The following is a 72,089-nucleotide window of genomic DNA, read 5'->3' as shown; positions in this document are numbered from 1 at the left end:
TTGGGCCTGGCCAAGCCCAATCACGAGGTAAAACGTTTTTAAAGATTCTCATTTTCAGGGCTAGCTAAACGAGAAAACCCCCTTGTTTTTATAGGACGTAAAACGAAGGAAAATCCAGTATATCGTTCTTTTTTGGAAAAACGGAAAACCAATCCTTTAATTTTTGGAAAAAAGGGAAAACCAATCCTTTAATTTTTGGAAAAAGGGAAAACCAATCCTTTAATTTTTGGAAAAAGGGAAAACCAATCCTTAAATTTTTGGAAAAAGGGAAAACCGAAAAAAGTTATCGCTGCAGCGACTAAGGACCTGCGCGGTTAGTGACGCAGACCTCGCCCACCGGGTGGGCGAGCCTGTCCGATGAGGGTGGACTCCCCGTCCGATAGAAGTGGACGAATCTGTTTTGATGTTTTTGAAAATAAGGACCTACGCGGTTTGTGACGTAGACCCCGCCGGCTGAAGACGGCGAACCTGTCCGCTGAGGGTGGACGCCCCGTCCGATAGAAGTGGACGAATCTGTTTTGAAATTTTATTTTGTTGTTTTTTTTTTTAAAATAAGGACCTACGTGGTTTGCGTCGTAGACCCCGCCGGCTGAAGATGGCGAGCCTATTTTAAATTTGAAAATTTTATTTCTTTCGAAAACTGAGGACCTGCGCGGCTAGTGACGCAAACCCCGCCCGCTAAGGGTCGGCGAGCCCATTCTGAATTTCTTATTTTGCCTATGTAGAAGGGCTTTTGTGATTACAACCTGTTGGTGGGTCGTAATATTTCCTGATTAGATGTGTCCTATAAGTGGGTCCACATTGTGTATGTTTTTGTTTAACAATATTTTTTTTTTGAGATATCCAAACATGATATGGTGTGTGGCGCAGTCTGGGAATGTGATTTTGATTGCGCGCTCCTTGTTGGAGTCCATTTTTTTGCGATCCCCCAAGCGTTGGGGCTCGTCGGTTGTTTTTTGCATCTTGTGATCACGTTTGGGGTCACGCTCGTATGTGCGAGCGACCTCCTATAGTAGTGTGCTATTTTAGCGAAGCCGTGGAGTGCGACTTTAGTTTTCAGGCGACATCCGGTTTTGGCTTGGCCCAGATTATCCCTTTGACAGACAGACATTTCCTATTTGGAAAACCAATGACTTGACGACAAATATTTTTGGTGTTTCGAAGAATGACCATAATATTTAACTTGCTTTTTTGAAAAGTGTACATGAGCGTTTTCTGAGACGAGTCTAAGTTTCGACCAAGTTTTTAATGTTTATTATATTTTTTTTTTTGCTTATTTGGGAGCTAAAGGTGCTTTGGGCTTGATCTTACTTGCAATAGGGCCTCGTGTTTTAGTAACACGGTCTTAAGTCCTTTCCTATTCCGTGTTTTGTGAAATCTGAGCCCTGGGGCTGCATTTTCAGCGCCCAAGCTCAGGCGTCAAACATTTCGGCGCCCAGGGGTGGGCGCTGAAAGCTCTTTCCTGGTAATATTTGATTTTCGGATTTCTAAACACGTTTCCGAATGGGATCAGGATGTTTATTGGGTGCGTTCAGCTATATATAGGGGCTAGGTACGTCCTTATTTTCCACCACTCTCAAATTCTTTCTCTCTTTTTGCTGTGCTCTAATTATTCACTGTTTTTGCCATGTCGATCCCTACTTTCTCACTCCAACGGACTGTTAGAAGTTGGCTACGAGCCCTTACTCCCACAGAAAAAGCTTTGTTAAAAGAATACCACTTAGAGGCACTTTTAGGTTTACAACAAATTAATATTGATTATAACTTTCTGCATGCTGCCCTAAGCTTTTGGGACTCTGATCATCATGTTTTTTCCTTTCGGGGCAATGAAATATGTCCTTTGCCCGATGAATTTGCTGCGATCCTTGGTTATCCTACTAATTCTACTCCTGTTACCCCTGGCACTGTTGAAGAGGGTAAACCAACCATAAGGGCTTTCCTAGGGCTAGATGATAACATGTTTGCTGAGATTGTTGTAGATGATAAGGTTAATTTGGCAAAACTTGTAAAACATCACTTTAGGCCTAGTAAAAATATGACCGAACAAAAATTGAACATTCGAGCCCTTGTATTTTGCTTGTTGAATCATTATTTGCTGTCGAATAATAATGGTGAGTTCGGTGACATAAGGTTGATCCCCTCGATTAGCCAGATGGAAAGTTGCTATTCTATTATGCCGTTGGTTGTTGCTGAGACTTTGCTGAGTGCGGATAAACTGAAGAAAGGCGCCAAATCTGAATATTTTAAGGGGAGCCCCCTATTGCTGCAGGTAATCGATCTTTTCCTTGCGCACATGTATTTTTTTTGCACATATTTCTTTCTGCCTGGGGCTGAGTTTCAGCGCCCAGGGCTGGGCGCTGGAATATTCGGCGCCTGGTCCTGGGCGTTGAAACTGCGCCCCAGGAACCTTTTTTCTTTCTTTTCATTCTTTTGATTCGATCGTACCTGTTTTTGCAGATTTGGCTTGCGGAACGGCTTAGACTTTTGGAAGCTCCTGCCGATCCTAAACATTATCGCCCTATAGCTTTGGGTAACCGAAAATACTTGCACCAAGGCCAGGACAAGGCCGAATGGACCTCTTTTTTTACTTATGGCATTTGTTCTATTAAGTGGGTGGTACCGTGCATGGTGGGGTTTGACTACTATGACAGGGGGTCTGATGTATCGGTTTATGTTTCTTTGTTGGGGCTATCTCGTCCCATTTATATTTTCCCTTACCGAGTCATGCGTCAATATGGTTTAAGGCAGACTATCCCCTTTTCTGATATGGTACCACCTAAGGTAGCGGCCTTTTCACAAACACGGGTATTAGCGTGGGCTAGGTATTATGATGGTCTCCCGCGTTGGGCCGTAGCTACAAATGGGTTTGTGGGTCTTTCTGAAAACTATAAGTTGTGGATGAGTTCCGATGACAAAGATGTGAGGACCGTGTTAGGTTATGATTCATATGACAGTTCATAAATCATGCGGAAAAACCATAAAGCCAGGAAACATATTATTTACACATAATCATTTAGCATAGTTTAGATGCATACTCTTTGTTGCGTGCCTTCCCTAGCTGCGCCCGAACCGAACAAGAACAAGTCTTTAGGACTCCAAGTGTCGTCCCTCCGTAGATAGTCCACAGCACGTCCGGATCCGCCTTAAGATTGACCAACTAGAATCGCCCTTAAGGTTCTAATATTTTCGGTTAGGTAGGCAAGAATATTGGCTGATTTTTCTGCTTAAAAATCTTAGTTTTGAATACTTAAAACTTGTGTATAAATAATGACCCCTAGGCCTTTATTTATAGAGTTATGGAAAAGGAATCGTAATCCTAGTAGGATACGAATTAATTGAAATTAGAATCCTACATGAATTCTATTTAATTAATTTATCCAATTAGGAATAGGAATTTAATCATACACTAACTCTTGTAGATTTAGGAATCACGCATGAGCACAAACTCACACACACACGGCAGCCACAAGGGCTGCCCATGCGCGTGCGAGCAGCAGCCCACGCAGCGCGGCCCACGCATCCGTGGCCTTGGCGCGCGCTGGGCCTGCCTTGCGGTAGGCCTGGGCGCTGCCTTGGCTGGGCTTGTGGCGCGCGTGCTTGCTGGGCGATGGCCCGGCTTCGTGCTGGGCCTTCGTCCGGCAGGCCTCGTCCGATGCTAATTCGTACGATACGCTTCCGATTAAATTTCCAGTTCCGGAATTTATTTCCGATACGAACAATATTTAATATTTCCGATTCCGGAATTAATTTCCGTTTCGAACAAATATTTAATATTTCCGTTTCCGGAATTATTTTCCGATTCCGGTAATATTTCCGATTCTGACAATATTTCCGTTTCCGGCAATATTTCCGATTCTGGTAATATTTCCATTTCCAATAATATTTTCCGATACGTACCATGTTTCCGTTTCCGGCAACATCTACGACTTGGATAATATTCATATTTCCGATACGATCCATATTTCCGTTTCCGGCAATATCATCGTTTCCGGAGTATTCATTTCTTGCCTGTGACGATCTTAGCTCCCACTGAAACCAAGATCCGTCGGTTCCGAATATTCATAGATGGAGTATTTAATGCCATTAAATACTTGATCCGTTTACGTACTATTTGTGTGACCCTACGGGTTCAGTCAAGAGTAAGCTGTGGATTAATATCATTAATTCCACTTGAACTGAAGCGGCCTCTAGCTAGGCATTCAGCTCACTTGATCTCACTGAATTATTAACTTGTTAATTAATACTGAACCGCATTTATTAGACTTAACATAGAATGCATACTTGGACCAAGGGCATTATTTCCTTCAGTCTCCCACTTGTCCTTAGGGACAAGTGTGCATTTCCTAATTCCTTTGTCGCTCGATGCTTGCTCTTGAACATAAGGTAAGAGTTGTCATCCTTATTATGTCCAGAGGCGTTCCTCGGTTTCAGAGTTCAACTGATCAAATAAACAGATAATCATAGCCTATGATTCATCCGAGCACGGCCATGCATTTCACAGTTTCTAGCTCTCCGAGTGGCCTTGTACAACTTTTAAGCATCTCTTCCCGATTTATGGGAGGACAATCCCAATCTTGCGATCTTGAGATTAGGCTTCGTTTGATAGGTGATTACCTGAGCGTTGCCTTTATAGCCTCCTTTTACGGTGCGACGGTTGGTCAACGTCAAAGCAACCAGTTCTCAAACAAGTAATCTCAAATCACTCAGGTATTGAGGATTTAGTGTCTAATAATTTAATGAAATTTACTCATGACAGATTTTCATCTCTTACAGTAAAGTTTCATAGGTCTTGTCCGATACTAGTCTTCCCAAAGTAAGTATCTATGCAAATGATTATGACATTGCCATGTCCACATAGTTCAAGAAACAGAACTACTAGTCATCTTGCATTCTAATCGTCTAACGTTTTCTATGCGTCCAATTTTATAGAAAACTCCGATTAGGGACCATTTTCAACCTTTGACATTCAAGTTCACTTGATAGACATTTCTTAGTCACAGGACTGGTCCTGACAGTCTATCTTGAATATATCGTCAAATTGAAGGGACTCATCATTTAATACTAAACCAAGATTAAATGGAATATGAAAATACATTTCATATATGATAAATGTTCAACCCCAATGTTTTATAACCATGGGCCTCAAACCCATCTTCTAAAACAATTCATGGAATTCAAAGCTATGCTTGATTTCCAGTGCTACAACGTGAGTGTTGCTTCTCACTTGTTGCATAGGTTTAGTTATCATGCTTTGCCAATCTTAATATCCTTTTCATCGAATGTTCTTCGAGATATGATGATAAGATCTTTTCGAGTTTGTTTATTATGTGATCTAGTCTTTCTTACTTCGATGGTGGTTTTACTCATTTTGCAATGAAGAACCATCAAGTTAGCAGACGTTTTTCTTGCTTCAAGAGTGGTTCTACGCATTTTTCAATGAAGAACCATCAAGCCAGCAGATAGGTGATCTACCCAAGTTCAGTGAAGAACTTTAAACAACCCTGTTTTATTGCTTCTTAGGCAATAATTACTTTTACTTCAACTGTATAGGTTGCTAGTGATGCTTTGTTTGGAATTACTTATCCAAGCAGTTCACAGATATGTGGAATACTCTCAACTATATCTTAGAACATAGAAATTACTATTTTTAATTTCCCACGCAACAACTCATGGTCTCCAATCCATGTTGCCATTTCAAAACACGATGCTCTATAGCTCGTCCTTATCAATGGTTAACTCCAAAGGGTCTTGTTTGATCCTTTGCCAGTGTTTATGCGTGTAGCATCAATATTTAGCATATCTTTATTTCCTTGAATCAAGAAGTAATCCTATGTACCTTTTCAAGTACCATAAGTTTTTCTTGATCTCAATCTAATTGGTCTTCACTTAGATCAATAGAGATTGGTATATGTTCGTCATGCCTAAAGTCATACGATACGTTTTTGGCGATCCTCATATTATATCATACATGATAAATTCTTTTGCAGAATAATTCCCAATTTGAATTCTATTCATGTAACTTTAGCTCATTCAATTTCAGTAGATACTGAATCCAGCTAAATTCTTTGACATATAATATAGGTGAAGAATCTCATTAGATTCTTTGATGTTAACTTAGTAAATGCTTATACATAGTTCAAACATTCTTTTACTTAGATTTATTCACATGGGTCGAATATCTCCAATGGAGACTTTCGTGTTTGATTCAGTAAATGCCATTACTTAATCCAAAACATTGATATAAGATCTTTGTAAATAGATCTTAATACCCAGTATGCACTAAGTTTCGCCTTGGTCCAACATTGATGAATAATTTCAAACCTAAGTTATTAGCATTTGAATGTTATTTCACAATAGAGAGATATGTGTGTGATACACATAGGACCAATTAAGTTTTATGTACTCCCACTAAACTTCTTATATATCTATAAGAATCATGTACATTTTATGAAACTAAAATACTTATTAGCTTCACTAAAATACATTTCTAATTCCCAATTGCTTGCTTAAATCTGTACTTAGATTTCATAAGCTAGCTTTCTTTTTCAAGCATTTATTTGGATCCACAAATCCTATGACATACCATGTACATAGTTTATTCCAACATTTGACTGAGGAATACGTTTTGTCATCCAATTGCTATATGTACCAATATGCAATCATTGCTTGAATTATAGACTTGAGCATTACGATTATGCATGAGGTTTCAACACAATTCACACCATGAATTTGCTTGTAACCTTTAGCAACTAATCTAGCTTTGTGTGTGAACACAATTCCATGTTTGATGGTTTTTATCCTTAAAACAAACTTGCAACCAATAGGTGTGAACCTATTCTTGCAAATCAACAAAATTTCAATTTTGTCATCAAAACATTGAGTATGTTTTATGGCCTCTAACCATTTAAAACATTTGAGTCTATATATGGCCTCTAACCATTTTAGGGAATCTAGGTTTCGTCATAGCTTTCTTACAAGTCACAAACTCATTAATCTACAGGATAATAGTTTGACTGCAAGTTGTAGGTTTCTTCACTATTTAATAGAAGAATCTCATAGTTTCATTGACCTGATCTCTATGTTTCTTCACTATCTAATAGAAGAATCTCATAGTTTCAGTGACTTGAATTCTATGCCTACTTGGGTATAGAACATCAAACAAATAGAATATCAATAGCCACTTGAAAGTCCTTTGAATATTCTGTTCTCCTTGAAGCACTCGTAAAGTCTTCTAAGAGATATCTATTCTTTAAAGCCACTTCTAACGTCCTTAAAGAATAAGTTCGGATTTTCTGAAGCGCTTTATGTTTGTTGTTCGCCTCGAAAACTTTCGAGGTCTATTTTCTCCCACTTGTCATTTTGGAAACGAATCTCCAAAAGGACATTATTTCGAGCAAACAAACATTATGTTCTCAAAAATTCGTGGTAGAAACAATACCCTTGTGTCTCATTTGAATAAATCACAATGAAACATATATCTATGCTTGGGCCTTAGTTTGTTGAATAACAAACACTAAGCTCCCACTGAGTTTAGGAACTCTTTAGATATATTATGAAAAGATATTCTGAAATTACTTTTCAATAGCTTTGACGAATTTGGTTTAGTTTGGTGGTAGTTGAGCATTTTGTTTTAGAAATTATAGGAAAAGTCTTTATGATTCATCATTGATCGAATCAAGTACTAATTGACTTCGATCATTCCAACGTAGATATGCCATATCTTATGGACCTAGATTGTGAACACACAATCATTGATGATCATATTTGGTCTCAAGTAATCATCAACATGATCTAGCCTAGATCTTTATGATTTCTTGCCAAGTGGATTTTATACTTCTGAATCTTTGAACTAGCCAAACAGATTCAACTTATATCACATTTGAGTAAATAAACCTATATTCACTCAAATCCATGTGAAATAATAAAGTCATAAAACCTTTCTTTAGCTTTGAACTCTATCGTCTAGGCGTTCTAACAATAGTTCATATTCTTTGTTACTTTCAACAAGTAAGACTAGCTTGTCTTAAGTTGATCTAGAAATCAACCAACTTTCAAAAGTCCATCAAAATAGAGCTTATGAATGTTAACTTGTTGATATGGTCTAAGCAACAATGCCAAAGATTTAATGGAACTCAAATCAAGGGTTTGATTTGAACATAGTAAAGTTCTTTAAAGAGTTGTTTGTTTTAATCAAGCATATTGACTCAACCAGTAATTGACCATTTCATTCAAATAAACAAACAAACAAGCATTGTTTTTGTTCTTCTGAATGTGAGTCTTTCTGTGTTTGAAGCAGAAATTTAGGTATGCTGATTATGGAACAAAATAGCCATTAAGTTCCAGCCTTTGAAAGGACTTAAAACAAACTAGATGACCCTACAACTAATGTAGCATTGCCATGCTTCATTTCCCACTTGTAGGTCATTAGTGTATCCTAGCTTCCATTATTTGAGTTATTACCGAAGTAAGAACCTCAAGCGGTATATGATACCAAGGAAGTTTGATTGCTAGGTCACTTCTCTTTAAACATAAATTTATAGGTAGAAACGGAATCGTAAATTCCTTTCATTTGTTCCTCTGTTTTCCTATTTCTTGTACCCTTTCTTATAGTCTTAAGAATTGAATCTTTAGTGTTGACTTTTATACTTTGTTTAGACATGTCCAATGTCACTACAACAAAGTTCTTACCATTTTAATTTATGTTGAACATTATATTTCAACTGGATGATCTTACCAGAAGCTTCTAAAGTTCTCTAAGCATCGATCTATTCGAATGTCTAGGAACTAGACTCATTCGAGAATTAAATGGACAAAGATATTAGGTTGTTAACCATTGGTAAAGCTGAGCGTTTAAGCTCAATGCTTTATGATCTCAAAACTACAGTGTATTTTGAATTCACAAGCACCAATTGGTTTGCCATTCGATTTTGATATTCGAAAACAACCATAAAAGTCGATATAAGAAACGTACATTTTAAATTGCTCATTTTCTCTCTTTTCCGTGAATCGTTCTTGGATTCACTACCAATCGAGGAAATTTACTGTTACCTTTCTAAAAGGATTTATTGCAGTGCAAGATATTTAATTATAAACAATAATTAAAACATACATTGAAGCATGCAAAGTCTAAACATTTATCATGAATAATAACTTGAAATTAAAGCAACCATGCAATTCAAACAAGTTATTAGCATTTTATTCGATTTTATTGTTCCGGCAGGTGTGAATAAAATGATTCCAAGACCCTAAAACCATTGAAGAATTAAGCACAGTTTGTCGACTCAATTCTAAAACATTTTAGGTAAGCAAAAGCCTTTTGCTAATAGTCTAGAAACTACTCTTGGTTGATAGGTACGTCTAAGAACTTATTAGGTAAACCTATCGATTTTGCCACGACATAAAAGGACTCCTTACTTATATCGTTGAGTTTCACCAAAACTAACATGTACTCACAATTATTTGTGTACCTTGCCCCTTTAGGACCAATAAGTAACACCTCGCTGAGCGAAAACTATTACTAGATTGATGTAAAGGATATCCAAGCAAGTGTATATTTTGGCATGGCACCTTTTAACTCAATTTTTAAGTTTGGAACTTAAGGCTCTTACTATGTTGGTTAGATTTTAAGTGAACTAAAATCCTTAATCATGCAACATAATCAAGCTTTTGATCTCATGCATTTTAAGACATATTTAAAAGCAATAAATAACTTAAAACATGCATAAGATAAATGTGATCTAGTATGGCCCGACTTCATCTTGAAGCTTTAACTTCAAAGTCCGTCTTGAAAATCTCCGTGGGAGGCACCATTTTCTTCAAATAGGATAAGCTATAACTAATTACAACTATTTGATGGTTCGCAGACCATATTTGAATTGAAAAATAACTTTGGTACTTTAGACCAATTACATTCAAATTAATGGTACGCAGACCATATTTTCTATCCTATTTGGGCCATACTAGTCACTTCATAACCTGCAAAACAGTACATATACAATATATACCATTCACCCATTCATTATCATGAATGGCCCACATAGCTGGTTAGTAAAACACATTATGCATCACGTAAACATTTGCAGCAATTAATCAAGGGCACCAATAATCTACCAATTATTCAGTCCTTATTAATTCTAATCAAGTTGTTTTAACCTTAAGGATTTGTAGACCTAATCAAGAGTTTATGACTAAAAAGCGCTCCCACTTAAACCAATAAATTCATATGCTTTACCAATTTTAAACGTAAAAATGTATTTCTAGTCTAACCGGAAACATACAAATTTAATTAAAATTTAAAGCTCATATAAATTTATAATTGAATCCAAAAAATTTAATTTAATTTCAGTCGCATTTAAATTAATTCATGATTTTAATTTTAGTAAAATAATTAGAATAAATAACATTTATTATAATTATAATATTCAAAATTAAAATCCAAGAAAATAATTTAAATTATTAATTTTAAAATCAATTAAAATTACGTGAACTGAAATTTTCAAATTAAACATTCAAAACGATCTAATCGTAACGCAAACACCCTACGCGTTGCACGCCCATGGGCCGTACGCACACAGCCATTGCTGGCCATGTGCGCGCAGCCCATGCGCTCGTCGCATAGCTGCTGCTTCCCTATCGCAAGCCTCCGCACGCATTGGTGCTCGCTGCGCGCGCCAGCGCTCATCGCACGCGAGCTATCGCTCGCAGTGCGCGCGCGCGACATCGCTCGCTGGGCGCGCGAGCCATCGCTCGCTGGGCGCGCGACATCGCTCGCTGGGCGGGCGACATCGCTCGCTGTGCGCGCGAGTAATGCTGGGTGCAGCGCTCGTGGCACGCGAGCTTGCGCTCGCTGCGCGCGAGGCTGCGCGCTCTTGTGCGAGGCAGCGCGCGTTGTGGCGCAGCTCGCTTAATGCCCACACGCGACTGCCTTGGCTCGCTCTTCGCCCATGCCCATTCGTTCATAGCTCGTGGCACACGACACAAGGCAGGGCTGCTGCCTTGTGCTCGTGCACTACGCCCTTGCTCATTGCATTCGTGCCGCACGGGCGACGAGCTCCCTTGCTCGTCGTCGCATGCCCGCATTATACAACACCCCTTAAGGGTAACACGAAGCGTCCATTGCTTCGTGCGTGCAAGTTTTATGAACGAATCGCATAAAAATTTAAAATTTATATGTAAAATTAATGACAAATTAATAAATAATATTAATTTCATAATTTTAGGGCGAAAAAATCGAAAACTTATTATCCAATTGATTTCCGATTGTTATGGATTCAAGTCTAGGTCATAAAAATTTAAAATTTATCGTAAATTTACAATTTTTATGGTGGTTTTTAATCATAGGTTTCTAATTAAATTACAATTAATTATGAAAATCAAATTAATTCTAAATTATTCTAATTTTCAACAAATTAATCATAATTACAAATTAGATTGCATAATTAACAAGACTAGGCATTCAAACTTGTTAAACATATGCAGTAGGTCAATCAAAAATTCAAGATTTATCAACAAGAATCGCAAATATTTAATTTAACATCTTAAATTTACGAAATTTTGCATTCGAAAAACTAAAACCTTCGAAAAGTCATAGTTAGGCTTCGAATTTGAGAATTCTGGGTTCGGCAGAAAAACACTATTTTTGTCAAAATTTTTAGAATGCCTTTTACATGCGGAATTGACACAAAAATCACTCAATTCGGATGAGTAACGAAGAAACTGCCGAAAAACTGCGTACGTATAATTAAATAAACGCAATTTGCAATTAATTAACAATTACGAAAATTAATCACCCCTTTTAATTCTTGCAAATTTGTAATATTTAACCATGTTCATGCAATTTAGATTATGAAAATAATAAGGGGCTCGTGATACCACTGTTAGGTTATGATTCATATGACAGTTCATAAATCATGCGGAAAAACCATAAAGCCAGGAAACATATTATTTACACATAATCATTTAGCATAGTTTAGATGCATACTCTTTGTTGCGTGCCTTCCCTAGCTGCGCCCGAACCGAACAAGAACAAGTCTTTAGGACTCCAAGTGTCGTCCCTCCGTAGATAGTCCACAGCACGTCCGGATCCGCCTTAAGATTGACCAACTAGAATCGCCCTTAAGGTTCTAATATTTTCGGTTAGGTAGGCAAGAATATTGGCTGATTTTTCTGCTTAAAAATCTTAGTTTTGAATACTTAAAACTTGTGTATAAATAATGACCCCTAGGCCTTTATTTATAGAGTTATGGAAAAGGAATCGTAATCCTAGTAGGATACGAATTAATTGAAATTAGAATCCTACATGAATTCTATTTAATTAATTTATCCAATTAGGAATAGGAATTTAATCATACACTAACTCTTGTAGATTTAGGAATCACGCATGAGCACAAACTCACACACACACGGCAGCCACAAGGGCTGCCCATGCGCGTGCGAGCAGCAGCCCACGCAGCGCGGCCCACGCATCCGTGGCCTTGGCGCGCGCTGGGCCTGCCTTGCGGTAGGCCTGGGCGCTGCCTTGGCTGGGCTTGTGGCGCGCGTGCTTGCTGGGCGATGGCCCGGCTTCGTGCTGGGCCTTCGTCCGGCAGGCCTCGTCCGATGCTAATTCGTACGATACGCTTCCGATTAAATTTCCAGTTCCGGAATTTATTTCCGATACGAACAATATTTAATATTTCCGATTCCGGAATTAATTTCCGTTTCGAACAAATATTTAATATTTCCGTTTCCGGAATTATTTTCCGATTCCGGTAATATTTCCGATTCTGACAATATTTCCGTTTCCGGCAATATTTCCGATTCTGGTAATATTTCCATTTCCAATAATATTTTCCGATACGTACCATGTTTCCGTTTCCGGCAACATCTACGACTTGGATAATATTCATATTTCCGATACGATCCATATTTCCGTTTCCGGCAATATCATCGTTTCCGGAGTATTCATTTCTTGCCTGTGACGATCTTAGCTCCCACTGAAACCAAGATCCGTCGGTTCCGAATATTCATAGATGGAGTATTTAATGCCATTAAATACTTGATCCGTTTACGTACTATTTGTGTGACCCTACGGGTTCAGTCAAGAGTAATCTGTGGATTAATATCATTAATTCCACTTGAACTGAAGCGGCCTCTAGCTAGGCATTCAGCTCACTTGATCTAACTGAATTATTAACTTGTTAATTAATACTGAACCGCATTTATTAGACTTAACATAGAATGCATACTTGGACCAAGGGCATTATTTCCTTCAGACCGAGGCTCGTAATGGGGAGCCGGCTGAGCTTTTGATACCTCGTATTCGTGTTAAGTATGAGGGTCCTGATTCTGCCAGACCTCGTACCTATAGTTTTAAGACTGTGAAAGCTCGTCCTGATCGAAAGCGAAAGGAAGTTCTTCCCCGTTCCAGTGTCAGGCCTAAAAAGACGCCTAACATGAAGGGGCCTGTTGTTGTTAAAAGCAATGCAAGCTCTCGCGGAGATCGTCGCCGGAACAATGTATGGGTTAGGAAGGCTCAGCCGCCTGTAGAAACAGTGGCTAGTCCAGTTGATGATAGTAATCCTTCTCCCACCATTGCCTGTGCCTTCGAGGCTGAGCGGGCCATAATTGAGAATGTTTCTGAAGCCTTGACATCTTTGGAAGTTAGTGTCCAGGAGCCGGTTCTTATGGAGATTGATATTGGGGCAGCGCAGAAGACTATGGGGGTGGATCCTGCGAACATTGCTCTCTACAAGACTTTATTTGACGATCCGGAAGAACTAGAGTAGTGTAGTTCTTTGCTAGGGTGTAGGTGCCCTTTATTTATTTCAGTTGTGTTTGTTTTTTATTCCTAGCACTTTGTTTTCCTTCTTATTATATTTTAATAAAGGCGTATTTTTAGTTTTCATTTCGTTTCTCCTCTTTTACATGTCTAACACTTTTTTACACAAAGAATATTTTTTTATTTGGACCGAATCGTTGGTAAGGATTGCCTACGTATCTTGTCAGAATCAGGTCGCGCGTAGTTCTGGTTTTAGAATAGGTTCTAGTATGCCGGATTTCAGTAGATATGTCCTGAAGTGGAAACATATTACTTAATTGGTCAAATGAAATGAGTGAAGTATTTGCCATTTTTTTATCTGCCGTTTTCCATAGGTTGCGTAAAATTCGACTAATTTGTATAGCTGTATTCTTGGTAAACCTATTTGGATACGTACTGTACCCCCCAAGTGTTCGTTATTTTTCCGTTGTGTGCGGATAAAATGACGAGCACTTTTCGAAAAAGAAAACTTTTGGCAGGCAGAGAGTTTCAACGCCCAGGCTGGGGCGTTAGAAATTTCGGCGCCCAGCCCTGGGCGCTGAAAATAACTTGGGCGGTCAATTTTGACGTTTTTGCTTCACATGTTCTTGCGTTTATTTCTATTTCGTTTTTTGTGCCTTGATATTTTGCTTTGTAGCTAAAGTTAATTTTGAGGATATTTTGGAGGCTTTTTTGACTGTTAGCGTGAAACGCATTTTTGTCCAGATTAATTTTTTCTATTGGTGACTCAAAACAGTTTGAAAATGGAGTTAGGGTGCGGAATTTATGAAGATCTTTGTGTAGGCTTTGGAGGTAGGTTGGTAGTGAAGGGTATGATGGAATCTATGTTTTATGAATCTGTTTTTTTTGGTAACATTTGCATTGTTTTAAATTTTGATTTGCTTTGATTTTAGGTTGCATGGATTGGTTCTGACACTGGTTGGCTTTTTAGGTTTTGGGGATATGCATGGGATAGTGTGGTTTATTTGTGGGCTTCGGGAATTGATTCTCATGGCACTATTTTAAAACCGAGTGGGCTTTGTTTGTTGGGCCTATAGTGGGCCGCTTCTTTATTATATTTTTTATTTATTTTGCAAGTACATTTGGTGTTTATTTAGTGTTAGAATAAAATTTTTAGGAGAAATATTACGCCTTTATTGATTCGGAAAGTAAGGAAAACACAGTGAAATAAAACTGACCCATATTCTAAAGGGCCTTAGGACCATCTAAAGTCTCTATTATTTTTACTATCAATCTAAAGAACTACTAGGCGCTTTTTACTAATGGTGCTCTATGTGGCTCAAGCCTGGGGTTTAGTCTCATAAAACTTCGGTCCTTCACCGGTACTCATCTTGAATTCTATTCCTTTTGCGTTGACCCACTGATATGTCTTCACCCATCCGTTCTCGACCTCTTCTAGTGTTGATGCAGGAGAGATTAACCGGGTTGGATCGAAACCTTCATCTTGTAAAGCTAGGGTAGTCATCACAGTCTCGTCCTCCATAGGCCTCGATTCGTTAAACAATGTCCACAGAGCCTGGTTGTCCAATATTTTAGCTGTTTTAGTCTTGGTGAGGTGGGGTGCCTCATCCAAGGTGTGGTAGTCATGGAAAATTTCAAATCCGGGTTTTAGCAAGCCATCCTGAACGAAGGGTTCAGGGAAATCACAGCATGGGTGTTCTTCTCCTTCCCGAACGAACATCCCGTTAAGGGTCCTTTGATATGGGGGAAGGAGGGTGGTTTTGGTTTTGTTAAGGCGTAGCCTAGATAGGCGGTCAGCAATATCTTCCTCCGTTGGTTCATAACCCAAGCCAAAGGGAGTAGATTTGTTGGGAAAAGGATGGAATGTGCATTCCTTCTTCCTTATGCCCAATGGGGTTCCTGGAAAATAGCCTTGAGCTAACAGCATTCTAGGGATGACTCGGGATGCATGCGGGTCTAGGAATGCTGGATCATAATCTTCGATGAACTGGATTGTTTCTTCCATTTGAAACCCATAAAGGTCGTCTGCAGTTTCAGCCGTTCCAACCATAGTACAACTGACGTCGAGAGGAGGGGCGCGGATTTCTAGTATTACCCCGTTATGGTTAAGTTTAACCATTTGGTGCAAGGTTGAAGCCACACCTCCTAAGTCATGGAGCCAAGGTCTCCCCAAGAGGAGGTTGAAAGTGGGCTTGATGTCGATAATTTGAAACTCCGTGGTGCGTGCCACAAGCCCGGTTTGTATGGTAAGGTTGATTTTTCCCAATACAGGCCTTCGGGAGTTATCATAAGCTCGTACCCCTTGCGTGGAGGTTTGGAAGTCATCGCTTCCTAGCCCCAAGCAATGGGCGGTTTGCAATGGGCAGACATTAACCGCCGAACCATTACTACGAGCGCTAGGGGGATGTTTTGTTCTTTGCATCCAACCACTAGGTAAAGGGCTTTATTGTGAGCACCCCCCTCTTTGGGTAAGTCTTTATCAGTGAAAACTATGGCCTTTTCTCCGGCATCTCTCGTGATATGGCTAACCAATGAGTCAGGTGTGATATCTGTGGGTACTGAGATGAGGTCAAGTGAGCGAATAAGCTTTTCGCGATGTTCCTTTGAAGTACACATAAGATCCCAGATGGTAATCTCAGCCTTGGTTCTTTTCAGTTGTTTCAGGAGAGGATTTTCAATGACTTCCGCGACGGTGGCGTGCCGCCCGTTCTCAGGAGTTTGCCTAACCGGGATGTCGTCCATAGGAGGCGGGTGAATATACGGTTGGTATATCCTTTCGGATCGGGTGAGGTTGTCGACCTCAGGCTCCTGATAGGTGGTATCAATGAGAGCATACCCGGGCCAAGTTTCAGTGAAGAGGTCCTGGCCCGAGACTTGAGATAGGTAAATATATTCAGCATCATCATTCCACACACCGCACACTTCCCTCTCGATTCGATCCATAGGGACCACAGCGAGTGGTGCACCTTGAGGTGTAATATACACCGTGGGGTCGAAATTCTCTGGTTGGTCGAGAGAGATGTGACAAGAGCCGAGTGGGCTCTTGTTGTTGTTGGGTTTGCCAACGTTAGGGAGAGGTATTACTTGATCCTCTATCATGTCCTGGATTGTATGTTTTAGAGTCCAGCAGTTTTCAGTGTCATGCCCATTTCCTTGATGGAATTTGCAGTAAGTACCTTCGACCAAATAATTGTTTTTGACAGGAGGGTCACGGGTGGGGCCTATAGGTCTCAACTTTCCATGATTGGTTAGTCTTTCAAAGGCTTTTACCAAAGTTGACCCGAGTGGGGCAAACTTTCGGTCTCGGACCCATCTTACAGGGTATCTTCGGGCGGGAGCCTCTTCTACAGCATGGACTTCTTGGGCTTGGGATGTGTTACCCCGATTATAGGTGTTGGTCTTATATGTAGGTTTGATCTGTATGGTTTTGGCGAGGTCGTCCTCGATTTTTTATTCCCACATCATAAACCCTTTTTGAAAGTGTCGAGTCCCAGGTACCTAAGGTGTTGTCTGTAAGCCGGGTCCAAGTTGTCAATGAATTTTTGGACCAATTCTGTTTCGGGAGGCCTATTGATTAGCTGGGCCGCCTGGTCCCTCCATCTAGCAAAGTAGGTTGTGAAACCCTCATTTTTCTTTTGGAAGAGAACTTCCAGCTCGCGCATGGTGACTTGGAAATCCATGTTCGACGAGTATTGCTTGATGAAGACATTGACAAAGTCTTCCCAAGTGGGGAAGAGCTTAGGGTCCTGGTGATAGTACCATTTGAGCGGCACAGGTTCCAAGGACAAAGGAAAGGCAGGTAAGTACATGGACTTGTCCACGCCTTTCAAGTTCATGGTATTCACAAAGCTCAGTAGATGATCACGGGGATTGTCCGTGGCCTTGAACTTTGGTAAGTCAGATGAACTGAACTTTTCTGGTAATTTGCCAGAAAAAGGTTCAGGCTCGAGGGAGAAGTATTTGCTCCCCATGGTTTGCTGTAGGACCATTTTTTCAATCCTCTTCTCGTTTTCGAGGTCATTTTTGGCTTGCGCAGCCGCTAAGGCTTCGTTTTCCATTTTCAGTTGGCCCATAAGTTGGGTCATTTGGACCATCTGGTCTCGCAAATCTTCGATGGACATGTTTGGAGGTGCGAATCGAGGTTGGGGAAGCGGAGATCCTTGAAATGAGGGACGACGAACGGAGCTTGGAGTTACTAAACCTGGTGTTGGCGATGTATCTTCGAGACGCACTAGCCGTTGATTCCCTGATCGGCACCAAGTGGCAGGACCAGTCCTAGGCATAAGATAAGCTAAAGTTTAGGTTCCCAAAGTTTCAAGCATTACTTAGTCTAGACTTCGACTCTCTAAATTGGGTTTTTTTTTTCGTTCTTTCTTCTGTCGGTACACTTTTTGGTTTTTTTTTTTGATTTTGGTCATTCTTTGGATTTTCGAAATACCTGCCCGTGTGACATTCATAGTTGTTAGCATGTTCGGTTTTTGTGACGAGCATTGCCGTCGTAGGAGGCCTAACAACGACACAAAGAGTTATTAATCTTTCGCGAGTCGCTTTTGAAATCGAGTGCTTTTCTTACGCCCTCGTAGCAATTCTTTTTTATGAACATTTTTTTGCTACGTATTTTCCTTTCGTGCGGGCACCGAAGCTGCTGCGCCTGACCAGAAGGCCAAGCAGCTACTTCGGCGCCCAGCGAGGGGCGTGAGAATTTCTGGCGCCCAGCCAGGGGCGTTGAAAATGCGTCCCTGGCTGGTTCTCGTTTTCTGTCTTCTGTTTATGCGACTTCGACTTGCGTGCTTGCCTGATGACGTCCTTTACGCGTAACAGCGTTTGTGGGATTCGTTACAGGCCACCCCGAGCGTCGCTTATTTTGTGGCGATCATTCGGGTTTGCGGAACACGTGTTTCGGTATAACTCTTTGGCAAATTAGTCTATGAATGTTAGGGCAGTTTTTAAGGTAGTTGGTTTTCTAGGATAGTTTGTCACACACAATCACATATTTCGCTACACATAACTACAATACAAACATGGATTTGAAAATTAAATATGCCACGTAGTTTATGATAGGCTTCTATGGGTAGTTTATTTGCGCCTGGCTTGGTACCGCTTCTATCGTAGATCCAACACATGCCCCGGTCGAGGTAGTGTCTTCAACAGACGAATTTCGCTCAAGAGGCCAACCCGCAAGTGCAAGCCAAGGGGGCATGCAGGCGAGAGGGACCTAACGGGCGAGCGATTGGGTTCGGGATAGGTGTACTACCTGCACAAGTACCGAGTGGAAAACATGCGCGGCGTATGCACCCCCCTATTGGCGAAAAAAAGGTATCCTTAGTCCCAACTCCCGAGGGAGCCGAGATTCGTTATGATGTTCTGCCCGTTCACATTAATATGCTGATTTTCAGGTCGTCCCAACTTGATGGGGAAATAAACGCGGGGTAGGATCGTTTCACCCTTCGGCTATTTTGATTACCTACAAGCACGAGTATTTCCTTCACTGTCCCCAGTGGAGTCGCCACTGTGAGGGGGTCGAAAAAGCACGAGGCTAATGCGTGACCTTGTCCCTCGTGGGTGTGATGATTCTTTTTTATTCAATCAAGTGTAATTGGATTTCCTGTGAGTATACACTCAATTGACAAGTAATATAGGAGTCGCCATTCAGTTTTTAACGACAATGAGAAAAACTGACAAAACCCGGTTATCGTGACATAAAGGGAGTGCAATTATGTTTGACCACGATGGCCGTAGGTTCCCTTGTGATCCCTGGTGTGGGGATCTCTCAATATACACCCGCAAGGTAGAGATTGAGGGTTCGGGGGACTGTAACTACCGAGAGGAGTAATTCGCTCGTCGATAACTCCAGAGGCAGAATATCCTTACTAGCTCAGCATAAATAATTGAAGGGACATGCGTTAACTATTAAACTAATCTGAGTTGATTTTAGCAATATGCAACATATAATACTAATTCGATCGTGATTATCTGATTTAAATAACATTAAGGGACCTAGCATGATAATCCGATTTCCCAAAAACATTATATTTGTTAGGCGTGATAGAACAATCAAATTAGGTTAGTTTAACAGTTCATAAAAAGGGCGAGGAAAGCAGTTAAATCATCGAAAAGGGACACATTACGACGCACCCTTGAGAGGTGCGTCACGGTTCTCAGAAAACTAACCACTTTGACTTTGCTATTTCTCCTTTTTATTTAACGAATCTCAATTATGGGACAGGATACGTTCTGTTCGATTTATGGATCGATTGCGACAGAACGCGTGAACAGTTTCGCAGCGAGAGGCTTAGGCTAAGGGTTGGAGTCAATACTCAGAATATAATTATGTGTTGTTGTGTCTTTTCACGTCGAAACTAGGGGCCGATTTATAGGGAAGAGTTCGTGGAAAGATAGAATTGCAGAGTTCTAATCCACAAAGAATTAGGAAAGGAGACGTACCCAGGTATTTTCAGCGCCCAGGCCTGGGCACCGAAGATTTCGGCGCCCAGAGCCAGGCGTTGAAAATAGGGTCTGGGCAGTTTTGTTTAGTCAGATTCGGATTCCTAAAATCCGTAGAGTTTGAGATTAATTCGAGTCTTTTAGCGCGTATCAATTTTATGACGGAATGCGTCTGGGCCCGTTACGAACTCTAGGTTCATTAGGATTTTAATTAATACGTGACTCCTATTTCCGAATCCTATTAGGAATAGGATTCTCGCGGTTTTCTATCTCATTTAGGATTTATGTTGGAGTGCAACACCTAATTCTGACAGGTTTCTATCTTTTATGATTTGCCACTTTTAGACGCTACCTTTTACGGCAGTTACTATTTTTAGCAGGTTTCCATAAATAGTAGGTTTCGGGTGAAATGAAATGGGGAATCGAGATTCGTTTATTTTATAGGAGATGCGTTGTCAAGTGGATTTTTTATGCTTTCATCATCGAACCTTTCCCTTGCGGGAACGGGGACAAAAGTAGGTGTCTACAAACATTGAATTTCGTAATACATCAACAATCATATGCAATATTTTTTTATTCGTAAGTAAGTGACTATATTTTTACTCGTTGATTGAAATTTGTTGAGTTGGAATCAACCTTCATTACCCTAATTTATCTTCTTCATTCACGAATTATTTCTCCTTTTGTCACTCTTGCTCCTCCATTCTTTTTCATTCTATGTCACAATCACAAAAGACATCACATCTTGGGCACAACTCGTTATCTTTGCACAAGGCTTAGATATCTGGGTACTTAAATTCACTACATATCGGGGCAAAGTAAATTTCTTACCCAAAATAGTACAGTTTTCGAGTATAACTTAAACCCTAGTAATTGTGCCCAAAATTAAAATTGTATGCTTTAAATTACAATTAAAGTTTCTAATTTTGTATTATTCAATAGAGGGAAACTATCGTTTGATTTTAAATGTTAAAACCCTAGAAGTTTTCAAAATTATAAAAAGTTTATTAAATCCTTAAAATTTTGGGCATAAGTTGCGATTATAGTAGGTAAATTGTTTGAGCCTTTCAATTCTCTAATATTATTGTGCGGTTAAATGTGAATATTTGAAGATGTGACCTTGAAATTCTAATATGGTAGGCAGTCTAAGAAAGATAATCATGGCTACTTGGTGTATGAAGGCAAAATTGATAGGACTTTTATGGTTGACCCAAATGAACCATGCATGTAGGTTTTGACTAATTGAGTATGATAAAAAGTGTGGTAATTACAATAAAATTATGAATTAAGATTTTGATTGACCTCGATTACAATAGTGTAGAATGGAAAATCTTGCTTGATGATTAGGGAAATTACTCGGGCACCAGAAGGTGGTTTGAGTTATAACGAATTTAATATTCATTCATATGGTGTTCACGTTTCACCCTCTATTTTCAATCAATTTTTATCTTTCCATGATTTGTTAGAGTGATTCCCCTAGGATAATCGTAAATACCTAGAGTGTATTGAAATGATAATCAATTTTTTTCCACTCGACTTAATCCTATGACACTACATACAAATATAGTAAACAACGGGAAGTAAGTGCTCAAACTCTCGAGGATTAAGCGTCTTGCACCAGCATAAAACATGCAATTGCTAGCACAACTCTATTATAAAGAAAGTGGTTGTGTATTTGAACAGGTTGTCACTGAATGCATAAGTGGATGTAATCAATGATAAAGTGTAAGGACTAGCTAGGGAAGAGGAATTTTATCTATCATGATTATGGCAAGGAAAGTTCTCTTGTACTCTACTCATGCATAACCTAAGCCGATTTACTTGCTAATGTAGGAGCTATTGCACACTAGCATTAACAATCCCCGTCGGGATAACGTACGATTTAAAGATTCTAGATTTTGTGTGTACAAATCCCTACCTAAGCTTCGGTCATTATCGCGAAAGACAAATGTAACAGGAATGAGGTTCAAAAAGTGTTATAATCCCTCTCCTAGGGTCAACACGAAGAACGAGAACTTTCTCGTGTCAATAGGGAACATTTCCGGTGTTAACGACTCCGTACTCATTGCCTACCTAATCGAATAATCATAACACAAAGAATCACACTTTCCTTTGGGTTTGGAACAAGAAAACAAACATAAAAGCCTAATTGTCACCTAACATGCTCATACACCCATCTCAAGCAAAGGCATAAAGTCTGAAATTCTAGCAAATGCTAGCATATAGCAAAATTACATACAAGTAAAAGGAAAGGGAGTTTCATGCCATAATACTACTATGGGTGACCCAACTGAAGGAATTATGTCCTTAGAGATTTCCGGCAATTACTAAATATAAATAGGAATTAATTATGAAGATAATAAGTTAATTATTTTAGTAATCATATTTGCTTGCTAGAGAATAAATGTGATTAGCAGGACAATATTGATTGGACCTACAACTAAAATATATTAATCCTATAAGGTCACACATATAAGCATTAATTGGAATGGGCCCAAAAGGCCCGATGGCAACCGGTCTGTTAAGGGAAGAATGTTGGGCTTTAGTTTTGTGTTAACCTAAAACTCTCACATTATAATAGTTATAATGTCAGGTTTTTAGAAATCACGTTCATTCAATATCTGACAAAAGGAAAACACAAAAACCCTAATTCTTATTCTCTGAAACGCCGTTCTTCCCAAACAAAGCAAGAGATTGATCGTGATCGTTCTCTTCCGTACTAGCATACGTGGGATTCAATTGGTGCTTGTGAACTAAGTAGAGGAGCAACAAGTGGGGCTCTAAGATATTCGAAGCTTGCATACGAACGGGAGAACACGCTGCAAAGGTGATTATTCTTTCGACTTAATCTGATCTATATTATTGTTATGCATGTGATCCTGTGATAGATGTTAGGAAATTGTTTCCTGAAATTCCGCTTTATGCATCTATATGTTCCTACAGTGGTATCAGTTTTAGCCTCTTGCATAATATTTTATAATCATCATTGTATGCAACTTTATTATTTTGATTCAATTAAGGGAAGATTTATTTATGGCTTGAATTTGCAAAATTAATATATGATATTAATTGATTGGAATCATTAAATCGTGATTTAATTAATTTTTGCTCAAAATAAATTTATAAAATTCCGAAATTTTTATCACAGGGTCGAAATTAACAGTTAATATCACACAAAAATTTTCGAATTTTTTAAAATTAAATTCGATAGATTTTAAATTATTTATTGATTAATAAGATTAATCATGGAAATAATTTGTCAACAATTAAAGATTTGATTTTTAATTTGTTAAATAAATCTACTGATTATCTCCTAATTTTTATACAATAGCCGAAATTTTTTGGTAATTTGTTAACTATTTTTCAGATATTTTGTATATTAATCATTGAATTTGGTTAATTTTTATGTTTAATTCGATTAATCATAAAATTCAAGGATAACAATTAAAATTTTTGATTTTATTTGTTAAGAAAATTCAATAGATCAGCCTGGTGATTTATTTCGAATTTTTCGGAAAATAATTGTTATTTTTCTGAATTTTTTGAATACAGTTAGATAATTATGCCCTAAATCTTGAATTCTTATTAGATTTAATTTTAATAAATATTATAAATTGAAATCTGATTCTAACAACCCTAAAATTCAGATTAAGGTTTGTTTATTTATTCAAAATTTCTAGCATTATTTTCGGATAATTAAACCCTAATTAAATTGTTAATCTTTAACAAAAGTTGGATAAAGATTAATTTAATTTAGGTAATTGTTACACAAATTAAAAGAACAACCCCCATGGCTGGGTGGCCACCACCTGCGACGGTGGAGCCACGGTGGCATATGGGCGGCGGCAGGAGAGGCGGCAGGAGAGGCGGCGTATTGACGTCGCTTTGCGCCTGGCTCGTTGGTTGTACTGGCTCGCTGGTCGGCCCAGATGCCGGCTTCTTCTGGTGGTCGGGTCGGCCGGCGTGGCTGGGGATTTCTACCGCAAAAGGCCGGAATGAGGTGTTGGCTTGTCGACGGTTTTCGTGACTGATGGCCGACGTCGAGTTCCTTGAGGCAGGGGACAGGAGGTGCAGCCTAGCCTGCTGGGCTCGTGCCTCCTCATAACAAAATTAAAAAAAAAGGAAATAAGAAGGGGGAATAACCATCAGTCAGTCGTGGTTAAGAAAATGTTTGACTTTTTCATTAAAAGGAAAGAATTTTCCTAACGATGTTAGTATGGAAAAGGTCAAAATTATTTTGATTTAGTTTTCTAAATTTAACCTATTGTAATTTTGAGTAACTTGAAAATATTTTTTTTTGGAAAATTATATTTTCTATGTTGAGCATAAATCAATAAATTTCATTTTAATGCAAATTAAAGATTAATGAGATTATTCTAGCCATATTTAAATAAGTAATTGAATTAAAATAATAAAGTTTCCTAAGTAATAATGAACTTAAATTGTTTAAGTTTTTATAATTATTTTGGAAATGTTATTTGCTTATTAACAGTTAATAAGTAAATAGTTTGTGTTTAATATAGTTTGATATTATATGCGTGTATGGAATATATATGATATTTGTTACAGGCAAGTGACTAGTATGGCCCAAAATAGGATAGAAAATATGATCTGCGTATTGTTTTGTATTCTTGTAAATTTTGAAATACGATCTGCGCATCGTTCTGTATTGTTGTAATTTAATTTAAAAGTTTAAATTAGATTATAAAGTTCGTATTATGAGCTCGATGAAGTAAGAAGGTTCAATCAGAAATTCAAGGATGAAGATCCAAGAAAGATGAACAGGAACCCAAGAAGATTTGAGCTTATTTTTTAGGGCCATACTAGGATCACATTTAATTTTTATGTATTTTATATTGCCTTAAAATGCTTATTGAGTTTATGTATGTGGTTATTTAAAGCGATGTGTTCACTTTTAATTAACCAACATAGTAAACTTAGGTCCCAAAATAATATTGAGTTTAAGTGCTTTTCCATACAACACCTATAAAGCCTTAGATCATGAGTAATAGGTTCTGCCAAAGCAGGGTGTTGCTTATAATTCCGGGGATAGTAGGGTAGGTTTTTGAAACTTACATGTTAATGTTTGGTTTAACTCAACAAAACTATCAAAAGACAAAGTTTTGGGTTTTGAAGCTAAGAGATAGGAAAATACAAAGAGTTGTTAACCTGTCTACCAAGAGTTATAATCAGTTATAATTAGTAAAATGTTTACTTACCTCAAATACTATAAATTAAAGTAGCAGGGCCAAAGTCCGTTTGATTGTAGTGGGAGGGGGTCTTGGTTAATTCTTTATTCAACGGGGACTTCTAATTTTGAATAAAGGGTAGTAGTGAATTGAATTTGTTTAATTGCTACTTTTGATAAACATTATATTGAATCTTGCTTTACTTTTTATTGTAGTTATCATGTCTGGTGCAAACAACTCTACTTTTAACTTGCGCCCTCTAATTGAAAAAGACAAACTGAATGCTACCAACTTCCTACAATGGCAAATGGCTGTGAGAATTGTTCTCAGGGCGGAAGGAAAAGAAAGTGTTCTTGACAATCCTCTCCCTGAAACCCTGCCAGAAAATGCTACTGCAGCTCAAAGGCGAGCTAGACAAACTCTAGAGGATAACTCCCTGCAAGTAACATGCTTGATTCTTGCTTGCATGGAACCAGAGTATCAAAAACGTTTTGATGGTCTGGATGCCTACAGCATAATCCAGCAACTGAAAACTTTGTTTCAGAAAAATGCTAGATTGGAGAGATTTGAAGCAAACTGCAAACTTCTGGATTCCAAGTTGGAAGAGGGGAAGCCCGTTGGTCCGCATGTGTTCGATTTGATTGGACATTTTCAGACCATGGAGAAATTGGGCTTCCCTTATCCTAAGGACCTGGCAACTGACATAGTCATCAGATCCTTGCCTGAAGATTTTCATAACTTTAAGTTGAACTTCTACATGCAAGGAGGGGAGGCTACCCTGCAAGAGTTGCATGGTTCACTAATTCAGGCTGAGAGAAACTTACCAAGTAAACCTAAACATAAGGATGTTCTAATGGTTAGTAAAGGTAAGCAGTTCAAGAAGAAAGGGGCTCCCATGAAGAAGAACAAGGGCAAGGTAGTTGCCAATGAGAACTCTTCAACCAAGCCAAAGGCCACTCCAAAGGCTAAGGTAGTTGCTCAACATGAGTGCTACCACTGCCACAAGATTGGTCATTGGAAGAGGAACTGCCCCAAGTATCTGGAGGAAAAGAAGACTGGTGCTTCAATTTCAGGTATCTATGTCATAGAAGTTAATTTAGCTACAACTGCTTCTTGGGTATTTGATACCGCTTGTGGATCTCACATTATTGGTAATGTGCAGGGACTAAAAAGAAGTAGGAGCTTGAGCAAAGGCGAAGTGGATCTCCGAGTAGGCAATGGAGCAAGAGTTGTTGCTTTAGCTGTAGGAGATTATAGTTTACGCTTGCCTTCTGGTTTAATATTAGAACTTTATAATTGTTATTACGTTCCAGTTATTACCAAGAACATAATTTCTATTCCGATTTTGGATTCGGAAGGTTTTTCATTTCAAATTATGAATAATTGTTGTTCAGCATATTTGAATGGTATGTTCTATGTCTCTGCTAAATTATCAAATGGTTTGTATGTACTAGACTTACAAAACCATATCTATCACATAGAAAACAAGAAACACAAACCAAATGATTTGAACCCTACTTACCTATGGCATTATCGATTAGGCCACATAAGCTCAAAGCGCATAGAGAAACTTCATAAGGATGGAATTCTCAAATCATTTGATTTTGAATCATTTGAAGTATGTGAGTTTTGCTTAATGGGGAAAATGACAAAGTCTCCTTTCACAGGCTCAAGTGAAAGGGCCAATGATCTTTTAGCCCTCATACATACTGATGTGTGCGGACCTATGAGTACTTTGTCTAGGGGAGGGTACGGGTATTTCATTACTTTTACTGGTGATGTGAGCAGATTTGGATATGTTTACCTCATGCGGCATAAGTCGGAATCCTTTGAAAAGTTCAAGGAATTCCAAAATGAAGTACAAAACCAACTTGGAAAGAAAATTAAAGCATTGCGATCCGATCGTGGTGGTGAATATTTATCTCAAGAGTTTGGTGATCATTTGAAAGATTGTGGAATACTTTCGCAATTGACTCCACCAGGGATACCACAATTGAATGGGGTTTCCGAAAGAAGGAACCGAACTCTATTAGATATGGTTCGGTCCATGATGAGTCTTGCTAACCTTCCTGCCTCATTTTGGGGATTTGCGCTTGAAATAGCGGCATTCACACTCAACAGAGCTCCGTCCAAAGCAGTAGAAAAGACGCCATATGAGATGTGGACTGGAAAAGTTCCAAAATTGTCTTTTCTAAGGACATGGGGTTGTGAAGTTTATGTAAAACGTTTACTTTCTGATAAGCTTTCACCCAAGTCCGATAAGTATCTTTTTGTGGGTTACCCAAAACAGACTAAGGGATACTACTTCTACAACCAAAGCGAAAAAAAAGTGTTTGTTGCTCGCGATGGTGTCTTTCTGGAAAAGGAGTTTATTTCCAGAAAAACAAGTGGGAGTAATGTATATCTCGAAGAAATTCGAGATGAGCAACAAATGGATGAGGTTCACACCTCGTCAGAGACGACCCAGCATGAAAATGCTCAGGAGGCGGTGCATTCCATTCATGCGCCTTCTACCGTCCCACTTGGAGATAATCCATGCGAAGTCCCTCAACCTAATGAGGTGGAAACTTCTCCTGTTGTTCCCCAACGTAGGTCTAGTAGGACCGTCATTCCGTCAAAGAGATATATTGATTTCCTTTTGACTGAAAGTTCTGAAATAGAGATTTTAGAACATGAGGAACCTACTAGCTACACAAATGCTTTGACGAGTCAAGACTCCGAGAAATGGCTTGAAGCCATGAGATCCGAAATGGATTCGATGTTTGAAAATCAAGTATGGGACTTGGTTGCTTTGCCTGATGGGGTTAAACCCATAGGTTGCAAATGGATTTTCAAACTGAAAAAGGACAAAGATGGAAACATTGATGTCTTTAAGGCAAGACTAGTGGCAAAAGGATTTAGACAAATTCATGGTATTGACTATGATAAAACCTTCTCACCCGTAGCCATGCTGAAATCCATCAGGATAATTCTTGCGATTGCTGCCTTTCATGACTATGAGATCTGGCAGATGGACGTCAAAACCGCTTTCTTGAATGGGTTCTTGAAAGAGGATGTGTACATGACACAACCACAAGGCTTTGAAGATCCAAACAGTCCAAGAAAAGTTTGCAAGCTTAAGAAGTCCATTTATGGGCTTAAGCAAGCATCCCGGAGTTAGAACCTCAGATTTGATGAGGCAGTCAAATCTTTTGGCTTCCTTAGAAATGAAGAGGAATCTTGTATATACAAGAAGTTGAGTGGGAGTAGTATTTCTTTCCTGGTCTTGTATGTGGATGACATACTTCTCATAGGAAACGACAAGACCATGCTTGAGTCAGTCAAGGAATGGCTTAAAAGTTGTTTTTCCATGAAAGACCTAGGAGAAGTTGAGTACATCTTGGGAATAAGGATCCATAGAGATAGATCCAAAAGGCTGATTGGACTTAGCCAAGAGACTTATATTGATAAGGTTCTTGCAAGGTTCAAGCTGGAAAACTCCAAAAGAGGTTTCATTCCCATGCAACATGGCATTTCACTTGGCAAGACTCAGTGTCTTCGACACCTGATGAGGTCAAGCGCATGAGTAATGTCCCTTATGCTTCTGCAGTAGGGTCCATTATGTATGCCATGGTATGCACTCGACCGAATGTTGCATATGATTTGAGTATGTGCAGCAGATGCCAGTCAAACCCAGGAGAGGCGCACTGGATGGCAGCAAAGAATATCCTTAAGTACTTAAGAAGGACTAAGGATAATTTCTTAGTCTATGGTGGAGATAATGAGTTGGTTGCCACTGGATACACCGATGCAAGCTTCCAAAGTGACAAAGATGATTTCCGATCATAATCTGGTTTCATATTTTGTCTAAATGGAGGGGCTGTGAGCTAGAAGAGTTCTAAGCAGAGTACCATCGCAGATTCTACAACAGAGGCTGAGTATATTGCAGCAAGTGATGCAGCAAAAGAAGCTGTTTGGATCAAAAAGTTCATTAGTGAACTTGGTGTAGTTCCTAGCATTGAAAATGGCATTGAGTTATATTGTGACAACATTGGTGCCATTTCTCAGTCCAAGGAACCCAGATCGCACCAAAAATCCAAACATGTGCTCAGGAGATTCCATCTTATTCGAGAGATCGTTGAAAGAGGGGATGTGAAAGTAAGCAAGGTTCATACTGAGGATAACGTGGCTGATCCTCTGACTAAACCGCTTGCTCAACCTAAGCATGAGAGTCATACTAGGTCTATGGGGCTTAGGCATATGGGAGAATGGCTTTAGTTTGTTTACTTTATGTTTACAATTGTAAAGACATTTATTATGCTTTGAATGTTTATCAATAAAAGTTCATTCTTATTTAATTGTTTGGTTTAGTATTAAATAAAATGTCCAAATAACTTGTGTTTTCAAATAGGATTATCGAAAACGTTTTGATAATGGAACCCTATAAAGTGAACTGAAATCACAATTTATTAAGTCCCTAGTCTGAATCACTAAATTGGACATAAGTGATTTATGAGAAGACTAGCATGTAATTAATTGATAGTGCAGTTCCATGGGCTATGGAGACATAGGGATGTCTAATTGATTATATGGATGTATACTGATGCATTGAGACTTGACCTAACTAGATTCTAAAAGTAGAATAAAAAATTCTATATTTAGTGGATTCCTTAGACATGAGTATGTCTTAATAACCATGAGACAATTAGTTTAACCTTGACTCTGTTAAACGCCGCGCCGTAAAAGGAGGTTATAAAAGCAGTGATCAGGTGGGCTAAGAATTGAATGGGAGTTATGGTCATACAAGAGTGAATAAGTCCTCCTATTTGATAGGAATGGTGTCTGGGCCTCTTGATGAGCGAGAACTGAAAAATTGCATGGCCATGCGGAATGGGATTAAAATGTTAATCTTTATTTGAACAGTTCGAACTCGGCGATCAAGAAACTAGAATTTGAGAATAACAGTGTGTTATCAAATTTTGGCATTAAGAGACTTAAGGAATTTAGCATTGCGTTCTTGTCTTCGGACAAGTGGGAGATTGAAGGAATTATGTCCTTAGACATTTCCGGCAATTACTAAATATAAATAGGAATTAATTATGAAGATAATAAGTTAATTATTTTAGTAATCATATTTGCTTGCTAGAGAATAAATGTGATTAGCAGGACAATATTGATTGGACCTACAACTAAAATATATTAATCCTATAAGGTCACACATATAAGCATTAATTGGAATGGGCCCAAAAGGCCCGATGGCAACCGGTCTGTTAAGGGAAGAATGTTGGGCTTTAGTTTTGTGTTAACCTAAAACTCTCACATTATAATAGTTATAATGTCAGGTTTTTAGAAATCACGTTCATTCAATATCTGACAAAAGGAAAACACAAAAACCCTAATTCTTATTCTCTGAAACGCCGTTCTTCCCAAACAAAGCAAGAGATTGATCGTGATCGTTCTCTTCCGTACTAGCATACGTGGGATTCAATTGGTGCTTGTGAACTAAGTAGAGGAGCAACAAGTGGGGCTCTAAGATATTCGAAGCTTGCATACGAACGGGAGAACACGCTGCAAAGGTGATTATTCTTTCGACTTAATCTGATCTATATTATTGTTATGCATGTGCTCCTGTGATAGATGTTAGGAAATTGTTTCCTGAAATTCCGCTTTATGCATCTATATGTTCCTACACCAACCCCTATGAATAAGTGAAATACTCACATGTAGTACTCAAACCCAAAAGATCTAAGCGTTAAGCATGAAAACACGACTTCCTATTTGGGTAAAGAACTCAACCTAAATGATGAATACCGAGAACATGCTACTTTAGGTAAAGAATATAAAACACAAAACATGAAGAAAGCAATTAAAGAAAGAAAATGAATAGATTAAGTTAAGAGATAATACTTGACTTGAATCGGAAGTGAAGATCTTTCTCAAAATTCTACACTAATTGAAAGCTTTAAAACTATTTAACTAAAGTAAATGTTTAATCTAAGAAATCAATTTAAAATGGTTAGAGTGGGAGGTCTCTAAGCCTAGGACACTCCAAATTAGTATGGAGCAAGATCTTCAATTAGTGTAGACCTTGACTCTAAACTTTCAATTTAGTGTAGACTTTAAAGTAAGATCTGCACTTTCTTTTGGCCTATAGGGTAGCAACCTATTTATACAAAGGGGGAACTAAACCAAGAAAAGGGGACAACAGTCAAGTAAACACATGTTGTGAACAATGGGCATGATCTGTGTAAGAAAGTGTGTGTCTTCAACCGTTTGCACAAATTGGAGTCGAGCACGATCATTGCTTGGACCATGCAAGTGAGAAGCATGGTCGTGCAAAGATCTTGCACGCGCCACATTTCCTTTCATATGCTCCAATTTTGGGGTTCTTATGAGCACGGGCTATAAGCGGTGCTTGGCCGTGTGTAGGTGTGTCGCTGATTGCTCTTTTTAATTTCTTCTCTCTTTTAGATTGAGGTGTTCTGTTGGGCACATGTAGATAGGGGTATAAGTGGATTGAGTAAAGTTCAAAGTTAAATTCAGTCTAGTCCAAACTTGTCAGATTAGATTGGACTTGAAAAAGTTTAGATCAGTCTCGGATCAAACTTTCAAGTCCAATTACTTTTGGACTGGACTTGGACTCGATCGTTTGGAGTTGAAAAATCCAATTAAGTCCAAATATAACATTTTATTTATATATAAACATATGTAATTTTATAACTTTTGTGAAATAAGTTTATGTTTTTTTAAGATTATCCAAACCTTTCTCGGCTAAGTATTTTAGATGTGTAAGACATATTGTTATTTGCAATTATATCTATTGCTTGTCTAAATTCCGACTATTTATTTTCTCTTTATGGAAGAGTAACTTGTAGTTATAGGTGTTAAAGGATTTCATACCCAATATCTAATAGTCGTATATTTTATTTTATGTGTCAGAAAAGGTAGCTGGTAAGAGTATTATTTAAGTTTCTGTTCGAACCTTTTGAGTTTAACTTTTTTTAATTAAAATATTTTTTTTCAAAAAAAAGAATCGGATCGAATTTGACTGGTTTCGGACTCAAGCAAATTTATATGGATCAGTCTGGACCAGACTCGAGAAAGGTTTGGATCGGACTCGACTCAAATATCTAAGTCCAAAAAATTATGAATTGGATTTGAATTTGGCAAAGTCCAATTCATTCCATCCAATTTACACCCTTACATGTAGACATTGGGTCTTGACCTAATTTTGGTGGGAGGTTCCTCTCTTTTACCCCTTCTTCCATTGTGAGTCCATGATGCCATGATGGTGACCAAGATGACCGGGGATGGGACTAAGAAGGCATCGAGGCTACTTCCGGCCCTCGAGATCCCGGTCCTTCTCTCATTTGGATTAGGGAGTCTTATTTCCGATGCGTTGCTTTAGCTTTGCCTGAAAATTGGGTGGGAGAAATCTTCCGTAGTAAACAAGCAAAAAAGTTTTGAAACTGAGAATTACTATAAAGGCAACCTATATGCAACTAATCTAAGCTACTGTGCACAATGCATGTATAATGGCTTCAACATATGTGTAAATTACGAGCACATGTATCATGGAGTTTGATCTCATCCCCTATCCTTATTTATCTTTGATGCTTACATTTTTATTTATTAGTTTAGTTTAATTAGTTGTAGTTGTTGGGGGCAATGCCTCTCTTACCGGAAAAAAAAAAACACTACACATTGTAACATGCCAAAAAAAGTATAAAATAAACAAACTTTGTTATACACATGTCACATTTTAAGTGGAGCTGTTTGAGTTACAAGCTACACAATTTTTTTGGCCTCTAATGGTAAGACTGTTAGTATTTGAGTGTTTTTTAACACGTGATGAAAAATGACACAGTTTGATTGATTCACATAAAAACTTTGCTGAGAATTTGAGCATCACAAATTTACAATAAAGTGAATACTACTTATGCAGAATATATCCCTATGAAGCCTTCTTCTGTTTATACCTCATGGCACAAAGGATGTACACCAACAGGTTCAACAAGCTGAGAACAGCCCACAGAAAGAAATAATTATAAAGTTGACCGTTGTCTAGATTATCCGGTATCCATCCCGGTCTTCCCCCGGCAGTTGTAATGGCTGTCACAATCGTTAACACTAGCGAGTTCAAGTAACTTCCCAACGAAGATGTTAATAGCGAGAATGCAGTACACAAACTTCTCATAGCATCAGGTGATTCATCATAAAAGAACTCCATCTTCCCTATGTAAAAGAATATCTCTGCAGCCCCCATCAGGAAGTATTGAGGGATTTGCCAGAAAATGCTGCTACTACTACGTTGTGGGGCTGCCAACCGTCTGATCTCTACCATACCAGCAGCTAACATGCACAAAATGGAGATGACTTGACCGATACCCATTCTTTGCAACTCGGTGAAACCCTTTGGTTTGCCTGAAAACTTCCTAGCTATAGGCACAAGAATCTTATCATAGAAAGGGACCCAAAATATGATGCTGATTATACTGAAAGTTGATAAGGAGGCTGCTGGGATTGTAAAGGAACCTATTCTTCTGTCCATCACCATTCCTTGCTCGATGAATGTGGTTGACATTTGTTCGTAGACAGACGAAAAGATAATTGCAGTTGCCCAGATAGGGATCATACGGATTAATACCTTTAGTTCTTCGACCTGTGTCACTGTACATAATCTCCAACTATTGGAGAAATCCTCAGTTTTCATCTCAGTGGCTGACAAAACAGCTGCTTTATCCAGGAACCTGCAGGTAATAATAGTAACCTTAATCATATACACCAATATTACATAATACTAATCTTTGCACATTCAGGATTCGCATAATCTTTGCTGTCATGGCAATACAAATTACAAATATGGGCGGGAAGATTCGAACCTGAGACCTATCGTGCACAGGCCCTCAGTCTTAACCACTAGGCTAAGACCTCATTGGTTACTAATTCCTGTAATGGTGGTTGTTTATTTTCAGAGAAGCGAGCAGAGATGTCTGTGGAAATTCTACTGCTCCTCTTAAGGAATATTGTATTATTTGTATATGGTAAATTTTTCATACAATAATAGTAAGAAAGCTAAAAGATCGATGCAAGTGATAAAGAGAATTACTTCATTTCTTCAGTGTGCTCTAGCTTTCGACTTCCTTCAATTGCTGAATGTATGTCTGAAGTCTCATAAAGAAGACTAGTATCCTGTGGAACTTCCAATTTGAACTTCACCATTGATGCAACTACAACTTGGCATATCCTCGTTAACGGACTTCCTCCAGGTCTTTGAAACCGGTAGAGGGGAGTTCCACAAAAGAAAAATACAATAGAAACAACCATGAATAAGGCAGGAATCCCAAACCCTATTCCCCATCCAACATTTTCTTGTATCCAAACAATAAGAGTACTCGCTAAAAGGCAACCAATGCTGATAGAAAAATAAAACCAATTGAAAAAAGACGCCTTCTCTACCCTCTCGTAAGGGTCAGTATCATCAAACTGATCAGCACCAAACGAGGAAATACATGGCTTAATCCCTCCCATTCCTAGTGAAACTAAATAAAGCCCTGTGAATAATATTGCATATTGTGACGGGGTAGCTGAAGGGCAAATGGAACCCTCACATTCAGCAGGCTTGAACGTCGGAACTGATGCAGATAGGGTCAGTGTAGACATTCCCTACAATATTAGAACAACGCGTCAAAGGTAAGAATTGATGATGTGTCTTTTACTCTCCCTCCGTCCGTAAAAGAAGTTAACATCTTTAGTTTTTTTTGTTCTGCAAACCAAGTTAGAATTCCTCACTCCTTTTTCTTTGAAGTTAGGCCCCATATCCATCCACTCCCCTTTAATCTCCGTGCCACACTAAAAAAAGGCCTAAATGAATTTAGGGACGAAGGGAGCATGATTGAAATTTGGTACTTGAGCTACCATTCATGGTAACTAAAGCACATACTGTTCAATAGAATGAAGCATAAAACCAAAGAATGGTGATGAAGGATATTCAATGATCTCATCTATATCCGTTATAGTCTAAGCTAATAGCATGCAGGGAAGTAGAGCGGAACAAGAGAAAAAGATGAAGAAATTACGAGGAAATGAATAATGGAGAAAACAGCAATAGTCCAATATTTGCCCCAATATGCATCAGCCAAGAAAGCTCCAATAAGAGGTGTTATGTAACATGTGCCTGACCAGATAGAGACCATTCTTGCAGCGGAGACATTTCCTTCATGTAATTTTCTGGTGAGATAACTAACAAGGTTTGTATTAACACCATAGAAGGCAAGACGTTCACAGACCTCATTACCTGTGCATAGAAGGAGAAAAGGGGGGCAGGGGAGGGTTAAACGGTTAAGACTCAGGATTAGAGCATTTTAGCAAGAATAGTAATAGTAATGGCTAACATTAACATTCCATCACCCACCAAGAATAAAAAAGCAGGCTCTCCAATTTCCAGTTTTACTCTTGAAAACAGGCCTCCCTTGAAAATCTTGTGCGCCATCTCCAGTAGTTAGTTTACAATTCTCCTCCTATTCATAAGAAAATACAGATCAGGAGCAGACAAGTAATCCTGTAGACATTTTACAGCTGATACTGGTACTTATTCGAGTAGCAAAGTTGATATTTAAAGAAATCTCAGCAGCAACTATCAGTGGCTAACAGGTATAAACCAACAATTATGAATAACTCTTGATTAAGCTACTAGTAATGATACAATTCAGCAGTTGGGGCCATCTGCAACACCGAAACTTTCCAAAGGGTTCAATTTATAAGCAGTCATTCTTTGATTAAATGATTTCATCTCCTCAAGAATCCATAGGCTTATCAGTTTGCTGAAAACTCACAGATTTCTACAAGTCAAGTGTCAAGATTGGATTTTGCGCTCCCAAATGGGGTCTGACCCCATGACCCACCTCGATTCAGGATTAGTCAAAGTCTAGTAGGCTCTGGATTACCAAAACCGCCCTTTATGTAATTATATTACCACATAAGAAGGTGGAAACAACAGCAATCATCATGGGTAAATGAAGAAAATGACATTAATGCTTTATGTTTATAACTTGCAATTATAAATTATGTTTGACCTTTATTGATAAACCCATCTAAACAAACAAAAATTCAAGTAATAAATAAAAAAAAATTATCCCACAACAATGAGAACAACACATGATGAGAAACCATTAGAGACACAAAGGACAAACCGATAAATGGTGTAGACAGGGATTCGATCCAAGGTATTGGTACAATGGTACTACCCCTTGAGACTTTACCAACAAAGATATTTGACATATAGATGATCAGATGAAAGAACACCTATTCAAGCATTGAAATTCCACAAAAGAAAAAGGTTGATCAAATAGTGAAAAAAAGCAGGAAAGAGACCTGAAGAAGTGCATCTTCCAAAAGCAGGAGCTGATCATCAAGAGTAGTACTAGTCATCTCTTGAGTCTGCTAATTAATCCGGACTTAATTAGCTTCTTAATCCTCCCACTTGCCCTTCAAAGTTGTATCCACCATTTCTTGAGTTTAAATTACTTTACAACAATTGACGTTCTCAGACTCAAGAGTGTGGAGTAATAAAATATTAATATCTGACAAACAATGGCAGCTTCTTAATTTCATTTAAATAATCGGAAATTAAATGGGCATTATATGACGTGTTGAGAAGTTCATGACATTGACTTGCATGATATTTAAATAATTTAATACTAAAATATGAAAAGGCCTAATAAAACAATTTAAAAGTTAGAGAGTGATTTGTGGTTTTAAGACAGCATCATAATTGTTACAATTTGTTGCGTATAGCTTTAGTAACTTCCTTATGTTGCAATTAAGAATTAAGATCTTCTTCTTCTTATCAAAAGAGAGAAAAAGAGTACGGAGTACAATAAAAAGACGATATCAATGGGTCAAGATGAAGCTAACCTATTCCCCCTTCCGGAAAAGGAATTTGGGTCAATGTCTAATTCTCTTCGTAACTTTTATTTACAGAATCGCCTTATAATTTAATGAGTAAGCTAAAATAGTCCTTACGTTTTATGAGTGCTCCAAATTCGGACCTAAAGCATTTCACGCAACTCATCGGATTCGATTTAACGTATAGATGACTAGATGAGAAAACAACTTAAACAAGTAACCACCATCGCCCCCTAAACTAGAAAGGATGAAATGTGATTATACTTTACAAACACAGAATAAATAAAAATATAACAATACAGAAAATGACCAACGTACCTTACAAGTTAATTACATTCCATTGCGAAAAGGCGGAAAACTTCACTCAATTAGCTATACATGTGAAGAAGAATCAAACCAAAGATTTACAATTAAGAGATACAAATAGCAGGACTCTAATCTTTAGCTAATTATATTACAGACAATTTTCTATCTATGAGATTGAGTATGAAACAACAATGATGACGATACCTATCAGCCAGAAGCTGAAGCATTCTTCTGCTTATACTTGATGGCACAGAAAACATATACTAACAGGTTGAAGAAGCTGAGACCAGCCAAGAGCCAGAAAAAGTTATAAAGACGACCCTTGTTTAGATTATCAGGTATCCATCCGGGCTTCCCACCAGCAGTCGTAATGCTTGTTACAATGATTAGGATCAGTGAGCTCAAGTAATTCCCCAATGAAGTGGTTAAAAGAGAGAACGCGCTACATAAACTTCTCATCGCGTCAGGTGATTGGTCGTAGAAAAATTCGAGCTGTCCAATGAAAGTAAAAACCTCTGCAGCCCCCACCAAGAAAAACTGTGGAATTTGCCAGAAGATACTAAGTGGGACAGGAACATGTTCATTGATCAAACCAAGCTCTTCTGCGATTTGCAATCGCCTGATCTCAACCAAAGCAGCAGATACCATTGCAAGGATAGAGATAAAAAGTCCGATACCCATCCTTTGGAGATTTGAAAACCCTCTTTCGTTACCAGTAATCTTCCTAACTCTAGGAATGAGAAACTTGTCATAGACTGGCACCCAAAAGATAACGCTTATGACATCGAAAGTGGAAAGTGATGCTGCTGGGATGGTGAAAGTTCCAACTCTTCTGTCCATTACCATTCCCTGTTCTATAAATAGTGTTGCCATTTGGGCATAGACAGCTGAAAATACAATCCCTGTTGCCCATATAGGGATCATGCGGATCAAGAGCTTCAATTCTTCAATTCTCCATTTGTCATCAGAATCTGATAAAACAGATGCTTTATCAAGAAACCTGCACCAAAAGCATTACAAGCATCACTATTCTTGTAAAATTGACAACAGTATTAGAAACAAGGAATGGGAAAGTTACTTCAGGTCTTCAGAGTGCTCCAGCTTTCGAGTTCCTCCAATTGCTGAAAGCTTTTCTGGAGTTTCATAAAGGAGAGTAGTATCTTGTGGAACATCTAACTTACGGTTCTGGAGAGATGCAACTACAACCTGGCACATTCTTGTTAATGGGCTTCCGCCAGGTTTTTGAAACCTATACAAAGGAGTTCCAGAGAAGAAACTTGCAATAGCAATTCCCATAAACAATGCAGGAATTCCAAACCCAATGTCCCATCCAACATTTTCTTGTATCCAAACAACAAGAGTACTTGATATAAGTGAACCGATGTTGATAAAGAAATAAAACCAATTGAAAAATGATCCTTTCTTTGCCCTCTCACTAGGGTCTGTATCATCAAACTGATCAGCACCAAAAGATGAAACACACGGCTTAATCCCTCCTGTTCCAAGTGCAATAAGATAAAGTCCCACAAAAAGTACTCCACTTTGGGCTGGAGTTGCGGAAGGGCAAATCGAACCCAGACAGTCAACAGGCTTAAATGCAGGAACTGATGCAGATAAGACCATTGTACACATCCCCTACAGTTTGTAAGAAAAGCCTAATTAAGGCCAAATCACTTATAATGGAATTACTCAAAAGGTTTCAGAAATCACAATGAAGTAAATTGTGGAGAAGACAGCAATTGTCCAATATCTTCCCCAGTATGCATCAGCCAAGAAAGCTCCCAGAAGAGGGGTAAGGTAGCACGTGCCTGCCCAGTTGTTAACATTTCTTGCAGCAGTGACATTTCCTTGATGCAATTTTCCACTCAGATAGTTGACAAGATTTTTCGCAATACCATAGTAAGCAAGACGTTCACAGCATTCAGTACCTGCAAAGAGAATCACGGTATAGAGTGTAAGGAGTACAAAGACTTGCCATTACAAAAGATAATGCATAAAACAAGTAACCTAGTATACATACCGAGAATAAAAGGGCAGGTTCTCCAGTTTCCAGTTTTGTTCTTTAAAACGGGATTCCCTTGAAGATCAACAGACCCATCTCCGGCATATTGTTCCCTGTTTTCTTTCTGAGCATATCAAATAAAGATCAGAAACAGGCAAGGGTTCATTCAAAATTCTATAGGACAAAAGCTAATGTGGAGGCTTTGATTAATAGAGGTAAGAAGCTAAAAACTCCATAATTGGTAAATGGTAAACATGAGCAGCAAATTGGGTGCCAGTCAGAAATCTCGGTTGCAACCTTTTTGGTAGTAACAGGTACAAACATCACAACCTAATACATTGGGTTTTTCGTTTATATGTATCGTTTTCCAAAATTTACTTTATGAGTATATGCTAAAGAATCCAAAATTTCCAAGGATATAAACTCGAAAACTTTAAATTTGCAACAATTTAAGGCATCAATATGAAACAGAAACTTCAAATCCTTGTGATTATGCTCCTTTCATAATGACGCAATTTGCAGACTGGATAAACGAATCTTAGATTACACGGAGAGTGATCCTTGAACAGTTTATTATCGGCAATTCAGCATGAATAGGACCAATTTACAAAAAGGCTCAAGGCACACGGAGGCGTCATCCACAATTTAAGCATAGATGAATGAAGAGTTTCATGATCATATTTATTACAGAAAACAACCATAAAAATTCTGACAATTTTCGGTCAAAGTTGGCAAAAAATTTACATGAAAAGGGGGATTACTGCAACAGTCAACAGCAACAAATGTTTTGATTCACGTACAACACAATCGTCTAGCTACAGACCTGATATTAATACAAAAATCAAGGGAAACAGCTACTTAATTAAGAGTTCAACAAATTCCAATAACTGGATTGCTTCTAATAATAATAATAATAATAAATAAAAAAAAACAATCTAAAAAATAAGGAGAGAGAGAGAAACCTGGAGAATTGAATCTTCTAGAAGCAATTGATGATCATCTGGAGTATTCATCGCCGTCCTCCACGTTTCCCTGCAACTCAAAGTCCCTGTCTTTTTATTCGATTAAAGATGGTGAAATGAACTTAAATCCCTCGAATAAATATCCATTAGTATGAACACAGAGCTGAAAAATAATAGCAATAAATAGAATATAATTGGTGATATACTGATATTTGTAAATGTGTGACACATTATACCATTGAGATTACCATGGTAAAGAAACGCATGAAGCGGCGTAAAAATATGTGAACTATGTTTATACCTCTCATTTTTCAAATTCAAAAAGCAAATAATTTCGTAATCTGATATTCCGCATTACTTTGCTAACTATATACACGCAATTCCTTGGCCCAGTGGTTAAGACTGAGGGCCTGTGTACAATAGGTTTCAGGTTCGAATCCCCCCACCCCCATTTGTAATTTATATTTCCCTTGAGGCTCATTGGAATCAAAAAAAAAAAAAACGGTGGAAACTCCTCATAGTAGAACAAAAAAACACTCGTGTAGCCGTATGCGCCTGTTGTCACTCCTTCAAAAGCTCTTCAAATAAGATCCTAGCCACAACTTTCTCTTTTACAAATCATTAATATTGTCCACCATGTAAATGCATGTTTTAAGGTTTCACTACAGGGTTAAACAAACATTCATTTATAAATCCAGTACGATAGCAAAGAACAAATAATAATTATATGAAAAAAGAAACATACTTGGATTTGGTTCAAGTGGTATAAGAAAAACAGGATCCTATCTAGCTACGGAGTATAATACAACCATTAGCTTTGAGCTGAAGCATCAGAAATTTAATATTGTACACTTAACACGTTAACACCACCAGTAGCAGACTAGCAGCTGCTTTCCTAGGAAGCCATCTTCTGTTTGTACTTGAGAGAACAGCAAATATACACCAACATGTTTAAGAAACTCAGTCCAGCCAAAAGCCAGAAGAAATTGTCGAGGTGACCTTGATTTAGATTATCCGGAATCCATCCCGGGTTTCCTCCAGCAGTGGTAATGGCTGTCACGATCGTCAGAATCAACGAGCTCAAGTAATTACCAAGTGATGTTGTCAGGAGAGAAAGTGCACTACACAAACTTCGCATGGCATCGGGTGACTGATCATAGAAGAACTCCAATTGCCCTACAAAGGTAAACACCTCTGCGGCCCCCACCAAGAAGTATTGCGGTACTTGCCAAAAGATATTCATTGGGACAGCAACATCTTCGTTGACCAAACCCAGTTCATTAGCAATCTGCAAACGTCTTATCTCCACTAAAGCAGCAGCTACCATGGAAAGGATGGAGATGAAAAGCCCAATACCCATTCTCTGTAGTTCTGAAAACCCTCTCTCTTGCCCCGTAAACTTTCTAGCTATTGGAACAAGAACACTGTCATATACTGGGACCCAGAATATAACACTGATCACATCAAAAGTGGACAACGAGGCTGCTGGGATGATGAAGGATCCGATTCTTCGATCCATAACCGTTCCTTGTTCAACAAACATTGTTGACATCTGGGCATAAACGGCAGAAAAAACTATTCCAGTAGCCCATATAGGGAACATACGGATCAAGATCTTCAATTCTTCCACCTGTGTTATGGTGCACAATGTCCATGGGTTGGAGAAATCCCCGCTTTTCATGTCAGCTTCTGACACCACAGCTGCTTTATCCAGGCACCTACAAAAGAAACACAGCACCCACAATTTAGGGCCAGTTCGGTATCACTGTCAGTTTCCAGTTTTTTGGTTTTGTAAGTCATTTGATTTAAATTGAACTATGAACTAAAAGTAGTCAAACCTATAGTAATCATTGTGGTTTTCATATTTTGGTTTTTACCTTTGTAAACAACATAATTGAACTATGAACTAAAAATAGTCAAACCTATAGTAATCATTGTGGTTTTCATATTTTGGTTTTTAACTTTGTAAAAAACAGAAAACTAGAAACAAAACACGATACATCATAATGGGAAAAAGAATCTAAAAGTTACATGGACAAGAAGATTACTTTAGTTCATCAGTATGCTCCAGCTTTCGACTCCCCTCGATAGCTGAATGTTTGTCCTGAGTCTCATACAGAAGACTACTATCTTGAGGGACCTCTAATTCACACTTACGGAATGATGCAACAACAACCTGACACATTCGTGTTAACGGGCTTCCCCCAGGTCTTTGAAACCTATAGAGGGGAGTTCCTGAAAAAAAGCTTGCAATAGCAACAAACATGAATATTGCTGGAATGCCAAAGCCAAGGCCCCATCCAGCATTTTCTTGCATCCAAACAATAAGTGTACTCGATACAAGGGCACCAATGTTGATAGAGAAATAAAACCAATTAAAAAAGGATCCTTTCTTCACCCTCTCGTTGGGGTCAGTATCATCAAACTGGTCAGCCCCAAAAGAAGATACACATGGCTTAATCCCTCCAGTTCCCAATGCAATCAGATAGAGGCCCAAAAAGAACACTCCATACTGCGCTGGAGTGGCTGAAGGGCAAATTGAATCGATGCATTCAGGAGCCATAAATACAGCAACTGATGCAGATAAAGCCAAGGTACACATTCCCTACATAACATAACAAATATATTATGATAAGAGTGGGAGAAAAGGGGGGTGTTAAAAGATGTCATGAATGTTTAATGTGAAAAGGCAAAATAGGCAGAAAACAGCAAAAGAAAAGGATATCCAGAAATTACAATCAAGTAAATCGTGGAGAATACAGCAATCGTCCAATATCTTCCCCAATATGCATCTGCTAAGACAGCTCCAATAAGTGGTGTTAGGTAACAAGTTCCTGACCAGGTAGTAACATTCCTTGCAGCAGAGACATTTCCTTGATGCATTTTTTTGGTCAGGTAACTTACAAGGTTTGTGGCAATGCCATAGTAAGCAAGACGCTCACAGCATTCTGTACCTGTAAAGAGAGAAAGAAGGGTTTAAACACTGTGATAATGTGAAATATAATCAAAAATGAAAACAACATTTATGTACCAAGAATAAAGGGGCAGGCTCTCCAATTTCCAGTTTTGCTTTTAAGGACAGGATTTCCTTTGAGATCAACCGATCCATCTCCAGTACATTGTTCACCATTTTCCTGAACACACAGCAACCAATGCAGAAACAAAAAATAAATAAGGGGAACCAGAGGACTGAGAGAGTTATGTACATCCTCAACAATAGAGATACCCCAACGTCAATGACGATGCATCAGAGCATCTAATCATCCTTGCCAGAGGCACATTGAGTATAAACAAAGTCTACTTCGAGTTACCATGAGACTGAGGTCTAAGAAAATAAGATTGACTATGAACATCGAAGCATGCCGTATAATAGTATCAAAAGTTCCATAGGCAAAAATCAAATAAGAGCAATACGCCAAATCATCACAAAGTAGCATTAACCTTCTAATCAAGGAAACCACCAGAGAATTTTATACAGGCGATTAATTCACCGTGCTAGCTCTCCTCATTCTCCAATTATGCAGAAGCAAGTTACTTGGTTGAATACTTCAGAACTACCAAAAGGCACGACAAAACCACAAAACTTGTTGCAACTTGTAACACATGAAACTACTGTCAGATTCATTAAAAAAGCCCCAATTCCATGTGTGGAGTATGATACAACAACATAAACGAAATCCCAAATTAATCATATTTCCTGTATCACCTCCTTAATAAACTACCCAGTAACAACAAATTCAATTTTCGATCAAAACCCTAAAATTATGCTCTTAATCAATCACAACACCATAATTTCCAGATCTTTATAGCTAGAGTAAGCTACACTACACAAAGTACAGAACACGCAATTGTCAACTAATTATCCTAAATGTCAGATTTTTTACCGATTCATAATCCCTTGTAATCAAATTGAGAAGGGTAATCAAACCATCAACAAAATAGGCGATTAACCAAGAAAATACCAACCGAAATTAAAAATATATTAGGCTACTGCTCCAGCAATTTCAAAAATTGAAAATAAAAGGAGATTGAAAATCGGAAGATCAAAGAAGGAAGTAAAACCTGTAAGAGGCCATGTTCTAAGAGCAATCTCTCATCTTCTTGACTACCCATCTTCTGATCTTTCTTTCCTTCCTTGTGTAACACAATGCAAATTTTCACACCTTCTTTTTCTCTCTCTTTTTTTTTTTTTTTTTTTTTCTTCTGGATAATTTATATTTTGCAAGATGACAAAATTTGTCAACTTCAAGGAATCATTTTAAGATAGAGAGATTCATTTCGGCTGAAGGAATCTAGCCTAAATGGAAATTGTGCAGTCGCAAAAATTTGCGTGCCTCATTTATAGGGCTTAGCAAAACTATAAAAAAACCAAAAATCCCAAATCCGGTATCGGATCCGAAAATATGAATGCGAACCGATTTGGTTATCGATTTAGATATCCGATCTAAAACTTAGGTATCGAATATAGTTACAGATGTCATTTTACAAATAACAATTCCGCTTGCATGGACCCGGTCCACTATAAGGCTATCATGGACCAGGGTAATTAGGTAATTTGTAGCGCATATACCGTTAGGAAATCACGTGATCCAAAAAAACAGAACGCGAGACCCAACTAAACCCTAAAATCACTATTCTCCAGCAGCTTCTCTCTCCTCCAGCAGCTTCTCTCTCCTCCAACAGCTTCTCTCTCTTCGAGCTTCAACAATGGACGACGATTTAATCGATTTGAATATCGATTTAAATCGCGCAATAGAAGAAAAATTGTATAATTATGACGGTAATATTCGAATCCTAATAACTAACTACGAAGAATTATAGTAACTTTCATACTCATTGAGTAATTATTATTATTTTAGAAAATTTAGAGAATCATAGAGAAGTATATGACGTTGAAGATAAAGATGAAGGCACATCTCAGCAAGTTATGGTTGCAAATCAATGTATTGAAGAAGGTATGATATAGTATCTCTTAATATATATATAGTAACTGTTATGTTGATATAGTTAACATATTATAATTGCAGTAGTGTAACTAACATATAAAGAGGAATTATATTTAAAATAAAGTAACTATAATTTAAGAAAGGTAACTATATTAATTATAAAGTAACTTCACATAACGAAATAATCTATATAAGAAATAAACTACATTTAACTTATAGTAACTATAACATGTAAAGAATAACTATAGTAACTGTAGAGTAACTATAACAAATAATAGATCCTAAGTAAGTATGTTAAATATAGAGTAACTATAACATATAAAGAGTAACTATATGAACTGTAGAGTAACTATAACAATCAATAGATTTTAAGTAACAATGTTAAATATAGAGTAACTATAACATATAAAAAGTAAGTATATAAAATGAAGAGTAACTATCACATATAAAGAGGAACTATATACTGTAGAGTAACTATCACATATAAAAAGGAGTTATATTAACTGTGAGTAACTATAATATATAAACAGTAACTGTATAAAATGAAGAGTAACTATCACATATAATGATAACTATATTTAAAATAAAGTAACTATAATTTAAGAAATGTAACTATATTAATTATAAAGTAACTTTCACATAACGAAATAATCTATATAAGAAATAAACTACATTTAACTTATAGTAACTATAACATGTAAAGAATAACTATAGTAACTGTAGAGTAACTATAACAAATAATAGATCCTAAGTAAGTATGTTAAATATAGAGTAACTATAACATATAAAGAGTAACTATATGAACTGTAGACTAACTATAACAATCAATAGATCTTAAGTAACCATGTTAAATATATAATAAGTATAACATATAAAGAGTAACTATATAAAAATGAAGAGTAACTATCATATTTAATGATAACTATATTTGTATTTGTACAGGTTCAATAATACATTCAATTGATACAAACCACAACATCTTTGAAAATCCAAATAATGAGCAGGAAGAAAACATTGATAAAGAATTAGATGGCAGTTTAATTGGAGAAGCAAGGAAAACAACCGATGAGATTTATGATCTATATTGCAAACATGCTGCTATTATTGGTTTAGTGTACGAAAAGGGAAGAATAGATATAAAGAAGGAACTACAATTGTTAATGAAAAATACTTCTACTGCTCTGCTGCTGGAATAAGAGACCCTCCTAAAAACAAAGAACTCAAAAAATGAAGATGATCAATCAGATGCAAAGAAGAAAGAAAGGAGAAAGAGGGTTATGATAACAAGAACAAAATGTGAAGCTCAAATATTTGCAAAGAAGAATGAAAATGGAGATTTTGAAATAGAAAAGCATGTAGTGGTACATAATCACCCATTGACAAGAGAAATAAGTAATTATCTCCACCGATCGGAACGACAAAGGACAGAACCTAAAAAAGAAGCTATTGAGGCAATGTCAGAATGTGGTCTAAGACCAATGGAGTCTTATAGGTATATGTCAACAGAAACTGGCGGAGACGACTGTGTTGGTCATACGATGATTGATCATCTAAACTACTGCTACAAGTTAAAAATGAAGCAAATTGATGGCAAGGATTCACAAACACTAGTGAACAAACTGTATGACATACAATCAATAGATCCCGAGTTCTTTTTCAGAGTAAGACTCAATGCTGAAGAAAAAGTTGAGTGCCTATTTTGGAGGGATTCTATGATGAGAGAAGATTACAAAATATATGGAGATGTTCTAGTTTTTGATACTATATTCAGAACCAATAAGTACAATCTCATATGTGCTCCATTTGTTGGTATAAATAACCATTGGAAAAACACAATGTTTGCTTGTGCTTTCATTGGGGATGAAACCACAGAATCTTTTGTTTGGGTGTTTGAAACTTTTCTGAAGGCTATGGGAGGAAAGCACCCTATATCAATTTCACTGATCAAGATGCAGCTATTGCTGCTGGAATAGAACAGGTACCTCTTCATATATTATAGTTACTATGTTGACAATATAGAAACTCTTTGTTAAAAAAGTTACTATTTTGACAATATAGTAACTCTTTATAAAATATAGTTACTATTTTGACAATATAGTAACTCTTTATAAAATATTGTTACTATTTTTACAATATAGTAACTCTTTATAAAATATTGTTACTATTTTGACAATATAGTAACTCTTTATAAATTATAGTTACTATTTTGACAATATAGAAACTTTTAATACAATATAGTTACTATTCTGAAATTATAGTAACACTTTATAAAGTATAGTTACTATTTTGACAATATAGTAATTCTTTATAAAATATAGTAACTCTTTATAAAATATAGTTACTATTTTGTGGAACTATATATATTCATTATTGTTTTTCAGGTTTTTCCTTCTTCAAGACACAGGTTATGCTTGTGGCACTTGAGTAAAAATGCAAACAGTAGGTTTGGTTTATTGAAGTCTGATAAAAAGTTCAAAAACGCATTCTACAAGTGTTTAAGTGGGTGTATAACACCAAATGATTTTGAAGAAACTTGGAAATCTATGATCAACACTTTTAAGCTGGAAAAAGATGACTGGTTCAACAGATTGTATGGTCTTAAAGAAAAATGGTGTACAGCTTTAAGTAAAGATTTTTTTTTTCTGTCGGTATACTTTCTTCACAAAGAAGTGAAAGTACAAACCATGCTGTTGGATTTAAAGCAAATAAAAGTACAACATTAACAGAGTTCTATAGTATTTTTCAAGCTACAATAAATCGATGGAGAAAAACCGAAGAAAAAGACGACTTTGACTGTACAAGGGGAATACCTACTTCAGAGCTAAGTATGAGTGCTATATTAAAACAGGCAGCAAATGTATACACGATAACACTTTTCCGTGATTTTGAAGAAGAGTTCAAGCTTTCTGTGGCAAGTAGTACAATGTTCAAGGGAAGTGTTGGAAGAACAGTGTTTTTTGAAGTGTGGATAGAAGGAATAACAGGTAAAAAAACTATAAATATTTATTTAATATTTGGAGTAGATGTTCTTTTGAATAATATTATATTATATGTAAATAATCTAACAGGATTAAGGCAAGAAGTTCAAAACAAAATGGAAGATTCAACCGTCACTTGCACATGCAAAAACTTTGAAGAATCTGGATGGTTGTGCTTCCATTGTTTGAGAATATTGCATTTACATTCAATCAATACAATTTCAGATCGTTAGATAACAACAAGATGGACTAGATATGCAAAGAAACAGATATGGAAAAGGGTTGATACAATAAAAAGGGAGAAAGGTGAAATCAACAATTTTACTGGTTGAAGATTACATATGATCAAAAGGTAATTTTTCAATATACATTAGTTCATTTTCATATAGTTACAATTACAGTAGATATTTGACTTCATGCTTAAACTTTATACCACAGATACTATAACTTAATTTTGAAAGGGCATAAGATAGCAAAGGCCAGAAAATTTATCGAGGAGAAGTTTAAAACGGATAATAAAGCAGTTGATGAAATCATAAAAAAGGAAGAAGAAAGGAAGGCAAAAGAAGAAGCTGCAAAGATAGCAGAACAAGAAAAGGCAAAAGCTGAAGCACAACGACAAACACAAGACGAAGAATCAACTAATTCTGAAATAACAATTGTGCTTGATCCTGATCGTGCTAATACTAAAGGAAAGAGTAAGAAGAGAATAAAGGGTCAATATGACAATTACAAGCAGCCATCAAAGAAAGGAAAAAAGAAACACAAAGAATTTGGATCCAAGACACCAAATATTCAATTATTTACACCTAAAGAACAACTATTTTAGTGATGTTCTTGTTTTATATTATAGTTTTGACAATATAGTAACTCTTTATAAAATATAGCTACTATTTTGACAATATAGTTACTCTTAGTACAATATAGTTACTATTCTGAAAATTATCTCTTTATAAAATGTAGTTACTATTTTGACAATATAGTAACTCTTAATACAATATAGTTACCATAAAATGACTTATAGTAACTATATATTCATCAAATAATAAAATACCATAAAAAAGAGAGTAACTATATCTTATTAAAGATAACTATATCTGTAAGATAGTAACTATTTAGATTTATACACCAAATTATTCACTATTAATATATACTAACTCTTCACATTAGTGGTCACCCTTCTTTACATATAGTAACTGTTTATAAAATATAGTTACTATTTTGACAATATAGTAACTTTCGTTATGCAATCATATGACTTACAAATTTATAAGAGTAACTATATTTTTAAAAAGGTAACTGTTTCATTCAAATAGAAACTATATTCGTACTTAGTAATTGAACAATATGACACAAATACTGTAAAAGTTATAATTACTCTCATATATCAAACAATTAAAAATCACTGAGAGTAACTATATCAAAACTAGAATTAATTGTATTTTCTAAACAGTAATTTGACTATACACTAACACAAAAAATTAAATTGTTTTTTCACCAATAATCATTATTAACCACGTGAAGCACCTCGTCCACGTCCCTTACCGCGTTTGCCTCCTCTAGCGCGTCTCCCGCCTTTGCCACGTCCTTTCTCTTCAACAATGACATCTGTCTCAGCTTCATCTTCTGTTTCAACATATTTGGATTTCCTTGCTGAACTATTTTTTGCAACAATTTCAATTTTTGAAGGGTCATTCATGTATTTCTGCGTCAACTCTTCCCTTTGTTTAATTAAGGCATTCCAAAACATCTTGTTTCCTGTTTTCCCTAAATGCAACCATTTGTTTCAGAAATTCATCCCTGTAAACATTCAAATTTGACAACACAATGGTGCTACACAAACAAGCTCTTAGAAACTTCCTGAAATCTTCCTGCAAATATTTGAACAGAAACTATTAAAATAAAAACAGTAACTATAATAAAAAAACAATAACTATGATGAGAAAATAAAAATAACATCAATTAATTTAAACACAGAAACTTACATCTGCCAAGGGATCAAAGTCAAAAATCCCAACACCATCTTGTATAGTTTCAACACCATGAAAGACCATCATAAACATCATCAAATAGACACAACAGTCTTTGTCAAAAGCACCTCGCTTCCAATTACCACCAACTGGGATAAATCTGAAGCTTCTAATATCTTCATGATGAATGTTATCCATATCTTTCAATAGTTTTTCCAATGGAGAACACTGTACAAAACAAAGTATTTGTATTCAATAAGGACAGGATTAACTATTAAAATCATATAGTAACCATTAAAATCATATAGTAACTATTAACAACATATAGTAACCTTTGGAATCATAGAGTAAATATTGTACACATAATTATTTCTAAAAGAGTATAGCAACTATTGCACACCATATAGTAACCTTTCAAATAATATAGTAACTATAGTACACATAGGGTATCCTATTAAATCAGACACTAACTATTTATACTGTTTTAAAGTTAAAATTACTTTCTAAAAAAGATAGTAACTATTTTAAAAACATAGTTACTGTTTTAAAAAAATAGTAGCCTTTTTAAAAATATAGTTCCTCTAAAAAACTCAGACTAGTATAAGGGTAACTATAACATTTATAAAGTAACTACAATAAATATAAGGTAACTATAAAAAAAACTTACCAAGACAGAAAAAGATTTCTTCCTTCCTTCAATCTCTTTGGGTTCAAGAAGCATATTATCAATGAAATAGACACTTTTGTCTTTCATACTAACCACAAATAGATAGTAATGCTTCGGATCTTCAATCAGAACAGGAGAAAAAATCTATATAAAAAAGAAAAACAACAGATTACAACTACAAAAAGTAGACAAAAAAAAGAAAATAATATAGTTATATAAAGAAAATATAATTCATACCATATTACAATCTTTCAAAGATTGAACTGCATTAACATCTTTCACACCATAAGAAAGACAAACAGACAATTCAGACAGAAATTTTGCATCGTCTGGTTTCTCAATCAATGCAGCAACATATTTCTGCAAATAAATATTAGAAGAAAAATTAAACAAAGGCCAAAAAAATTAAAATTATTAACATTCCATATTATTAAAAGTATAACTTACACAGTATGTGCCACCTAAAAACAGCTTTTGGGGACAACCAGCAGAATTCCTTTCATTTTCATTCAATAAGAAAGCCCAAGCTTCAATATGAATCAAAAGAATATCAAAGGTAGAAGGAAGTGTCTACATGTCATCTCTTGCTACCACAATAAACGGATTGTATTCAAGAACTTTATCACTGAAAAACATAAAAAAGAAACAATAACTAGGTCAGAAATATTATAAAGATTACTATAATAAATAAAAATTAACAATAGAATATAAAAGGATACTATAGTAAATAAAAGGGTACTACAGTATATAGAAGGTAACTATAAAGTATAGAGAAACTATAGTATACAAAACATAATTATAGTATATGAAGTTACTATAAAATACAGAGGTAACTATAGTATTCAAATGGTAACTATACAGTATAAAAGGTAACTAATATATACTTCCTCCATTTTTTTTAATTGCACCATCTTAGATTTCACGCTTGCCAATGAACTATTTTAACCATTAATATCTCTCATTATACAATTGAAAAAATTATAAAAATTTGATAATTTGAAAGTATATCTCGAGACGAATCTAACAAGATCCCACATGAATATATTTTTCTTTACATATAAATCACAAAAAATAACTATATAAGAATATGTGAATAGTGTCAAAACCTAAGATGGTGCAATTATAAAAAAATGGAGGAAGTATAAAAGATAACTATAAAGTATAAAAGGTAACTACAAAATATAAAAAGGAAACTATAAAGTATAGAAAGAAACTATACTATATAATAGGTAACTATATCAGATGTAAAGATACTATATCAAATTATAAAGTTACTATAACAAATATTGAGATACTATATCAAATATAAAGTTACTATAACACATATACAGAAAAACAATAAATTATGAAATGAAAAAACTTCAACTTACTCAGTCAAAATACCCTCTCCATCAGACAAAGCAGCAAAATCCACAACTTCTTGAACAAATGCTGAAAGATGTCTCATTAAATCTTCAAATGAAATCATAAACGGAGACATGAACAACAGGTTCTCCTCTATGCCATAGACACTCACATCCACATTGGATACAACATTGTTGTTAATGATGCATTTTTGGAATGCAGCCCCACACGCGCTCACATTCATCCATTTCATCATCATCATCCTCTGTAGTTCTTTTAATTTTGGCATTAAAATCATCAAGAACTTCATATATTTGAGAGGTAGCTTGAGCTGGATTACCAACTGCTTCAGTAGATGTTGTTGGATCAACAACGGCAGTAGACAAAACTGCAGGCTCAGTTGGAACAACAGCAGAAGGTTGAGGGGCAACGGTAACAACAGGATTGTTACTATCATCAAAAAGAGCATCCCAACCAATTGGTAGATTCTTCACCATTTGATGAAAATCCACTAACTCATCAACCATCTTTTGATTAGTGGAATTCTCCTAAATATCATCACCATGGCTCTGTGCTGCCATCGAAGCCTGTATTTTGAACAGGTCGTCAGCATGGATGGCCGAAACGACATCCAAATCTCTCCTCATCAACAACCACTGACCATGAAACTTCTGTAAAACAAAATACATAAATTTAAATATGGAACATATTAGGAAAATTTAATTAAAAGTACAACAAATATTATAAGAAAAGGTATCTATAGTATATAAATATAACTATATAAAAGGTTACTATAGTATATGAAAGGTAACTATAGTATATAAAAGATAACTACAGTGAATAAAAGATAACTATAGTAAATAAAAGGTAACTATAGTATGTAAAAGGTGACTATAGTAAATAATAAGTAACTATAGTATATAAAAGATAACTATAGTATTTATTGTATATAATACAATTACTAAAACAAAGTAATGATAACTTAGTGTATCAAAGATAACTATAGAACATAAATGATAACTATAGTATATACAAGATAACTATAATATATCTACAATTACTAAAACAAAGATAATGATAACTATACTGTATAAAAGATAAGTATAGGATATAAAAAATAACTATAGTTTATAATGACAAATATATCAACCATAAAGTAAACTTACATCAGTGGCTTTGGAGATAATTTCTTCATCACTAGGATGAGAATCAGGGAGCTCAAACTGAAGAATCCTAGGACGCCGACTTGGACATCGACGGCCAACAGAGGGCTGTTCAGCACTTCTCCCACTGCTGTCAGGTTCACCTTCTTTGGAAATAGATTCTATTTGTCTCAAATCTATTTGACCATCAACAAAAACAATTTTTTTGGAAATTTGATAATTCTCCTTCTCCAAAATTCCAGAACCATATAATGCACTCATATTTGCATTTTCAGCATGAATCCGATCAGTTACCATCTTCGATGTCCAATGCTGAATAAGAGGTAATTGATCAGGAATACTACTGGAATTCCTAAACTTAATCCTCTGAAAATACACAAGTTGCAAAAACACAACACAACCTCCAAATGTCTTTTGATCTTTGCCTTTCAATAAACAATTTTTAAATTTCACAGTTTCCTCACATAATACGTCAAGAACGTATTTAAACCAATTGTATTGGGGAATCATTTTAGGATCTTCCAAAGCCTTAGCCAATCGTAAATCTACAGTCCTATTGGCTGTAGTAGTAAAAAATGTAGAAAAAGCAACAAAAATAAACAATTGTTTAAACAGATCACCACCGTCTGTCAACAATTTGATCCTTTCCTCAAGCAACCTCACAGGAATTTGAGCATTGACTTCTTCAAATCCAAACTCTTTTCTCCACTTGATCTTTAAATCCAAATCATGATTAGTAGAATTGCGCCCGCGTTTAACCCCTTCAACCTCCAGCTCAGAAAGGGGGAGCATAAACAAATCGTACACATCATAATCAGTGATTTTAAACTGCTTGGAATCACTGATAGTGAACAAAGAACTCACTCCATCAAAGCATTTGATGCACCAGTACATCATTTGAGTGTTCTTTCGACTTAATTGAAGGCATAACAATCCTCCAAAGCCTATCTCTTGAACATCTGCCTTTTGTTCAAGAGAGAAGTCTTTAATTAATTTACACAATGATCCTCCTGAACATTGTGTATCAAAATTAAACCTGAAAATAATGAATAATGAAAGTAAGTCAGGTATTTCAAACATATAGTAACTATTTAGAACACATAGTAACTGTTTAAAACATACAGTAACTATTAAAAACATATAGTAACTATGTAGAAGATATAGTAACTGTTACCAATATATAGTAACCTTTCAAATAATATAGTAACTATAGTACACATTGAAACTATTTAAACATATAGTAACTGTTTAAAATATATAGTAACTATTTAAATCATAAAGACACTATTTAGAACATATAGTAACCTTTGGAATCATATAGTAACTATTGTAAACATAGTACACATAGAACCTATTTAGAACATATTTAAAAACATATAGTAACTATTTAAAACATATAGTAACCTTTGGAATCATATAGTAACTATTTAAAACAAATAATAACTATTTAAAACATGTAGTAACATTTGGAATCATATAGTAACTGTTTACAACATATAGTAACTATTTAAAAAAATATAGTAACTATTTAGAACATAGTAACTATTTTGAACATATAGTAACTATTTAGAACAATTGACTAAATTAAACTAACACTTACACGATAGGCAGGCCATCAGCGCCAACTTCTTTCAAAACTTGTCACTGGAGTTGATGAGATTCAGGCTGTGGAACGTCAACCAGAGAAGAATTTTGTAAAACTAGTTTATTAGGTTCTTCTTCTTCAATTGGTTCTTTTTCAGGTACAAGCTCAATTGCTTTTGTTTTCGGATTGCCAGCCTTTTTGTTCTTCTTTATAGACACAGATTCCTTAGCAACTGAAACAAAACAATTATAAAACAAAATATTACTATATAGTAACCATTACAATCACATAGTAACCAATAAAATCATATAGCAACCATAATAGAATATAGAAACCATTAGAATAATATAGTAACTATTACAAACATATAGTAACCTTAGAAATCATATAGTAACTAATGTACAAATAATAAGTTCTAAAATACTATAGTACCTATTGTACGACATAATAGTAACATTTCAAATAATATAATAAATACATAAACATAGAGTATCCATTTAAATCAGATAGTAACTATTTATTAGACATAGTAACTGTTTAAATTTATAATAACATTTAAGAAAGATAGTAACTATTTATAACACATAGTTACTGTTTTAAAGTTATATTTACTTTCTAAAAACGATAGTAACTATTTATAACACATAGTTCCTATTTTAATGTTTATTTACTTTCTAAAAAGACAGTAACTATTTATAACACATATTTACTGTTTTAAAGTTATATTTACTTTCTAAAAAAGATAGTAACTAATTATAACACATAGTTACTATTTTAAAGTTAATTTACTTTCTAAAAAGACAGTAACTATTTTAAAAACATAGTTACTGTTTCAGAAATATAGTAACCTTTTAAAAATATAATTACTCTGAAAAACTACTAGCACTACGAACATACCAGTCACTAAATAAAAACACTTAAAAACTTCGTAACATAAAATAAAAGGTAACTATATCTTTGAAACAGTAAATTCATGAAACACTAACAAATAATTTCAACAAAAACCACAAACATTTCAATAATTCAAAATCAAACAAAAAATAAGTTCGAATTACCAGGAATTTCTTCAGAAACAACATTTGGCCTTCTTCCTCGCCTTCGAGGAGCTTCAACTGCCATTTCAGCGACGAAATTGTCGATTTCAGGTTTCTTCGCTGCCGGTTTCTTCGCTGCCGGATTCTTCGGTGCCGCTTTCTTCACCATTTTTTAGAAAAAAGAAGATCGGAAGAGTAATTTGATGCAAATGGATGAAAATAATCACTGAAATTAAATTTGAAATGGAGAGAGAAATTCAGAGAGAAGTTCGAAAGCAGTTTAGAGAGAGAAGTTGAGTGAGAAGTTCAAAAGCCGGGAAAAAGGAAATTAAAAAAAAAACATATATATAATTAAGAAATCACGTGGTAGTTACATTTCAGCAACACGCAACTTCTCACACACGAAACCACAAAGACAATAATACCCTGGTCCATAGCATGGACCCGGTTTAGTATAGTGTAAATATACAAATAATGGATACCAATAACGATTCAATAAGCCTTGTTTAAAAAAAATCAATTTATGTTATGAAATATAATATGGATGCCCATTACACCCCCGTCAATAATCTAATATATATATTATTATATATATAAAGGAGGCATATTTGTTGAACTATTAGAGCGCCACCTAGGATTACTATTAGTTTCGGCCAATGAAAAATAAGATTTCTAATTTATTTTTGAATTAAAAAAATCGGGTGCCACGTGTAGACACCTACTTTTGTCCCCATTCCCGAAAGGGAAGGTTCGATGATGAAAACATAAATCTCCACTTGACAACGCATCTCCTATAAAATAAACGAATCTCAATTCCCCTTTTCATTTCACCCGAAACCTGCTATTTATAGAAACCTGCTAAAAATAGTAAACTGCCGTAAAAGGCAGCTTCTAAAAGTGGCAAGTCATAAAAGATAGAAACCTGTCAGAATTAGGTGTTGCACTCCAACATAAAATCCTAAATGAGATAGAAAACTGCGAGAATCCTATTCCTAATATGATTCGGAAATAAGAGTTACGTATTAATTAAAATCCTAACGAGCCTAGAGTTCGTAACGGGCCCAGACGCATTCCGTCATGAAATTGATACGCACTAAAAGACTCGATTAAGTCTCAAACACTACGGATTTCAAGAATCCGAATCTGACTAAGAAAACAGCCCAGACCCTATTTTCAACGCTTGGCTCCCAGGCCTGGGCGCTGAAAATACCTGGGTACGTGTTTTTTCCTAATTCTTTGTGGATTAGAACTCTGCAATTCTATCTTTCCACGAACTCTTCCCCATAAATACAGCCCCAAATTCGACGTGAAAACAACACACAACACACAACACACAACACACAACACACAACACACAATTCATATTCTGAGTATTGACTCCAACCCTTAGCCTAAGCCTCACGCTGTGAAATTGTTCACGCGTTCTGTCGCAATCGATCCACAAATCGAACAGAACGTATCCTGTCCCATAATTTGAGATTCGTTAAATAAAAAGGAGAAATAGCAAAGTCAAAGTGGTTAGTTTTCTGAGAACCGTGACGCACCTCTCAAGGGTGCGTCGTAATGTGTCCCTTTTCGATGATTTAATCGCTTTTCTCGCCCTTTTTATGAACTGTTAAACTAACTAAATTTGATTGTTCTATCACGCCTAACAAATATAATATTTTTGGGAAATTGGATTATCATGCTAGGTCCCTTAAAACAATCTAAATCAGATAATCACGATCGATCTAGTATTATGTGTTGCATATTGCTAAAATCAACTCAGATTAGTTTAATAGTTAACGCATGTCCCTTCAATTATTTATGCTGAGCTAGTAAGGATATCCTGCCTCTGGAGTTATCGACGAGCGAAGTACTCCTCTCGGTAGTTACAGTCCCCCGAACCCTCAATCTCTACCTTGCGGGTGTATGTTGAGAGATCCCCACACCAGGGATCACAAGGGAACCTACGGCTGTCGTGGTCAAACATAATTGCACTCCCTTTATGTCACGATAACCGGGTTTTGTCAGTTTTTCTCATTGTTGTTAAAAACTGAATGGCGACTCCTATATTACTAGTCAATTGGGTGTATACTCACAGGGAATCCAATTACACTTGATTGAATAAAAAGAATCGTCACACCCACGAGGGACGAGGTCACGCATTAGCCTCGTGCTTTTTCGACCCCCTCACAGTGGCGACTCCGCTGGGGATAGTGAAGGAAATACTCGTGCTTGTAGGTAATCAAAATAGCCGAAGGGTGAAACGGTCCTACCCCGCGTTTATTTCCCAATCAAGTTGGGACGACCTGAAAATCAGCATATTAATGTGAACGGGCAGAACAGCATAACGAATCTCGGCTCCCTCGGGAGTTGGGACTAAGGATACCTTTTTTCGCCAATAGGGGGTGCATACGCCGCGCATGTTGCCCACTCGGTACTTGTGCAGGTAGTACACCTATCCTGAACCCAATCGCTCGCTCATTAGGTCCCTCTCGCCTGCATGCCCCCTTGGCTTGCACTTGCGGGTTGGCCTCTTGAGCGAAATTCGTCTATTGAAGACACTACCTCGATCGGGGCATGTGTTGGATCTACGATAGAAGCGGTACCAAGCCAGGCGCAAATACTACCCATAGAAGCCTATCATAAACTACGTGACATATTTAATTTTCAAATCCATGTTTGTAATGTAGTTATGTGTAGCAAACTATGTGCCTATGTTATGATTGTGCGTACGAATAATGCTAGACGAATAATGCTAGAAAACCAACGACCTTAAAAATTGCCCAAACATTCATGAACCAATTGGCCAAAGAGTTATACCAAAATACGTGTTCCGCAAGCCCGAACGATCGCCACAAAAATAAGCGACGCTCGGGATGGCCTGTAACGAATCCCACAAACGCTGCACAACGCGTAAAGGACGTTATAAGGCAAGCACGCAAAATTAAAGTCGCAGAAACAAAAGTAGACGAAAACTGAAAACGAGAACCAGCCAGGGACGCATTTTCAACGCCCCTGGCTGGGCACCAAAATTTCTCACGCCCACTTCTGGGCGCTGAAGTTGCTTCCTGGCCTTTTGGTCAGGCACAACAGCCTCGGTGCCCGCGCATAATAAAAATATACGTAGCAAAAAAAAAACTTTTCGAAAAAATTGCTGCGAGGGCGTATGAAAAGGCACTCGATTCTAAAAGCGACTTGTAAAAAATAAAATAACTCTTTGTGTCCTTGTTAGGCCTCCTATGACGACAATATTCGGCTCCAAAACCGAACATGCTAATTAAATGACCTTGAATGTCACATGGGCAAAGTATTCAAAAAATGATGTTCGAATAAAGTTTTCAAAGAAAAAAAATAATAATGTTCAAATGAAAAATAAGTAAATCCGAGTCTAGACTAGGCTATGCCGAAGTACAATCTAAATCCTAAGTCTTAGTTGTCTTATCCATAGAATCGGTCCTAATACTTGTTGTTGTTCTACAAGCTAAAAGGTTAAACCATATTGAGTCTCCCTTCCTAACATTTAAATCAATGAGCACCCATATGTAATTTTCATCCCTTGCTAGGAATCCACGGCCTCAATACTCTCTCTCACCATTAAAAATAATATATTATAGTATTTGCGAAATGGAAACGGTCACATTCAAGAAATCATTCCCCCATAGTCGCACAACCCCCAAAGTGAACCTAAGGTGTTAATACCATTGGCAAAGAAAAAATTGATGGCCCCCAAGGCTCATAATCACATTGGGTCACGACTATCATAGTCCTCTCGAGTCACTCACTCCTTGAAGTACCCCTAAGTACGGACTAAAAGATTTTCCATGAATGCAACATGACGAACCATGAAAATACCCAAATCGGCATGCCATAAGGCTACCATTGGGGTAAAAGCAATACACACTAAGAGGGAAGCCGCACTAATGATTCTAGTCTTGCAAAAATAAAAATTCGATCTCCCCAACTAACTACCTTGCCAACATTAAACAAAATGGCGCATGACAAATGAACACCCAAGGGTTAAAATCTAAAGTGTCAACCAACGAAAGTTATGGTCCAATTAGCCTAAGTCCGAGAGTTGCTGGGTCAAGTATTATAGGCTTACGCCACATCATTATTTTGAGTCTAGGCCACCTCCTTGTATTCATACACGGGTTATAATCAGAAAGATTAATGAAAGTTTGAGTCTAAATCACAACTTCCAATTAAATCCCAGAAACTGGAATCTGAAAAGAAGCAAAAAAATTATTTTCGATGCGATTCTTTCGTTAAATTTCAATAAGGTAAAAAAAAACATTTTTGAATCTACGCTATTTGCACATTTTAAGAAACGACTAAATACGCTTGCAAAGTAAGACAATTTAAAGGTCCACCCTAGGCCTACTAAAATTAAAGGTCCACCCTAGGCCTACTAAAATTAGAGGTCCACTATAGGCCTACCAAACGAGGCTCACTCAGTCTCACCTCGTGACTCAAAGACCACAACCATCTACCTTTTAGCCCAAACTGATTGAAGGATTTATGTTGGGGAGAAATCCCGAGCGAAAAGAAAAAATAGAAAGAGAAAAGGGAGAGCGAAAAGAGCGAGCCATGAAATACTTAGCCCGTACCTCCCAAAGTGCGGAATTTACCCAAGTAAACGAAGGAAAAGAATTGAGTCAACCAATCCAAATCACAAAGTTATACGATGTCTACCTTTTCCAATCCTTATGTTCTTAGACGCCTTCGCTCTGGGGCCCCTGTTCAGCTCATTTAACCCATCCATGTTCTCATTGCCATAACCCAAGAAGCCATTACCTCGACTCTCGTTCTTGAACTTGTTGTCAACTGCAAACCACGTACGGCCATTGACACGTGCGTCATACCCATCATTTCCAAAGACCAAACCTGCTCTTACATCACCATTAGCATAAGGACCATATAACTTGTTTGGATACATCCTGTTGATATACCCTTGAGCCGTCCCCATGTTACTCATTGGCCTTGGTTGATGTAAACTCGTGACACTAGCACGAAGCTGCAAATTGTGAGCCCTAGCAAATATAATCCTCATGCTTGACCAATACCTATACAAATTATCCTATCTCATTCAACCCACCTTTCAAACCGTGTTGAGTCACGAATATAAAAAAAAAGAAGACAAAAGTACGAAACAATAATGAATAATAAAAAAGCAAACCTTGCAAAGTGCATTTTAAAGTTCGTCTAAAAAGAAAAAAAGCATTTAGCGCACCAAAAAAGATCCGCCCAGAAATCATTTTCAGCGCCCAGAGCTGGGCGCCGAAATCTTTAGCGCCCCAGCCTGGGCGCTGAATCTCTCTGCTTGCTAAAATTTGTCCAGAAGTGCTAGTCATTTTATCCGCACATACACGGAAAAATAACGAACACTTGGAGGGGTACAACACGTATTCAGACATACGTACCACCAAAAAATACATGTACTCAAAAAAAAATATATAAAACTTATTTTTGGCTTACGGCAAGGCAGCAGATTAAAATAATAATAAACTTCACTTATTCTACCGTTTCAAATAATATGTTTCCACCTCAGAACGTACTTGTTTAAAATCAGCATCCTAAGAAACCATTTTCTAGGCTAAGAACTACGCAAGACCTGATTCCAAATTAAATCTATTTAAGGCGGATACGTAGGCAATCCATGATTCGGTCCAACCAATATTAAAGCCTATAGAAAAACAAGAATAAAAATGGAAGTCCCTTATTGAAATTTAATTACTTGCAATCTAAGTCGAAAGAAAAATTTAAAGCACGAAGAAGAATCCAAGCCATAAAGATGCCAAAATAAGCACACATCGAAAAATAATAAGGGCATATACCCTTGCCAGAAGGAGCACTCACACTCCTTGGCACTTAGCCAAGACTCAAAAAGATCGCTTTGCCTCAATTGAATGGGGGCTAGCGCAAGCGTCCATGACCTCTAAAGTACTCGACTTGACCCTCCCTAAAGCGAACTAACTCACTTAAAAACTTTCTTTCACCACTAGACACAGTCATAATCGCCAACAAGTAGTAAAGGCAGTAAGCTTGCAATAAAGAGGATTGTTCTACGGCGTCGCCCCATCGTTCCTTCGAGCTCAGGGCACCCATTCATGGTAATTCGAATGCTTGTTAATCCCTTTTAAAAAAAAACAACAGGCATTGTCAATAGGACTTGGCACTTAACCAAGGATCACTCTACTCAGACATATGACACGGGCATCTAAAATCAAAATCTAAAAAGCATCATTAATGGGAAGACATAACAGCAACTGGGGGCTAAAAAATTGAAATGAAAGAGCTAGGGAAAGAACTAAGTATACCTTGACCTTTTGTACAGACATACACCAAGTAAATCTAAGTCAATTTGAAAACGGTTTATATTCCCGCAATTCTGGAAAAGATAGCCCTAAAAGCCTAAAGCATATGCCAAACGGACACAAGTATATCTTGACGCCTGCACCCTGGCTTCCAGCAAATCCTTAGACAGCATTCCAAAAATCGTAACAGTATTTTTGATTCACTCATGTAATCATGTACGAACCCTTCTATAAGTCAACCTACTTAGGACACCTCGGATTGTACACAGTAGGACTCGGATTTTAAATAATTTTCAAATGATTTTTCAAAAAACTTCTTCGAACATAATAAAGAGTCGTTGGTTTAATCTAAGTATGCATTTGTCCCGATGTTGCAAGTGAGTCAAAAGATTTCTAAATATGATTATGGGTAAAAGAAAGACACCTAACTTTTGGTCAAGGCACACTTCCACATGTTACTACCTTGACCATGGCGATGTCGCATAATACGACATTTACAAGAGAAGTAGCAGGTCACTACTCGAACGTACCTCGCACTAAACGAGTCTGGTTCAAACTATTCATGATCCATGTCACCATGAATTCATAAAGGCGTATGCAAAGCATTATAGCACCAAGCCAATCCTGTAGCTACAATTGGGGGCTTGAAAAAACATTCTAAAAATGCTCGAAATAGCGATTTTATCGCAAATTCTAGACGCTAATGCTATACATCATAGGGGCACAATCCTAAGGTTTGATTGTGTAAAACGAACCTTAGAATGGCTACAACCCCTCCCAAATTCTAAGCGCTACTTAGAATACATAAAGTCACCCCACTAACAAGGGTAACTGAAAATCCCGAGTCACCAAAACTCCGATCAAACTACTGCACAAAATGCTCGCCCTTTAAAGCGCCCGTTACACAGTCTATCTCGTTCCAAAACAAAAGCGAAAGAAAAAAAAAAATCAAAGATAAGAACTGTAAAAATATACTCAGAAATCATTTTCAACGCCCAGAGCTGGGCGCCGATATCTTTAACGCCCCAGCCTGGGCGCTGAATCTTTCTGCCAGCCATGTTTTTCCCAGATATGAAAATAAGAAAGAAACACCTATGAATCCTCGCGTCGAACGAAGTAATAAGCCGTGCAAACCCACGCAGAAGGTGCTACACTTGTTCGAACACCTGAACGAGGCATGATGGAGTACTCCAATGCAAAAATAATAAAGATATCCCAACACCTTGAGGAATGTTCTAAGACACGCCGTTAGGCCACACAAGCCTACGTCGCACCATAAGTTCAACTATCCCACGGTACAAGTCTAAAAAAGAGAGTAAGGCATATTGCACTAATGCGGGCACGACCAAAGAGCATGTGTAAAAGAGGCAAAGACTACTTATCGCCCAAATTCAAAATGCAAGCCACACGACTTCTACATTAAGGATTAAAGGTAGCAAAATATTACCTACCACGGAAGGGATAGCTCGCACCTACACGAGCGGAACCCCAAGGCATCTTTCTCGAAAGAACCTACAAAAATCGTACGCCAAAAGGAAAGCATCCCAACATGCATACTTGGGGGCTCCAAGCTACGAAACGACCATAGAAAAATAAAAAAATCTCGAAGCAAATGTTCGAACAATCGAAAGGGCACGATGTTTGAGCCCACTTCATGAATGGGCCTGACCCCTATCAAGCTTCTAAGCAAACTATTCAAAATCAGTCATTGTTCAAAAAAAATGATTCAAGCAAACTGATTAATGGACCGCACACGAAGGCCATTCTATGAACGCTCGTTCGCACATACATATCATCATTCTAAGTATCGAACATTCACGAACTCGTTCAAAAGAAAAAAATATATATATATACAAGAGCGATCAAAATCTTACGCCTCAAGGTATGTTTCTCGGGCCATATAGACTCGCCCAACTATCGCAATAACTGTACGCCTTAAGAGCAACAGTTCCTTAAAATAACCGCCCCAAAGCGACAAGCACCGTAGTCCACCAATCGGCTACGGCTTCTCAAGAAAATCATCACGTTCTAAAAATAAAGAAAAAAACAAAAGAGAAGAGAATACATAGAACTTCCAAGAGGCCAACTGTGTCATCAAGAAAGCTCGCCAGGAATTATTTTCAGCGCCCAGCGCTGGGCGCCGAAATCTTTAACGCCCAGGCTTGGGCGCTGAAAATGATCCCAGACCCTCTGTGACTTCTATAGGGTCCTTCCATATTCATTTGACTTGAAAGTTGCCGATTTCTTTACTGAAAGTCGCACCTCACGGCTTTGTAAAGAGTAGCACACCACTACAAAGATCGCTCGCACTTACGAGCATAATCAAGGACATTACAGAACGCGTAGGAACCTCTTTGACAAGAAATGACCGTCAAGCACGAATGCTTGGGGGCTCGAAGGAAAATATATATTTATGCAAAGTAAAAACAATATTCCCAGACTACGTTGTACGAAGTCCCGTGTTTGGATGTCTCAAAAAATAAAACCGGTTTACGACCTCAAGACAAAGGTCGCCGTTGATGCTTATACATAGTCCCCTAATCAAGGACCCAGGTAGTGGCAAGATTGAGCCGCAAAAACTAGCTCAAAACCATATGATGACCACAAGACAATGGTCCGTCTAAGCACGTTGTCAACCCACATTCAGGTTACAACAAAATCCGAGCATCCCTCGAAAGAATTCGCTCCTGCAAGAATGTACAAAAAGAAATTCTCAAACAAAAATCACAATGAACAAAGAAATAGGGACTTGCCTACCTCAATCAGGCAAGATCGCGCCACGAACCGCGCGAGTTCCAAATAGAAAAACGAATTCAGGGATGTCCACCCTTAGCGGACAGGGCTCGCCCACCTTCAGCGGGCGGGGTCTACGTCACTAGCCGCGCAGATCCTCAGTTTTCGAAAAATAGAATCTCCAAAAAACAAAATGAAACAGGCTCGCCATCTTCAGCCGGCGGGGTCTACGGTGCAAACCACGTAGGTCCTTATTTTTAAAAAATGAACACAAAACAAACTTCAAAATAGATTCGTCCACTTCTATCGGACGGGGTTTCCACCCTTAGCGGACAGGCTCGCCATCTTTAGCCGACGGGGTCTACGTCACAAGCCGCGTAGGTCCTTATTTTCAAATTTCAAAAACAGATTCGTCCACTTCTATCGGACGGTGTTTCCACCCTTAGCGGACAGGCTCGCCATCTTTAGCCGGCGGGGTCTACGTCACAAACCACGTAGGTCCTTATTTCAAAAAGCACAAACAAATTTCAAAATAGATTCGTCCACTTCTATCGGACGGGGTGTCCACCCTTAGCGGACAGGCTCGCCATCTTTAGCCGCGGGGTCTGCGTCACTAACCGCACAGGTCCTTAGTTGTTGCAGCAATAACTTTTTCTGGTTTTCCCTTTTCCAAAAATTAAAAGGATTGGTTTTCCGTTTTTTCCAAAAAAAGAGCAATGTGCAGGATTTTCCTTCGTTTTACGTCCCATAAAAACAAGGGGGTTTTCTCGTTTAGCTAGCCCTGAAAATGAGAATCTTTAAAAACATTTTTACCTCGTGATTGGGCTTGGCCAGGCCCAATTACACTTTATAGCTTTGATTTCGAAAATATCTGTAGCTACTCCCATTGACAAAGTGAGGGAGTTTCTACGCCTCTTTAGATACTTCCAATGACAAAGTGAGGGAGTATTCTATACTATCCGTTGATAAATCCCAATGACACGTGAGGGATACGTCGACATTTCAAGTGATGACCCTTAAGTCAAATGTTATCACTCGAGGGCTCGTGAGACCCTCGCAAAACAGGTCACATACACCATGGCTTGTGTGACGCACTCCGTCTAATACTTTGACCATCGTCTTATTCCAAGACTCAGTCAAAGTGGGGGCTAACTGTAGACACCTACTTTTGTCCCCATTCTCGAAAGGGAAGGTTCGATGATGAAAACATAAATCTCCACTTGACAACGCATCTCCTATAAAATAAACGAATCTCAATTCCCCTTTTCATTTCACCCGAAACCTGCTATTTATAGAAACCTGCTAAAAATAGTAAACTGCCGTAAAAGGTAGCTTCTAAAAGTGGCAAGTCATAAAAGATAGAAACCTGTCAGAATTAGGTGTTGCACTCCAACATAAAATCCTAAATGAGATAGAAAACTGCGAGAATCCTATTCCTAATATGATTCGGAAATAAGAGTTACGTATTAATTAAAATCCTAACGAGCCTAGAGTTCGTAACGGGCCCAGACGCATTCCGTCATGAAATTGATACGCACTAAAAGACTCGATTAAGTCTCAAACACTACGGATTTCAGGAATCCGAATCTGACTAAGAAAACAGCCCAGACCCTATTTTAAACGCCTGGCTCTGGGCGCCGAAATTTTCGGCGCCCAGGCCTGGGCGCTGAAAATACCTGGGTACTGTAGACACCTACTTTTGTCCCCATTCACGAAAGGGAAAGGTTCGATGATGAAAGAATAAATCTCCACTTGACAACGCATCTCCTATAAAATAACGAATCTCAATCACCCTTCTCGTTTCACCCGAAACCTGCTATTTATGGAAACCTATTAAAAATAGTAACTGCCGTAAAGGGTAGCTTCTAAAAGTGGCAAGTCATAAAAGATAGAAACCTGTCAGAATTAGGTGTTGCACTCCAACATAAATCCTAAATGAGATAGAAAACTGCGAGAATCCTATTCCTAATATGATTCGGAAATAAGAGTTACGTATTCATTAAAATCCTAACGAGCCTAGAGTTCGTAACGGGCCCAGACGCATTCCGTCATAAAATTGATACGCAATAAAAGACTTGATTAAATCTCAAACACTCCGGATTCTAGGAATCCGAATCTGACAAAGAAACGGCCCAAACAGCAATTTCAACGCCCAGCCCTGGGCGCTGAAATTGCCTGGATCCTATTTTCAACGCCCAGAGCTGGGCGCCAAAATCTTTGACGCCCAGCCCTGGGCGCTGAAAATACTGGGACGTGTTTTTTCCTAATTCCTCGTGGATTAGAGTTCTGCAATTCTATCTTTCCACGAACACTTCCCTATAAATACAGCCCCAAATTCGACGTGAAAAGAACACACAACACAATTATATTCTGAGTATTGACTCCAACCCTTAGCCTAAGCCTCACGCTGCGAAATTGTTCACGCGTTCTGTCGCAATCGATCCATAAATTGAACAGAACGTATCCTGTCCCATAATTTGAGATTCGTTAAATAAAAAGGAGAAATAGCAAAGTCAAAGTGGTTAGTTTTCTAAGAACCGTGACGCACCTCTCAAGGGTGCGTCGTAATGTGTCCCTTTTCCATGATTTAATTGCTTTCCTCGCCCTTTTTATGAACTGTTAAACTAACTAAATCTGATTGTTCTATCATGCTTAATAAATATAATATTTTTGGGAAATTGGATTATCATGCTAGGTCCCTTAATGCTATTTAAATCAGATAACCGCGATCGATATAGTATTATATGTTGCATATTGCTAAAATCAACTCAGATTAGTTTAATAGTTAACGCATGTCCCTTCAATTATTTATGCTGAGCTAGTAAGGATATCCTGCCTCTGGAGTTATCGACGAGCGAAGTACTCCTCTCGGTAGTTACAGTCCCCCGAACCCTCAATCTCTACCTTGCGGGTGTATGTTGAGAGATCCCCACACCAGGGATCACAAGGGAACCTACGGCCGTCGTGGTCAAACATAATTGCACTCCCTTTATGTCACGATAACCGGGTTTTGTCAGTTTTTCTCATTGTTGTTAAAAACTGAATGGCGACTCCTATATTACTAGTCAATTGGGTGTATACTCACAGGAAATCCAATTACACTTGATTGAACAAAAAGAACCGTCACACCCACGAGGGACGAGGTCACGCATTAGCCTCGTGCTTTTTCGACCCCCTCACAGTGGCGACTCAACTGGGGATAGTGAAGGAAAACTCGTGCTTGTAGGTAATCAAAATAGCCGAAGGGTGAAACGATCCTACCCCGCGTTTATTTCCCCATCAAGTTGGGACGACCTGAAAATCAGCATATTAATGTGAACGGGCAGAACCGCATAACGAATCTCGGCTCCCTCGGGAGTTGGGACTAAGGATACCTTTTTCTGCCAATAGGGGGGTGCATACGCCGCGCATGTTGCCCACTCGGTACTTGTGCAGGTAGTACACCTATCCCGAACCCAATCGATCGCTCATTAGGTCCCTCTCGCCTGCATGCCCCCTTGGCTTGCACTTGCTGGTTGGCCTCTTGGGCGAAATTCGTCTGTTGAAGACACTACCTCGACTGGGGCATGTGTTGGATCTACGATAGAAGCGGTACCAAGCCAGGCGCAAATAACTACCCATAGAAGCCTATCATAAACTACATGACATGTTATTATCGCCTCATGATGAATGTTAGTTATGTGTAGCGAAATATGTGATTGTGTGTGACAAACTATCCTAGAAAACCAACGACCTTAAAAATTGCCCAAACATTCATGAACCAATTGGCCAAAGAGTTATACCAAAATACGTGTTCCGCAAGCCCGAACGATCGCCACAAAAATAAGCGACGCTCGGGATGGCCGTAACGAATCCCACAAACGCTGCACAACGCGTAAAGGACGTTATTAGGCAAGCATGCAAAATCAATGTCGCATAAACAAAAAAGTAGACGCAAACAGAAAACGAGAACCGATACTTCTCACGCCCTTCTTTGGGCGCTGAAGTTGCTGTCTGGCCTTTTGGTCAGGCACAGCAGCCTCGGTGCCCACGCATGAAGAAAATACGTAGCAAAAAAAACTTTTCGTAAAAAAAACATTGCTACGAGGGCGTATGAAAAGGCACTCGATTCTAAAAGCGACTAAAAAATAAAATAATAAATAACTCTTTGTGTCGTTGTTAGGCCTCCTACGACGACAATGTTCGGCACCAAAACCGAGCATGCTAATTAAAATAACTTTGAATGTCACATGGGCAAAGTATTCAAAAAATAATGTTCGAATAAAGTTTTCAAAGAAAAAAATAATGTTCAAATAAAAAATAAATAAATCCGAGTCTAGACTAGGCTATGCCAAAGTACAATCTAAATCCTAAGTATTAGTTGTCTTATCCATAGAATCGGTCCTAATGCTTGGTGTCGTTCTGCAAGTTAAAAGGTTAAACCATATTGAGTCTCCCTTCCTAACATTTAAATCAATAAGCACCCATATGCAATTGTCATCCCTTGCTAAGAATATACGGCCTCAATACTCTCTCTCACCAATAAAAGAATATATTATAGTATTTGCAAAATGGAAACAGTCACATTCTGAAAATCATTCCCCCATAGTCGCACAACCCCCAAAGTGAACCTAAGGTGTCAATACCATTGGCAAAGAAAAAAATTAATGGCCTCAAGGCTTATAATCACATTGGGTCACGACTATCATAGTCCTCTCGAGTCACTCGCTCCTTGAAATACTACTAAGTACGGACTAAAAGATTTTCCATGAATGCAACATGACCAACCATGAAAATACCCAAATCGGCATGCCATAAGACTACCATTGGGGTAAAAGCAATACACACTAAGAGAGAAGCCGCACTAATGATTCTAGTCTTGCAAAAATAAAAATTCGATCTCCCCAATTAACTACCTTGCCAACATTTAGCAAAATGGCGCATGACAAATGAACACCCAAGGGTTAAAATCCAAAGTGTCAACCAACGAAAGTTATGGTCCAATTAGCCTAAGTCTGAGGGTCACTTGGTCAAGTATTATAGGCTCACGCCACGTCATTATTTTGAGTCTAGGCCACCTCCTTGTATTCATACACGGGTTATAATTAGAAAGATTAATGAAAGTTCGAGTCTAAATCACAACTTCCAAGTAAATCCCAGAAACTAGAGTCTAAAGGGGAAAAAAAAAAAAAAAAAAATTCGATGTAATTCTTTCGTTAAATTTCAATAAGGTAAAAACAACAATTTTGAATCTACGCTATTTGCACATTTTAAGAAACGACTAAATACGCTTGCAAAGTAAGACAATTAAAAAGGTCCACTATAGGCCTACCAAACGAGGCTCACTCAGTCTCGCCTCGTGACTCAAAGACCACAACCATCTACCTTTTAGCCCAAATAAAAATTTTGAAGAATTTATGTTGGGGAGAAATCCCATGCAAAAAGGAAAAAATAGAAAGAGAAAAGGGAGAGCGAAAAGAGCGAGCCATGAAATACTTAGCCCGTACCTCCCAAAGTGCGAAATTTACCCAAGTAAACGAAGGAAAAGAATTGAGTCAACCAATCCATGCCACAAAAACTACATAAAGTTCTACGGTGTCTACCCTTTCCAGTCCTTATGTTCTTAGACGCCTTCGCTCTGGGCCCCTGTTCAGCTCATTTAACCCATCCATGTTCTCATTGCCATAACCCAAGAAACCATTACCTCGACTCTTGTTCTTGAACTTGTTATCAACTGCAAACCACGTACGGTCATTGACACGTGTGTCATACCCATTATTTCCAAAACCTACCACTTACACCACCATTACCATAATGACCATATAACTTGTTTGGATACATCCTGTTGATATACCTTTGAGCCGTCCCCATGCTACTCATTGGCCTTGGTTGATGTAAACTCATGACACTAGTTTGAGACTGCAAATTGTGAGTCCTAGCAAATATAATCCTCAGGCTTGACCAATACCTATACAAATTATATCTCATTCAACCCATCTTTCAAACCGTCTTGAGTCATGAATATAAAAAAAAAGAAGACAAATGAAAATTGCAAAAAAAATAATAAAATGTGAATAATAAAAAAGAAACTTTGCAAAAGCGCCTCTAAAGTTAGTCTAAAAAGAAAAACGAAGCATTTAGCGCACCAAAAAATATCCGCCCAGAAGTCATTTTCAGCGCCCAGAGCTGGGCGCCGAAATCTTTAGCGCCCCTGCCTGGGCGCCGATTCTCTCTGCTCGCCAAATTTTGTCCAGAAATGCTCGTCATTTTTTCCGCACATGCACGGAAAAATAACGAACACTTGGGGGGTACAGCACGTATTCAGACATACGTACCACAAAAAGATACATGTACTCAAATCAAAAAAATAATTTTTTTTTTTGGCTTACGCAAGGCAGCAGATTAAAAAAAATAATAGACTCCACTTATTCTACCGTTTCAAATAATATGTTTCCACCTCAGAACATACTTATCGAATTCGGCATTCTAAGAAACCATTTTCTAGGCTAAGAACTACGCAAGACCTGATTTCAAATTAAATCTATTTAAAGCGGATACGTAGGCGATCCATGATTCGGTCCAACCAATTTGCAAAAATGTTAGAGCCTATAGAATAACAAGAATAAGAAATAGAGTCCCTTATTGAAATTTAATTACTTGCAATCCAAGTCGAAAGAAAAATAAAAGTCAAAGGAAGAATCCAACTCATCAAAATGCCAAAACGAGCACACATCGAAAAATAATAAAGGCACGTACCCTTGCCAGAAGGAGCACTCACACTCCTAGGAACTTAGCCAAGACTCAAAAGATCGCTCTGCCTCAATTGAATGGGGGTAGCGCAAG

At 37.4% G+C, this 72,089-nt stretch overlaps 4 protein-coding genes across 5 annotated transcripts; 1 reads left to right on the top strand and 3 right to left on the bottom strand.

Moving 5' to 3' along the window:
• Positions 1-33,223: 33,223 nt before the first annotated feature.
• Positions 33,224-37,052, bottom strand: LOC110783491 (protein NRT1/ PTR FAMILY 8.3). Its single transcript, XM_021987831.2, has 5 exons — positions 36,745-37,052; positions 35,786-35,891; positions 35,451-35,668; positions 34,481-35,037; positions 33,224-34,121 (listed from the first exon to the last, which is right to left on the bottom strand). Exons 1-5 carry the CDS (start codon positions 36,799-36,801, stop codon positions 33,326-33,328), a joined length of 1,734 nt encoding a protein of 577 aa, XP_021843523.2. The 5' UTR covers positions 36,802-37,052; the 3' UTR covers positions 33,224-33,325.
• A 505-nt stretch (positions 37,053-37,557) lies between these two features.
• LOC110783492 (protein NRT1/ PTR FAMILY 8.3) lies at positions 37,558-40,687 on the bottom strand. Of its 2 annotated transcripts, XM_021987832.2 has the most exons (5): positions 40,549-40,687; positions 39,605-39,710; positions 39,295-39,512; positions 38,663-39,219; positions 37,558-38,584 (listed from the first exon to the last, which is right to left on the bottom strand). In XM_021987832.2, exons 1-5 carry the CDS (start codon positions 40,597-40,599, stop codon positions 37,792-37,794), a joined length of 1,725 nt encoding a protein of 574 aa, XP_021843524.2. In that variant the 5' UTR covers positions 40,600-40,687; the 3' UTR covers positions 37,558-37,791. The 2 variants fall into 2 exon arrangements, with proteins under 2 accessions (XP_021843524.2, XP_021843525.2); XM_021987833.2 differs by lacking the exon at positions 40,549-40,687 and having other exon boundaries at positions 39,393-39,512.
• Positions 40,549-44,863, bottom strand: LOC110783493 (protein NRT1/ PTR FAMILY 8.3-like). The gene is made up of 5 exons (XM_021987835.2): positions 44,611-44,863; positions 43,580-43,682; positions 43,285-43,502; positions 42,597-43,153; positions 40,549-42,266 (listed from the first exon to the last, which is right to left on the bottom strand). The coding sequence occupies exons 1-5, from the start codon at positions 44,659-44,661 to the stop codon at positions 41,444-41,446; spliced, it is 1,752 nt and encodes a 583-aa protein (XP_021843527.2). The 5' UTR covers positions 44,662-44,863; the 3' UTR covers positions 40,549-41,443.
• A 2,085-nt stretch (positions 44,864-46,948) lies between these two features.
• Positions 46,949-49,455, top strand: LOC130469757 (protein FAR1-RELATED SEQUENCE 5-like). The gene is made up of 7 exons (XM_056839215.1): positions 46,949-47,303; positions 47,402-47,472; positions 47,876-48,142; positions 48,343-48,478; positions 48,563-48,644; positions 48,911-49,170; positions 49,436-49,455. The coding sequence occupies exons 1-7, from the start codon at positions 46,949-46,951 to the stop codon at positions 49,453-49,455; spliced, it is 1,191 nt and encodes a 396-aa protein (XP_056695193.1).
• The last annotated feature ends 22,634 nt before the right edge of the window (positions 49,456-72,089 follow it).

Source organism: Spinacia oleracea, chromosome 3 (genome assembly GCF_020520425.1).
Source record: "Spinacia oleracea cultivar Varoflay chromosome 3, BTI_SOV_V1, whole genome shotgun sequence".
Classification (NCBI taxonomy): domain Eukaryota; kingdom Viridiplantae; phylum Streptophyta; class Magnoliopsida; order Caryophyllales; family Amaranthaceae; genus Spinacia; species Spinacia oleracea.
Note: the sequence above shows the minus strand (reverse complement) of the source record. Positions and strands in the feature narration are given on the sequence as shown.

Coding starts and splice junctions, on each gene's coding strand:
- LOC110783491 (XM_021987831.2), bottom strand. CDS start 36,801: ATGACTAGTACTACTCTTGATGATCAGCTCCTGCTTTTGGAAGATGCA. Junction 35,892..36,744: donor TGGAAGATGCACTTCTTCAG/GTCTCTTTCCTG, acceptor TCTTATGAATAG/GAGGAGAATTGTAAACTAAC. Junction 35,038..35,450: donor TCTCCATTATTCATTTCCTC/GTAATTTCTTCA, acceptor CTAATATTGTAG/GGAATGTCTACACTGACCCT.
- LOC110783492 (XM_021987832.2), bottom strand. CDS start 40,599: ATGAATACTCCAGATGATCATCAATTGCTTCTAGAAGATTCAATTCTC. Junction 39,711..40,548: donor TAGAAGATTCAATTCTCCAG/GTTTCTCTCTCT, acceptor TGATATGCTCAG/AAAGAAAACAGGGAACAATA. Junction 38,585..38,662: donor GAGCACTCTGAAGACCTGAA/GTAACTTTCCCA, acceptor CTTTTGGTGCAG/GTTTCTTGATAAAGCATCTG.
- LOC110783493 (XM_021987835.2), bottom strand. CDS start 44,661: ATGGGTAGTCAAGAAGATGAGAGATTGCTCTTAGAACATGGCCTCTTA. Junction 43,683..44,610: donor TAGAACATGGCCTCTTACAG/GTTTTACTTCCT, acceptor CTGTGTGTTCAG/GAAAATGGTGAACAATGTAC. Junction 43,503..43,579: donor AGCCTGCCCCTTTATTCTTG/GTACATAAATGT, acceptor CTCTCTTTACAG/GTACAGAATGCTGTGAGCGT.
- LOC130469757 (XM_056839215.1), top strand. CDS start 46,949: ATGTCAGAATGTGGTCTAAGACCAATGGAGTCTTATAGGTATATGTCA. Junction 48,645..48,910: donor TTTGAAGAATCTGGATGGTT/GTGCTTCCATTG, acceptor TTTATACCACAG/ATACTATAACTTAATTTTGA. Junction 49,171..49,435: donor TGCTAATACTAAAGGAAAGA/GTAAGAAGAGAA, acceptor TATAAAATGTAG/TTACTATTTTGACAATATAG.